Genomic DNA, 72089 nt, shown 5'->3' with positions numbered 1-72089 from the left:
ATTTCATCTCCTACCTTTACTACCCTATCCAACCACCATTATCTCTCTCCAGTATTATCACAATAGCCTCTCAACTTATTTCTTCTCCTTCAATCACTTGCCATATTCTAGACACAACAGGAAGAGTGAGCCTGTTAAAATGTGAGTCAGATCATACCAGGCCTCTTAAAACTCTGTAATGGTGTTCTACCTTCAATATTTTTTTCCTGTAAAATATGGATCAAAATACACTCAATATCTGTTCTTTCCTTGCCTTCAGTCTCTACTCTGCTTTTCATTCTATCTCCCTAAGTACTTGTTCCTAGTCTCCTTCTGCTGAATGGTACTCATCTTTCGAATGCCCATTAAATGATAGTAATTCCTGTTCACCTTTGAAAAGTCTGTTCAGATTTCTCCACTGGAAATCCTTCCCTGCTCCTTCCCCTCTCACCCTACTACCACACACACAGAACTGAGCACCCTGGGTAAACACTAACATGATATTTACATTGTATCAAGAGCACCTTCTTAACACTCAGCTTTCCGTGGGGACTCTAAACTGTACAAGGGTAATAATCACTACATCCCAATCGTCTTTGGAGACCCAAGGCCCCATTAGAGGACCAGGCTCATGTTAGTTGCTCAATAAATTATTGTTGAATGACGAATAAGTGAATGAATGAAGAAATAAATGAATGAGTTGAGATCATGAAGAATATTAGAGGCAATGGATTAATGTTTTCTTGCATATCCTGAGAGCTTTACATATTTTTATTGGAGCATTTAGTAAGACAGCTTACAGATGAAAGTCCAAGATTCATGATCACATAAAACATTTCTTCACTACCTAAACTACCTAGAAAGTGAATAGACTTAGATTGAGCTGAATTTATCTAGTGAAATTCTTATGTTTATGTTTGCAACTTTCTGGATAAAGTGGCCATGTTTTTCAAAGCAAATTTATAACAAATGTAGAAATGTAATGCAGGCCACATTGGAGTCTTTTGTGTTTCAGTGCTAAATGGAGTTTAAAGTGGTCTTGAATTCTGGCCAATGCTGTAAAATCATTTCCTTTTTTTCTCATTTGTCTCCCCCCTGCTCCTATATTTCACATGGGAATGCCAAGTATTTAATCAAATTACCTTCATCAACTATATTTTCATTTAAATGACACATCGATAAAAAGAGATAATACTTCTGGAAATATGCTACTCTTCCATAAACCATGTTCCTACCTGTGGAAATCTTGCAGAAAACTATTAATAACTGAATCTGAAGCTGTGGAAGTAAAACTTAGAGTATATTCTTTTTTAAATATTTTTTATTGATTTCAGAGAGGAAAAGAGAGGGAGAGAGAGAACAAAACATTAATGATGAGAGAGAATCATTGATCAGCTGCCTCCAGCCCGCCCCCTACTGGGAATTGAGCACACAACCTGGGCATGTGCCTGGACTGGAATGGAACCCAAGACCCTTCAGTCCGCAGGCTGACGCTCTATCCACTGAGCCAAACCGGCTAAGGCCAGAGTATATTCTTATTAGGCTTACTATTCAAGTTGCTTCCAAGCACTTTATTCCATTTGCTGTATTATTATTAACTTTCATAATGTGCAGCATTCATATATGTATAGTTTTATAGAATAATTAAAAAATACAGGTGCTATAAATCAAGGGCAAAAAGGAAAGTTAATTGGAATTCCATTATTTAAAGAGAATAAAAGAGAGTAAAATTTCCCATTATTTTATATAAATACCATACCAATATGATTTAGGGAATGATTATACTTACTGGCCATGCTTATCATTATATTAATTAGGTGCAAGTGTGATTATACATTTTCCCCTTCCTAGTCTGCGATGCCTTGGTTTTGTCTTGACTTCATTCCTTTGGTTTTGGGCTTTGTTTCACTGAGTTAACTTTAAGAAATTCTTTTGAGGAAGAAAATAATAGACTAAGGAATCTTAATAGATTTTTTTATAATGGTTTGAAATATGAAGAGTAAGTTGCCATAAGAATCTGAAGATGTCTTTTAACTTTTGTCTGTATCATGTGTGAAAAATAAAAAAAAACCATAATGTGCCATTTATAGCATAATAAGAATTATTCCCCAAAATAATTTTTCTAATTGTTGAGTGGCATCACCTGCAGAGGCAAGGCCAAGGGCATTAATTATAGAGAAGATGCTAGGCAGGAATACTTATGTACCTTTCATTGTTATAGAACCTCATTTGGGAGTTAATATCAGTGCTGACTCCAATACCATTCATCTGACACTTGGTAAATGAGTTGTCAGTAAAGGTGAAAATATATTAATAGTGCAGATCACTTGAAATGGGTGCTCTTATGTGTTTTACCAGAAAATTCTCCCTTCTGTTAACTCAATATCCTTTCTGACACATTTTCGGTGCACTAAAGTGTCTTTTATAGTGTGTCAGAGTTATAAATACTGATAGATCTTCTCCTAAAGTGCCCCTCAAGTTCACTGCCATTTGCTCATTAGGTTTGCTTTTTATTGCATGTCAGAAAGTGCCTCCTTTTAAGCACCTCCTAATAAATGGGAATTGATGAGAACCGTATCTCCAGAGGAGGTGGTAAATTCAAAGGTCTTAAATGAGGAAGTCTGTGAGGCATCGAAGGCCAGGACATGTGCATGTGGATCTTGATCTGGCTCACAGGGGATAGTTTATTTGATGTTAAGATTAAAGAGGCATGCACTCTTCGGCAGTACTTGCAGCTCTGAAATGGAAAGAGTTCATGTCCCCATTGATAACAGAGCATAATAAGTTATCTTTTCAAAGATGTCTTCATAACTATTTTCAATTGCAATTTATTTATATAAGTCATACGAATTGTAACCTTGCAGGAAGTGTTAATACAGTATTCCAAAATGTGTAAGGTGAAGGTGGCAAAGGCTAGATGAAGATATAGAGACAAAGCAAATGGTGATGGTCACTAAATGGCAGTGAAGGCAGGGGCCACTGCATATGATCGCTTGTTCATCTAAAGAGCCTGAGTATGAGGCTGTAGCAGGGGAAGAAAGAGGATGGGAGAATAGAGCAATATCTCTGTCTCAGGCACAGGCTCTCTTGGGCTGAGTGTGGTCTGGAAATCTCACCCTATGCCACCTAGCTCTGGGATACTTCTGAAAAGCCAGAGGATCGCTAGGATGCAGTTTTTTAGTTCATAGGGATGTTGCTGAGCTGGTCTTGGTAAGCTCCTATAAACTGGAAAAAAAACACCTGTGAATTAAGCTTGCTGATGAAATGAGATATAGAAGAAATGCTGGTTATATGAGTTCCAACTGTGGCAGGCAATAGCTTGCTGACTCAAAGAAGAGGCAGGAAATCAATAAGCTAGAAAGGTATAACTACTGAGCAACAAATCACTGCTAAGAGAAGGGGAACCTAGACTCTTGAAGGTTTTTCAGAAATTCCAAATCAGTTTCTCTCAATAATTTATTTACCACCTTTATGTGTTGTCCATATCCACAAAGTTAAATATATTTTATTGAATTTATTGGGGTTACATTGGTTAATTTAATAGGTTTCAAGTGTACAATTCTATAATACATCAACTGTGTAGTGTACTGTGTTCACCATCCAATCTAGTCTCCTTCGATCACCATTTATCACCCCTTTGCCCTCTTCTACCTACCCCCACTCACTTCCCTCTGGTAATCACCATACTGAAATCTGTGTCTATGAGGTGTTGTGTTTGTTTGTTTTTTGCTTGATCTCTTCACCTTTTCACCCAGCCCTCTGATAGCTGTCAGTCTGTTCTCTGTAACTATGAGTCTGTTTCTATTTTGTTTGTCAGTTTCTTTTGCTCATTATATTCCACATATAAGTAAAATCATATGGTACTTGTCTTTCTCTGACTGGCTTATTTCACTCAGCACAATACTCTCCAGGTCTTACCATGCTGTCACAAAAGGTAAGATTTCCTCCTTTTTTGTGGCTGAGAAGTATTCCATTGTGTGCAGATTGGTGCAGCCACTGTGGAAAACAGTATGGAGTTTCCTGAAAAAATTAAAAATGGTACTACCTTATGCACCGGCAACTCCACTTCTTGAAATGTATCCCAAGAACCTGAAACACTGATTTGAAAAAAATATATGCACCCCTATGTTCATTGCAGTGCTATTCCCACTAGCCAAGATTTGGAAGTAGCCCAAGTGCCCATCAGCAGATGAGTGGATAAAAAAGCTGTGGTACATTTCCACAAAGTATTTTTGAATTAACATTCTTATTTAAATCAAATCACTTTTTTACTTAGACTTGTTCAGTAAAATAATATATGTGATATCTTAGTTTTATCTTTTCCATTATATATTGAAATAAATACATAACTATTAACATTAAAAATGTAGGAATTTCTAGTCTACCTTAAATATTTTTGTGTTTGGGAAACTCTGTTCTAAATAAAAAGAGTGAGTGTCCATTATACATTTTGGAGAGAACTTGACCAGCAGGGACCAGGAGAATGGACTTAATATTATTTGTCTGTAATTTAGATACTGCCTGCTTTTAGAAGGATTTAGAGATGACTTAAAATTCAGACATGGATGCAATAAGACTGCTAAGGTAAAAAAATATATATATGTAAATATCAGAACCTCATGGAAGAAGGAAGTAAATACACTGTCCCTCCAGGCTAAAATAGTTACTATGTTGAGTATTAAATTTAGCTCTGTGCTTTCTGGAAAGGTCAATATTATATCCAGCTCACTCATGGGCTCTATGACCTCTGTTGACCCTTGTTACCTAAGGGAGATACCCACATGGAAAAAGAGTATTCTTTTCCTTATATTAAGAAACTGCGAAGTTTCCTAGAATTTCTATTAAAAATCCACACTCCCAGCCGTCAGTTTCAAACCTGACAGGTCTCACTAACAGGAAGAGGGGGAGAGCTGGATCTGTCAAGCAGAGGGGTGTGCACGGGAGGGAGTGAAGCTGGAATAGGGGCTTGCCTGGCAGAGGTGAGAGTGCAACCGAGGTTTGATGCCCTGACTCTGTGGGCAGCCAGCACTGCTGACTTCTGTGCTGACTATTCCAATTGCCTATCACTGTATAGCAAATCACCTCAAAACTTACTGGAATAAAAGAAAAATTAATTAGTATTTCCTAAGGTCTGTGAGTTGGCTGGGCCCATGGGCCGTTTTCACTTTGGGTCCCTGATGCACTTACATATAGCTGTCCGCTCGGGCTGGAGTCCTAGAAACTCAACTGGGCTGGGTGTTCTAGGTGGCGCACCGACATGGCTTGCTGTTGAGATTGGCTGTCAGCTGGAAGCTTGGCTGTGCTGGAGCATTGAGACATGTCTTTGTCATATGATTTCAGCTTCTCCCAGCATGTTGACTGAGTTTTGAGAGGAACTGTCCCAACAGCAAACACTCCAAAAAGCAGGAAGAGGAAGATGCCAGGCTACTTCAGGGTCATGCTCTGTTTTGGCACATCATCATTACTATGTTCTATTGAATAGAACAATCATGGGACCCACTCAGATTCAAAGGCGCTGGGGAAATAAAGTCTTAATGGGAAAATGGCAAGGCCACAATGTAGAAAAGTGTGTGAAATGGGAAATGGTATTGTGAGCATCTTCGGAAGATACCATCTACCGCATCCTCTCTAGACCCTTCTGCAGTGGGGAATCAAGCCAGATAAAATAAAAACACAAACCCAGGAGTAATCTGAGTTTGAGGATAGTATTGTAGAGATTTTGTAAAATCTTGTAGGCAATGAACTCTAAGCTGTGGTGATTTGGGCGTGAAAAGAAATTCACTATGTAATGTGGTGACAGGAAAGAGCCGTAGACTAAAATTCTACTCCAGGCTCTGACCTTTATTAGCTGTGTAGCCTTGGAATAGAAAGTAAGCCTTGTGTCTTTGCATCTACAAAACAGGAAGTCAGAACTGGATGATCTATGAGAGTCCTTCCAATTCTTAATAATTAGGAAACTATAAACCTAATGCTCATTCGCCTGTTGTGAGTCAGGGGGGATGATATGTTGAATAAATTGCTCATAAATTAAAAAAACATACTTGGACCAGGGTTGGCTTTTCTGGGAATCAATAGTTGACATTAAATACTGTAGAAAAAAACTATTGATGGAATTGAGTATTAAATTAGTCCTTTGGCTCTAGAGTTCAAGAAAGGCATTCCTTAATGATTTTCTATAATATAAAAGCTTTTAAGTTGTTTTTTCCTATGTTTTTCACTCTAATCTGAACTTTGGTAAGTAGACTCTGGCTTACTAACAGAAGTGGAAGTTGATTATTTGTAATAAGAATAATCACCTCTTAATATTGGTTTATAAATCCATATTTACATTCACTGAATGACTTTAAGTAGGAACAGGATAAACCCAAGTCTATGACTGAGAATGGCTACATGTGAATCCCTCCTTAATATTAAATTAGATAAAGCATAGCTGTGACAAACTAATATATGATAGCTGAGTCTAACAGCATATAAAAGAGGACCTAGCCAGTTCATATTCTCTCTGCTTTCAAGAAAACTATGTGAATAGCACATAGATATACATCCTGTGTTCCATGCAGGTGCAGTGGGAACTTGGAGCTGCAGTGAAAGAGATGTTCTCTCCAGTGGGCAACTCAAGCAAGGGCTGGAAAGCAAATGTAAAATGGTCAGGCATCTTTTGGACAGAGGTTGGAGAGGATCTTAGCATAGGATATAAGACTTATTAGTTTTTTGTGTAAGGACAAGTTGAAACAATAGGGCCAACCTGCATTTTATGTAAGTGACCAGCGGTGGCCACTTCCTGGTCTTCTGGAGCTTTCCAAATAAAATTATTGAACCTCAATTTACTTTATTCCAGTCAAAACACTTACCCCCTCTCTGAAAACTGCCCCTCATTTATCTTAAGGAAAATGGCAGAATAGCTTGCAGCATATTCCAAATTCTCTAAGTCACACAGAAATACAACTGTGCACTATCAACCAAACATTTATTGAGTGACTATCAGATACATACAGGCAAAGTACTTTAAGGCTATCAAAGGGTTTATTTATTTATTTATTTTTAAATTTTTCTGCCTAGTCAACAAATATTTTGAGTACTTGCTTAGGGCCAGGTTCCTGTTCACTGTGACAAAAGTCATTGGTTTTCTATCTAATAACCATATGCTTCACCCCCCGCCCCCCACACATACACACACCCTTCCAGAGGCAGCCTAGGGTTAAATTTAAAAGCACAAACTCGGGGGGCAGACTACCTAGATTACAGTGATGATGTCGCCACTGGCTAACTGTGTGACATTATTTAAGCTACTTAGTGTCTCCATAAATTATAGGTAACCTGCACATATGTTTATGATAATTGAGTCAATATACTATAACTAGTGGAACAGTGTCTTGCATGTTGTAAATGGTAAATGCTATATGGAGTTAGTTATTACTGCTATTACTATATGGTATTTTCAAGTGGCATTAAGAAAATGGCATTTTTTATTACTTCTTAAAGCAAATAAGAAAATGAGCCAAAAAAATGAAGAGAAAGGGATTTCTAGAATCCTTCTGTATATTAGTGGGCTAACTAGCATACATAACCTAGTCATTTCATCCATAGATTAGACATCCTCTTGTAGAAATTGCATCCATCCTGAGGTATAAAAAGTATGAGTTGCCATTGAGGCTTTAAAATTTGATTAATGCCCTTTGCTTTTTTATTGTTTTTGCTGTCTCAAGTTTCAAAAATAAAATTGAAAGACACATCTCTAGAGCTCTTGATCTTGGAATTCCAAGCAAATATTAGAAAATTGCTTTACCAATCCTGGGGAATAGCAAAAACACTGATGTAGACACCATGAGTAAAATAATTTATAGATAGAATATTATAGACATAAGAAATTTTGTTTACTCTTCTAAGATCTCTTATTTTGAAGTGGTATCTTTGTGATGTTTTCAAAACGTGAAAAGTTTTGTTTTGGTTTTGCTGATATATGCATGTGTATACATGTGAGCAGAGGGCAGTGAGCAGGTGATATATGCAAAGGAGGTCTGCTGCTTAAGGAGCTATACCTTATGACCACTATTGATACCAAATGACCACTATTCCTGATCCTCTCTATCTACTTCTAGCACCTCAAATTACTCAGTTGCCATGGCATGAGTTGACACAGCTCAAGGTACTAGGTTTCCCATTGCTCTACCACTATGGTATGTTTAGAATTCAAGACTCTCTATATCACATTTAACAGCCCAAAGGAAGACTAAAAAAGATAAAGTTCTACTGTTTTTAAAACATTCAATTGAATTAAAAAAAACACCTATTAAAATAACAATATTGCCCTAACCTAGAGTACAGAGGACTCTAAATTAGGGCAGCTGCAATATTCATAGCACAGCAGTGCGGGGCCTACCAATCACACACACGTGGCTCCCTTGCTGTTTGCTGGTCCTGGAAGGAGACACATGTGTGCCACGACTGGTCTGCAGATCAGAATCAAAGGCATGGACCTGAAATTCAGATTTTGTTAAAGAGGAGTGTTTCCTGAAACATATTTACTTCTTAGGCTTTTGTCAGGCCTTTATAATTTATAAGGCAAAATTAAAAATTTTCTGGCACACTTGAACATGGGACAGAAGTCAATGATGTTATGCATTACTTTTGACATAAATTCCTTTGTTCCTAGAACTGTTAGTTGTTGTTGATTTTAAAACATTTTCAGTCAATGCCTTCACTTTGCACTTCTGTATTCTGTTCCAAATTCAACCACAGAAGTAAACTTTTGGCAAAGATGGTTCAGGTTGAGCAAAATACCAAATAGTATTTGCCAAAAGTTATTTTTCCTTGCATTTTAAGCCACTGCCCATCCCAGAAAAAACACAAGCCGAGTGTCTCTAATCCATTTGTACTTAACTAGAGACCCAACGCACGAAATTTGTGCAAGGGCCTTGGCCCCCTCCACCTCAGCTGCCACCTCTGCCTTGGCTCCTGCCCGTTCTTCTGGAAGAAGGAACTTCAGGAAGGATGTCCGGTCTAATTAGCATATTATGCTTCTATTATTATAGATGAAGTAAAATATTTTGTCAGTGGTATGCTGTCTAAAACGGCTTCTGAGATTCTTGAATATTTTTTCTTTTCTCATCTTACATGTCTACACTGATCACATCCAAAAGATTGATTGTTTATTTAAACATAGTAAGAGATTATACTTTGAAATGTGGTAAAATGTGCACTCTTGTTTCTCATCCTTTTTTTACTTTTTTATTGAATTTATTGGAGTGACATTGGTTAATAAAATTTCCTGGTTTTCAGGTGTACAATTCTATAATATATCATCTGTATATTGTATTGTGTATTCATCACCCTAAGTCAAGTCTCCTTCTCTCACCTTTACCCTCTTCTACATCCCCCACTTTTCTCTCACATCTTTTCAAATAATTTATGGCCTGACTATTGAATATCATTTTCAAATATTTAACAAAGTCTTACTGACTTATATATTTTTTAATGTTAAAAGAGGGAAAAGAAACCTCTGAATATGGTAAAGCACTTTCCAATTTGCCAGTTAGTGTCAGAATAAAGATTAAATAATCATCACTTTTTTCTTTTTACTACTTGACTCTACTTTAGATAGTTTAATGTAGATTAACACAGTTTCCTTTTCTATAAGTACCATGATGTATCTTTTCCTATATTAAATATTAACATTTATAATTTAATGTGGAAGAGCTGGCTTTTCCTGACCACTCCTCCCACCACAGTCATACACTCCCAACCCCCATTACCCAAATCTGATTTTCTTTTGAAAGTAATGTAACACATCTTCTGTAATCTTGGGGGAAAATATGCAAATTCTAATGAAAGTCAGGCATGTTGATAGTCTGCAGCCCAGACACTTGAAATTGCTGTGCAAGATGCAAAGGAAATTCCATGAAGTGATAACAGCCACGGAGCCATGGCGTGGGAGTGCTAAAACAGGATGATAGAGACTCTTTTCCGAGAAGTAGATTCCATAACCTCAACCTTTATGTCAAATAGACTGACCCCTGTCAAAAATATATTCCCTCTAAACTGAATTTCTTGTTAGTAAACTATTCGTCAAGTGATCTGTAAGTATTCAATCAGCTGGATCCCAAACAATCTTATAGTAATTGTGTTTTTGAAAATTGTCAGTATACCATGGGACCTAAGGAAAGGGTATATAGAGATGACATTGAGAACCACTTCATAATGCAGTTGACCAGGAAGCAAAACACACTACTGGATAAGTACGTGGATGCTGGAGCCAGGTGGCATGGGATTAAAACCTTACTCTCCCATTTATTACACATACTCTTTGGGCAAGTTACCTAACCTCTCTGCGCCTGTTTTCTCAAATAAAAGAGAGATTATTAATAGTACTTACTGGATATAACTGTTGTAGAATTTAGTAAATTACTTCCTGTGAAGTAGGTGTATTGCCTCACCAATAGTTTGTCTATTCACTGGCTGTGTCTTTCCAGAGCACAGTGGCTACCTCTTGCCCAAGTAAACCTTCAAAGCCAGGTAACATATCACCTCCTCCTGGCAGAGCTCAAAGATCATTCTAATTTAAATCTAATCTCTTCTATCAGTCTTACCTCAGGACTCCAGTAGTGATTAAACTGTTTTTATGGGAACAGTTTTTTGAAATCATGTCATCACTTTATATGCCTGATTTCTATCTCACCCATTAGAAAACCAGCTCTTCAGAAATATTTTTTATTTCTCTTCTGTTTTCTGTTCCACCTTATCTACTCCTCTATACCATATATAGGTACTACAATAATCAAAATTATTTCTTTAATTCATTCATATCTTTAAAAAGAAAATGTAACAAAGTTTCTTTTAACTTAAAATGTTTTAACTGTGGTAAAAAATACATAACTTAAAATTTACTATCTTAACAATTTTAAGTGTACAGTGCAGTAGTGTTAAATATATTCACCCTGTTATGCAACCGATTTCCAGAACTATTTTATCTTGTAAAACTAAAACTCTATTCTCATTAAACAATTCCCCATTTCTCTCTACACCCAGTTCCTGGCATTCTGCTTTCTGTTTCTACGAGTTTAACTACTCTACCTTGTGTATATGGAATCACCCAAAATCGCTTTTTTTGTAACTTAATTTTTCACTTAGCATAATGTTCTCAAGGTTCCTCCGTGTTGTAACATGTGACAAAGAATCCTTATGATTGGCTTGCAGCCCCAGTTCCAGCTGAGAGCACAGGTACCCAGCCTCGCAGGGTTTAGGGAATGAGGGAGGTCCTTCTGCCCCCTCATATGGATGTCCTTGGCAGGCATGAGGATCCAGGGTAGGCACAGGCTGGTGACAGGTTCATTTATCACTTTGGAACATGAGCCACCACAATCCCATCCTTAGGGCAGGAGGCCTGAAACCCTGCAAAGGCTTGGCTTAGAAGGGGAAGGGAGAGCGACCTGGCCTGGGACTAGGGGGGCTTCTTCTCACTGGTAACTTCTTGGTTTACCCAGAAACCAAGGAAACAACTTTTTGCTTTCTCCCCTTTCACAGTGTCTGAAAACTGGACATCTCATCCTCTCACCTGGAAAAAAGTTTAGCATTTAATTTCCAGGCAAAGAGCTCCAAGAACAGTCTGTTAGGAAAGAATGCTGATATGAATTGCTTTTGGAGAGATCGAGAGTGGGTGGTAGAGAAGATTGTGCCAGATATAGTAGATAAGAGGCCATTGAAAAAGTGCAGGAAAGAGATAATGAGGGCCATCTTTTTGTTTAGTTATTTTTGGGAAAAGTGACTATTGAGAAGAATTTGGAGGCATAAAACCAGAAACTGAACCCTTGCTTTTCAATTACTAGCTGTCACTTAACCTTTCTGAGCTTTAGGTTCTTATCTATCTATTATTGTTCATAAAACAATACCCAGGGCATTATGAGTATTGAGCAAAGTGATGCATATGAATGTGCTTTGTAAACTGCCAACATTGTGTGCAAAGGTAAAGTAATATCAATATTATCTTTATATATTCATCAACCTGATAATTTATTCAAAACAGTGCATTATTTTAAATGTATTTTCCAACTAACAAGGTATTCTATTTTCACTAATAACACAAGGTTGAATAAATCAAATCCCATTAAACAGAAGTCAATTTCTCCCCGTCTCTTGCATTTAAAATTAATGATGTAAAATAGTGTGGTAGAAAAGAAAATGGAGCTGACTAATCATTTCCAATCTACTTGGATTTATTTTGCCCATGTTTTCTCCAAGTTACATGGCCCTGACTATCAGTGAAGCCTGCAAATGTTGGACATGCATACAACCCAAAAAAGTTCTTGTGTAACCTCTCACTTTTTGACACACACACACACACACACACACACACACACACACACACACACACACACACACACACACACACACACACACACACACACAGATGGAAATATGGAACATTTGTCAAGATGATTTGATACTGTGCAGATGGGCATTATATAAATGCAGAAAGTGTTGGGATATTTAAAGTGCTGTGGATGCAAAGGAGGACATTTTAGTTTCGAACTGACATAGACTCTCGACACAATGATGATAATAGGAGTTAGCAAGACTGTCCATTTATTCTATGCATCAGCAGCCCTGAGTTGTACATTTCCCAGCTGCACCATGAGAGGAAGGCATGGCAGCCCTTGAAGGTTTTTTTTTCCCCCGTGAGAAGAGACAGAAAAAAAATAGCAATTATTTTTTGAAACTAGAATAAATTTGCTAAGAATTTGACTTGGAAAAGTAAAAATGGGATTATGACTACTGTTCATCTCATACATGAGGAGTCAGGAGGATAATCGTTAGAATGATTTGGAGGGAGATTTTTAACTAAGCAAAGGGGTTACATGTCAGGCAGAAAGTAAGTAATAAGTTGTTTGCATTGATTGGGTCATATGTCAATATTTTTGGCACATAGAATTTGAGCAAGACAATAGTCCTTGATATACAGGGTAAATTGCTTGGCATTTCAAATACACCTTCAATCTGGGGAAGAAAGTGGTGATGAAGTTCAAAAGGTGGCATGAGGTACCTCATATCAGATATGGCGGCATCCTGGATTAATTTCTTTTATACTGGTTTAGATCAGCTGCCACCTAAGTATGCATCTTCTTCAAATCAAAAACCTCTGCCCCAGTTTCCTTTATCATCACTATTATTTTTACTTTCAAGCACTGTACCTTGATTATTTTTACCTCCAAATTCTAGTTGGAATTTTATTTATATTATATACCCCTACTATTTCCAGAATGAATGAGTCAGAATTATAGCAACATGTTAGTGCATATCTTAGTAAATATTTGTACATATTCAGACTTATTTATCTCTCAATATCTTTACCTATCTATGAAGATGTATTTCCTTCCTGTTTCCTGTGATCTAGTCCCATTGGCCACATCAAGTTGGTTCCTATGATTAGAAGAAACTAACAATAATACCCTTCTCTACTAAAGGCCACCATTTGGTTGAATAAATCCAGTGCAGTAATTCACATAGTTTTCCCAAAGTTACAAATTAACAATTAAGTGGGACTATTGCAAGCCAGGAGAGATAGGTTAGTGAAGGTCAAGTAAAACTTGGAGCTCAGTCACAGCCAGCAGAAAGGAGAGATAATAAGACATTGTAGTAGCTGCTGCCACGAGTAAGGACATCAACAACAAATTGATTCCAAGAGACAACAAAATGAATGAATGAATGAATGAATGAATGAATGACAAGTGTCCTCAGGAACCTAGAAGTTGATCAGTAGAGAAAACAAACAAACAAAAACATTGATGTGTTTTCTTTAAGCCCTGTCATATTCCTAAAATTTCAAATTCCTTAATTGGTTTATTTTTCCCATAGCAAAGGCAAGCACCTGGCTGATACACAGAAATGGGGAGAAATGATATATTTTGTGGATGTACTAGTAGTTGGCTTTACATTAAAGGGGCCATATATTCATATTAATAATATTCTCCTATAAGTTCCTATTTTTTAAACACAGGTGAGAAGGGCATAGACTGTGGTACCACCATCAAAGATGCATGGTCCCCTGTAGGGAGGAGGCTGCCTCCCAGGCAGGAATGGGAGTACATGCTTTCTCATTTTTGCCGGCACAGCCTCCAATCCCATTGAGCCTCACTGTGGAAGAGCAGCTCTTCCCTCACGTACAGTCTTGGTGGGAATTGTTGCCACCGCCTTCTGTAAGAGCTCAGAGTCCAGACCATGCTCTCCCTGCCTCAGCACTGGCAAGGAGATGCACCTGATTCAGCCCCAGTAGATCAGACACCTACTCCTGGAAGGTGAATTTGAAGGGTTAAAATGAGGCACACCAGTCTGTTCCTGCTGCAGAATCTTTGCTTCAGTTCTGTCCCCAGCCCTCCAGTGTTCCTCTCTCTGTGCCTGATTGTCTGTCTGGTCCTCCAGATTCCCACTGATTGGGTGGCCCCAGAGCTCTCCAGGCAATCGGAAAATTCTCTCTAGGCTCCATATAGACAGAATGGCTTCTGATGCTGGGGTCCGTGAACCCTAACAGATACTAGTACAGTTAACAGACGTGAATCTTGCTTGTGGTGGTATTTGGTTTCTCAAATCCCTTATTCTAAGTGCAGTGTTTGAACTCAACTTAGGAGCATTAGATCTTACAATTGGGAAATAAGCTCTAGGGGTCACAGACATAACACCAGGGCACAACACTACAGGAAATGATCAAATGAAAAGCAGATTCCACTGTTAATTCAGTGGATAGAATGACCCACTGTTAACCTCTCCACTAGACAGGATAGACACGTAGGTGACTTTAAAATTCAGGATGTTAAGAATCCCTTTGGAAATTTGCTTAAAAATTCAACATCCCAATCATTCTTTCAGAAATACTAATCTAAGGGGTAGGTTCTGAGTCCTACTTGACTCAAAGAATCTTCCTGTCTCACTTTTCAAGTTCCCTGATATTTTTATCAGATATTTATACGAAAGGGGGAAAATTGTTTATACAAGAATTCTATTACTTAGGAAATTTAACAAATCAGCATACAGTAATATTACCAGTATATCCAAAGCGTACTTAACATGTTAAGATTCATTTATGTAAGCTTAGACAAAGGAAATAAAACAAATGGAGAGAAAAACTAAAAACAGTGCAAGCAATGCTGCCTGCCCTCCCCAGAAGAGGACGTGTGCCTTTGGTCGGCCTCAGTATCCCGGGCCTCTCAGAGTAACCATCTCACCAGGCTGCAGGTGGTTCTGGTGTTTGTAGATGTGTGTCTTTCAAACAACACAGTCCCAAACATGAAGCAGTCACTTTATCCAAACAAGCAACAACCTATTCTGAACTGTCAGAGAAAAATACCACATTGAATTTATTAAAATTTCTTTTTTTAAAATAAACAATCCCACCCCTCATCTGGAGAACCCCATTGTGACTGTTTCATTACAATTCCTTGTTTTTTAAATATATTTTTATTGATTTCAGAGAGGAAGGGAGAGGGAGAGAACGAAACATCAATGATGAGAGAGAATCATTGATCGGCTGCCTCCTGCATGTCCCCCACTGGGGATTGTGCCCACAACCCAGGCATGTGCTCTTGACCAGAATTAAACCTGTGGCCCTTCAGTATCCAGGCTGACACTCTATCCACTGAGCCAAACTGGCTAGGGTGAATTTATTACGATTTCTTAAGACTCTTCCAGGATAATGTTGTAATGGTGATTTGCCACTACATACTAACATTAGGACTTGATCTCCTAGTAAGATGGTTCTGCTCTTATAAATTCAGCACTGAGAGGCAATACAGTGTAAAGCAGGGTTGAAATGCCATCACTGTAGAGCCAGATTGATTGAGCTTAAGTTCTTGCTCCAGCATTTATTAACTAGGTGACTTTGGGAAAGTTGCCTACCACTATTCTCAGCTTTCTTATCTGTAAAATAATCTCTCCTTCAGAGTGTCACACACATGAAAATCTTGATATAGAGGAAGAAACATAGAATCCTTCCCCACCTCCCTCCACTTCCAGGCCAGAGTCCTGCAATATTCAGTGTGCTTGACTAATGCTGCTGCATCGAAACTGAAGCAAAGTGAAAGCAGTGAGGATGCCTTCCTTTCATGTTGGCAGCCACTCTGGCTATTAGCAGTCACAGTCACAAGATTCCACATGTGGGCGGACACATTCAGCCAACTCTTTTCATTACCGAATTATACTGGAAACCATGACTTGGGTTAAAACTGGAAGCCTTCCCTGACACCAGCCTAGGTTGGGTCCCCCAAATATACAACCTCCAGGCATCCTATAATTCTCCGGGATGATACTTATCACATTTTATTAAAATAATTATTTAGTGTCTGTAACCCCCGTTCCTGCCATCATTCTGCCCCGATGCCCTAGAATGTGAACTCCATCAGGACTCATCCAGCCCTGTATCATCAATGCTTCACAAATGCTTTGAGCAATGGAGGCACTCAATAAATACTTACTAAATGAATGAATGTGTGAATGCCTGTCATATGCATGTATACACTTTAGATATTTTCTATTTTTAAGGTGGAGGCAATGAGTAAGGAATGGGACCAATATCCATTTCTATATTGTCCGTTTTAAAGTTAACCACGTGCTTCACCATACCACGTGATGCCTCAATTCATCTGAATTCCGCAACTACTTCTTGAGCACTGCCATGTGCCAAGGTGCCACAGTAACCAGGATACAGAGATGCTCTCAATGAGCTCGTCCTCCCCCACATCCCCTTGCCCCATCCAGACATGCCCATGGGGAAACTTCATGTCATTCTTTCATAATACAAGCAGTTGTCATTATTGTGTGTTCTGATGAGTATCTCTAGTTCTATTTTTCTTCCTGTGCCTTCTTCCAATGTTATGGATTGTGGCTTTACCTGTAAACAATTGCAGTTGACCTCTTGGACAACAGGAGATTGAAATGCAGAGTTCTACTTATACAGAATTTTTTTTAAGTACTGTAAATGTATTTTATCTTCCTTATGACTTTCTTAACATTTTCGTTTGCTCTGGCTTCGTGTATTGTAGGAACACAGTATAAAATACATGTAATATAGAAACTATGTGTTAATTGACTGTTTATGCTATCAGTAAGGCTTCAAGTCAACATAGGCTATTAGTAGTTATGTTTTCAAGGAGTCAAAAGTTATACACAGATTTTGAACCCTGTGGGGGGGACCGCACCCCTAAACCTCATGTAGTTCAAGGATCGACTGTATTCATTTGATGCATGAGTATAAATCAGTCTTGGGTGAGCCACCTGGGTCTGGGCAATGATGTGTTTTTGTTTTCTACAAAATAGGCAACAATGCAGTTAAAAACCTGGAAATCTCAGTTACTCAAATGTATTTCTTACTCTCCCAGGTTTTTTACAAGTTTAATGGCTCTCCAGGGCAGCTCTCTTTCAAGTGTTAAGGATCTGATCATTTCCACCTTGTGGCTCTGCTATCTCAACATTTAGCTTGCAGGGCTGCCATGGCAGGGGAATAGGACAATGAAGAACTCACATTCCTCAGAGAGACATTAAATCTATAGTCCATGGAATAGAAAGAGTCACGTGAGCCTACCTAACTATAACAGATCCAAAAAGGAGAGGAGAACTGGATATGATTAAGCCTCCACCATCCTAATATATAAAAACCCTGGGTCCCTTACCACCGGAGGCTCCACTGGAAGTCAGTCCTGCAGTCAGCACTGGGTTGCCATGGAGACCCAGCACTGACTGATGTGGCTGCAGGTGAGGTGACCCAGCACTTACTGCTGAGGGGGCTGCGAATCAGGCCTGGAGAGAGGCCTGAAGAGAGAAGCAGGGTCTGATTCGTAGCCTCTGTGGCAGCTGTTGATCAGCACTTGCCTCTCTCTTTCGCCCAATCAGCGGTGCCTCCATTTCTCTCCAGGCCTCCACTGGGGCTACTGATCAGCCCTGCCTTTCTGATCAGGTTCCGATGATAGGCCCAGAGACGCTGACTGGCATAGAAACCGACCAATCAGAACCTAATCTGGGTCAACTGTGAGGAGCCAATGGCTGCCTAGGAGGCAGAGCTTTTGACGCCTACTGGCATAGGAACTGACCAATCAGAACCAAATTGGCCAGCAGAGGAGGGCTGTTGGGACAAGAGCAGGCCAGCAGGGGAGGGCAGTTGGGGGCAAGATCAGGCCAGCAGGGGAGGGCAGTTGGGGTGACCAGGCTGGCAGGGGAGGGCAGTTGGGGGCGATCGGGCTGGCAGGAGAGAAGTTAGGTGTTAATCAGGCCGGCAGGGGAGCGGTTTGGGGGGGTGATCAGGCTGGCAGGCAGAAGTGGTTAGGGGCAATCGGGCAGGCAGACAGGTGAGTGGTTAGGAGCCAGCAGTCCCGGATTGTGAGAGAGATCCCAGATTGGAGAGGGTGCAGGCTGGGTGAGGGACACCCCCCCCCCAGTGCACAAATTTCATGCACCGGGCCTCTAGTACTATTATATTATACTCTTATCAGAAGCAGTTCTAACCAGTGGCAAAAACTCCTCTGAGATAATCATATACCAAGCTAGACTAGATATTTGAGGGTATCTCCTGTCCCCCTATTTTACACTAGAGGAGACCAAAGCTAAAAGATTACCCAAGATTTCAGAACTAGTTAGAGGATCCCTACCTAGTATGGTCTTCCCCATATGGCACAGTTGCTAGGCATTCCGTGTGGCCTCCAATCAGTAGGAGGCAGCAGAATCAAATAAAAAAGAGCTTTTAATCAATCCCGTCTTTTGATTAAATGGAGTAAGAGCTTTCTATCCAATTTCAGTAGAAATACTAGTTCCTTGGACTTTCCATTTTAAATGTAGTATGTTATTTTCAATGAGAAATTCAGAAGGCAGGGACTAAATTTGTTGAGCCCTAAGGCCTGATTTTTAAATGTTTATTAAGTATGTATGTTGCCCACCACACATAAAGCACAGATAGTTAAGTCTGGCTTGGAATGGGTGGCACTTATTGGGCATCATAAACAGGACTGTATGTTGTAGCACAGTGAGCTTGATTTATACGTTATTCTCTATAATTTTTCATGATATGAAAACAGGTTTAAAATTTGGCAGTTTGATTTTCCATAATAGCTGAAAGTAGAGGGAAATTTTTCAAAAAGGATATATTTTACATTACTTGAGCTGGGGTTCAGTTTACAGGAGACCAAAATATGTAAAATTGTCCATCTTCCTTCTTTCTTCACAGTCACTTCTTTCCGTGTATCTATACCATACACGCTTCTCTATTCAAGGGACTTTTGCATCATGACATCAGAGGTGACAAAGAGGTGATGGTGCGAACATATTCTTGGCAGGAGATGGGAATTCATGGTCCCTCAAATTGACATCAATCTAACCCTAAAACGCCTGTGGACATGTGTGTGCCCTGTGATGTGCCCTTTTAGGGGGCAGCAGCAGGAAGCACCTTCAGACCATTTCAAGTTCCAGTCAACAACTGGCCTGGGCATTTCCCAGGACACTTCCTTCTGTCCGCAGGAGTTCCTTCCACACAATCTCTCCACCCTGCCTGGCAGCCTGAATAGTTCTGACACTCTATTTTTCACCTCCACATTCACAAAAAAATAAAAAGAAGAAAACAAAAAGAAAGACAATTAAACTGAAAATAGGATTAAGTCTCAGTTTCTTTCTCCCTCTTAAAGTCTGCTTTTTCAGCCCAGTGCCCTGGGAACCAGTGGTGTTTTTTGTTTTTTTGTTTTTTTTTACATCCAATGCCAACATCAGCCTGCAAATTGGCTGAGGCAGCATCAAGTGACCAGGCAATAGGCCGGTGCCCTCTGATAGATGCATACTTTGCTTTCCTTTCTCTGTAAACCAATTAGCTTGACTTGGCAAGACTCTCCCCAGTCTGAGCCAATGCCCCAAGTGGGCATTCTAGCCAGCAACTCAATATGCTCCTGCTTATCAACAGAAGAGCTAATGATAGACTTTTAATATAATGTTACATACATTAATTGGGAGTGGGAGGTAAAGTTTGTCAAAGTAACTACTAGTAGATCACATTCAAGAGACTATCTCTTCATGTACAGAGCACAGCATTTGCTGGTGAGATGCCCTTACCTTTGAGACTTTTTCCCATCACCAGGTACTAAAGTGCTGAGACCTTGGTCACCTTGTTGACCCTCCCTGGGCCCCCAACCCTGGCTACAGAGTAAGGATTCTAAGGTCCTTGTTTTTCTTTCTCATATGGTATTATGAGGATAACAGTGAGATGTCTTTATAAAATGCTTTGAACAATTATAAAATAACTAGAGGCCTGGTGCATGAATTCATGCACCAGTGGGGTCCCTTGGCCTGGCCTGTGGGATTGGGTCGAAACCAGCTCTCCGACATCCCCCAAGAGGTCCCAGATTTCGAGAGGGCACAGGCCAGGCCAAGGGACCCCAGTGGTGCACAATCAGGGCCGGGGAGGGACATGGGAGGTTGATCAGCCGGGGAGAGACCGTGGGAGGGCTCCAGGGTGTGTCTGGCCCATTTTCCTCAGTCCCTATTGGCCAGACCCCAGCAGCAAACTAACCTACCAGTCGGAGCATCTGCCCCTGGTCGTCAGTGCATGTCATAGTGAGTGGTTCAGCGGTCTTAGCATGTCATTAGCATATTATGCTTTGATTGGTTGAACGGACGACTGGACACTTAGCATATTAGGCTTTCATTATATAGGATGTGTATAATCACAAACTTATTCATTAATTGTGGGGGTATAAAATGAAACAATATGGAATATTAATGCATTAGTTAGACTTATATCTGGCTGGCTGTGACAGAAAACCTAAAAAAGTAGGGGCAAGAAATAAGTTCATATTTCTCCAATGAAGTCTCAAGGAATGAAGTCTACTGCTAGTAAGTGAGCTCCAATATGATACCCAGGTTCTTTCCAATTCTGGCATTTGCACAGTGGGGCCCATATACTCATAGTCCAGAATAGCCCCTAGACCTCTAGTCATCACATCTACTAGTATAAGTCTGATAGCTGTAAAGAGGAAAAGAACAAGGCAAAAGAAAAGTTAAAAGATATATGCCAGCTCACTTTTAAGACAGTTGACTCTATACAACATTTCCACTTATGTATCATTGGCCTTATCATCTCACTTAGCAGCAAGAGAAGTTGAAAAATGTTTCCAGACATCCATGTGTCCAACTGAAAATTAAGGGAGAATGAGTTTTAGGCTTGGCAACTAGCAGTTTCTGCTCCACCTAATAAAACTGAACATGCACATGCCTTATGAACTAGCAAGTCCATATAGGTATATGCCTTAGAGAAACTCATTTACATGACTTGACAGAAAAATGCACAGGGATTTCATTGTGACACTATTTCAAATAATGAAACTGCCCAGGAAGAGGGGAAGAAATAAATGAGCTGTTCTTTATTTTTACTATGGAGCACCATATAGCAACCTACACCATTTTTGGTAATTAATCTCATTTACTTAAATCAAACAACTTTGAGGGGAGAATAGCATTTACAATCATATATGAGTATATGAGGTATGCTATAATTTATGCACATTTTAAAATTCATGGAGCAATACTATATCTTATTTATGGACAAAAATACATTTATAGAAGATGTTTAGAATATGTTTGGAAATGGTATACACCAACTTCAGAATAGTAACTACCTCAGGAGGGGAGGGGCGGGGAAAGGGATGGGAGAATGGGCTGTAGCTGTATTCCATAACATCTAATTGAAAAACAAGCGAAAGCAAAGAAAGCTCTGAAGCAAAGTGGTGAATTGTTAACTTCTATTAAATCTTGGCTATGAGTATTTTCATACCCATTTTGTTATTTTCAACATGTTTGAAACATTTCATTATTATGAAGAAAAACATTTAGCTATTGAGTATTAGGTAGTCTCTGCAACCCTGAGGTAGGTACCAGCTGAATAAACAGAATGTGCAGTATAGATCCACCCAGATGAGTGGTATGTGTATATGGACTTCCAAAGTCATTTGAAAGGAACTTCAGAACAACTTCCATCTTTTGGAAGCTTCCCCGGACAAAAGGAAACAGCAGCAGTAGGACCCAGTGCTTCCCCATTGCTCCAATTTCATCCTCTGCTTCTCACACTTCATTCTCCATGATCCAATGATCCATCATGATGCTGATTGTTAGCATTTGGCATTATCAGTGCTTTGGATTTTAACCATTTTAATAGCTGTGTAGTGGTATCTTGTTTAAATTCCTTAATGACATATAATGTTGAGCATCTTTCATATGCTGATATTTTGCATCTCTATATCTTCTTTGGTGAAGTGCTTGTTCAGATCTTTTACCCATTTTTTAATTAGACTGTTTGTTCTTCTATTGTTGAATCTTAAAGAGTTTTTTGTACTTTTTGGATACAAGTACTTTATTAGATATGTGTTTTGCAAATCTTTGGCTTGTCTTTTACTTCTCTTAAGAAAGCATTAGTTTTATAGAGACAGCAGCCTTAATAGCTTTACCTGGTGTGTGTCTAATTCCTCTGAGTCTGAGTGTCCCTGACTCTTTGATTGCTTCCAATGCCTGATTTCTGCTCCCTTCATGAAACTGATGTAGGATAGTCAGAAGGACAGCAAAAAAACCAAACAAATAAATAACAAATAAACAAACAAAAAACAAACAAACAAAAAAAGTGTATCAGTTTCTGTGAATACATCATATAAAAGACATCCATTTAATATGGTCTAGTGGTCAATGGAAGGCTCTGTGCTCACCTCTGTTCCAGGAAATGGAGCAGAGACTTGTGCCTTTAAACATGGTACAGCTTATTAAATTTCTCTCCTTTGTACTATATTAACAGTTTCTGATCCACTGCTTGAGATTCTTCAGTTTGGCAATTCTGTGCTACTCTTTCCTACCCTTCAGAAGGGAGGAAATTCAAGGAGACAATGCAGCTACAGTGACTTTTCACTAGAACACAAATTAAAGTTAGAACTAGTTCATTGAGAAACTTCATCAGTAACTATTGTTAAAGAAAACTTTCCTGCCATTTCTATCTGGGGATTATTGAGATCTATAACAATCATTTATTAACACCAAGGCCCGTAAATAAATTAGTTTCATTTAAAGTCTTGGTAATCAACCATCTTCTGACTAAATCCTGTTATAAACTTTTCCACTGATTACTAACCTGCCTATGAACTTCAGCATTTTAATACCATTATGTTCTTGGTCTTGTGTGTATTACTTCTCCCACCAGACGCCTACAGTTACAAAAAAGGTTTGTATAAGTTTAGGGGTTCCATTACAGATCCACAAATAAGGCCTCTTTCCCTTCAGTTTTGTCTTGGTTTCTGGCATAGTAAGCTAGGGTTCACAAAGGAAATCCCATTCCTGTGCTAAAGTTTGAAATGCCAGCTTTTATTACTTGATAACTTAACATCAGCTATTTTCAAAGGGAAAGAAGCTAGGTGTTATTTTTATGAAGGAAAAGAGGCTTAGTGAAAAAAATTATAGATGTTGCTCAGTTTCCAATTCTTGAGGGAGTGGTATCCAGAGAAAACAAAATGCCTCATTCGTATGTCATCTAAATTTCCAAAGCTGGCACCTTTCATGGATAGAGAAGACACCCTCATGGCAGACACTCCCATGGCTTGCTTAGATGATCTTAAGAATAGCTTCCAAACTACAACTGTTTTCTCCACTGACTTGCCTCTATGCCTCTGCATTCCTTAGAAGAATTTTCCAACTCCCTGTTGCTGCTACACATAAAGCAGCAAAGTTGATAATTACCAACACATTATAATATTTGAGCAAATAATATATCAGATTATCAATACTTTATTCTTTTTTTTTGAGTAGTATGCCATTGTTCATATGTTCCCCAATTTGTTTATCCACTCACCAACTGATAACTATTGAGGTTTTCTCTTATTACTTTGGGTTTGTTACGAATGAAGCTGCTATGAACATTTGTATACAAGTCTTTGTATGAATGTATGCTTTCATTTTTCTTAGATAAATGTCTAGAGAGGGTTTACTGCATCATATGGTAAATGTGTCCAACTTTATAGGAAATGGCCAAATTGTTTTCCAAATTAGTGTTACCATTGTCCATTCCCACCAGCAATATTTGAAGGGTCTACTTGCTCCAATCTTCAAGGCAAGTGATTTTAAAGGGGATAGAAAAGAGTGACAGGAGTAGACAGAGGGGTTTATACAAAATAAACCTCTGTCAGAATCTTCCTATGTAGGGAGATATCTCCTAACTGTTGCCCATCACTCTCATCTACCTCCACTCACCTCTATTTACAGATGTTCAAAATGGGTATTGCCCTAATAGGAACTGTACCTATCTCCTTGGCTCAGGCAAAGGTCTGTTTAAAATGATCAAGTTTTTTGCAGCCTTTTCAGATTCCTCAGTGCTCCTGACATTTACCTCCTTTGATCTCAGCTGTGACCTTCTTGTTTGTCATGTACTTAGTAGACCTGTTTTTATCTTCTTTTTTCATGAAGTTATAGTCTTGGGCTGACCTACTTTATTCACACTGAAAGATTTACTCATTGACTCTTATTTCAAACAGGACTAAACCAATGTGATGACATCTATTTTGACCTTTTTGGTATATCATTAAAGCCACCATATATGATTACAAAATAGCTTCTTCAATAAGAGCAAGTTTCTGACCAAAGTCTCCCAAATATACTGACATTTATTAAATACACTTTTACTAGCAAGCAGGCACAGTTTGTCAGGTTGTTCCGTAAGATTAGTGAAGCCCTAATTCTCTGTCCTCTGAAGTGTGCCTACCATACCTTCCTGGCACAGGAGACTCACTAGAAACAGAGGCCTCATATTCCAGAAGCAGGACATCATGTACCTAATCATCTACATTAGCACCAATAGTTACATACAGACTAGAGCCATGGGCACCATACCATCCTTGAGGGCACAGGCTACAAAGGGCCTGCTAGTTTCTTAACAACTATTTATGGAAGTGTAGGGATTATCTCTAAAATATTCCATCCATTCCACATACACCAAGAATACCACTCATTTCACCAGTGAAAGCCTACTTCTAAAGTCCAGTATGCTAATTAATAAACCACAAATTTCACCAATGAAAGCTCATTCCTAGCTTTCATTTTATCATCTGGTGCTAATCAAATATAAATATGACTGAAATACTTATTGTACACACATTTTAGAGTATGGACCTCTGATAAGATATCTGGTTACCCCTGAAAATTGAATTTCTATTTAGTATGTGATTCAAATTAAGCAATACCTACATATATCACACATGTTGCTTTTTTTTGCAGAAGCATTTTAAAGTAAATTATAGATATCATAACAACTGTCAAATCCTGCCTTGGAAATATATATACTAAGCAATCTGCTAGGTGTTTTATAATCATATTTATATTTCTCATCTAGAAAATTATAATAACTCAATGAAGTAGTTATCATTGTATATCCCTACTTCACAAAGAAGAACTCTGATTTACCCAAAGTCATTTGAAGCAATAGAACTGTAGTTCTAATCTAAGTCTACCTATCTCCCAAAGCAACCATAATTCAGCCATATTTCAGTTTAAGCCATAGAAACACATATTTTTATCTACGCAAAGATACAATTAAGTCTCTGTTTATTGACCTTTCCTAGATTTTTTGGTTAATAGATACCTACATTGGAGAATTTGATAAAAACACTTGCCTCTCTCCTATCAAAATGAACCTAAATGGCCAATTTTGCCATTAAATTCAAGATTTGTGAAAACTTCCCTTTCTTAATCTTTCCCGATTAAGAATCCCTACACTAAGTAATATTAACTGTTTCTCTAATTTAGGATTGTAACCTACACTATTTGCTACGGTTCTTAGGTTTACATACCTGAATGTGTTACTTTTGCTAAGGAAGAGAAGCTATTTATTCTCTCTACTGGTGCTTCATATATATGTTTTATTTTAAAATGCCTCTGGACACAGGCAATTTGCAGAGATCAGCAGCAGAATCCCCTTCTTGGAGATTGTACTTTTACTCCTTCTTGGTGACTACACTGAGTAACTATACCTGAAAGATACAGTTTTCCCCGAATTCATACCCAGAAACTCTATTTAATGGCTTTGCCCAAAGCCACTTTGGAAATAAGGTCTCTATCCATTTATGAGTCAACTGTTGTCTGTCTGACAAGTCACATCAGAGCATTGGCCATAATGTAACCTCATTTTTACCACCTGAACACAACAGCACACCTGTATATTTCTATCTCTTTTCAGGTTCTTCAATACTTTTGACATCATATGAATTTTTCCTGGCTTGACATGCTGCCAGGGTTCTGTGTCATGTGACCAAAGGCCTTCTCTATAGAGCATGCATGAGCCACTCATTAGCATAATTTAACATTAATTATAAACACAGTACTCCAAGTGCTATGAAAACAAATAAACCACCGAACCACTACTGAGCAAACTACCTTACTGCTGAGGCTTAGACAAACAATAGAATGATTAGCAAAATGCATTACTAGGCTCAGTTATATTTCAAACAGTATTTGACAATCCATAGGGCCCACTTCTCTTTCCCCATAAATAAGATATACAATTTAATGGTTCTCTTTTATCTTACACATCATAGTGAATCTGTGAGAACATCACTTAACCTCTTCAATCCATCTTTCAACTGCTGCATACTTACAGAAAAGAATGAACATAAATGTATCAGTTTTGATTTAATTCTATGAATATGTACTTTTGTGCTGCCTCTGGTAAAGTGAAAAATATTTATTCAAATATAGAAAAATTGCTATTGTCATACATTAAGAATGACTCTGAAACTTCCTAAAATGCAACCACTATGGAATTTGGCATTTGGGGTACATGTTGAATCAATTCCTAGATATTTTGTTATTTGAGATTATTATAAGGACCTTAACAACCTAGGTTTGTCAATAATTCAATTTTGAGGTATGTGTAGAGATTATAGCATAAAAATGAAGCTCAATGCAAAGTAAACATATATGAGTTTTATTCTACGCAGGCATTAATGAAAAGTAACCTAGTGTTAAAACTATTGTCTGTTAAGAAAAAAAAACTTGCTTTTTAATCATTCAATACTGATTCTTAAAGGAAGCCATTAGCTATAAGGTGATAATGAAACATGTTTTGGATAAACAAGATATAGGCAATACTTTGAGAGGTTGCATTTTCCTAATAAACTATCTTTCCCCCCCCCCCTGTAACATTTCAAAGTATTTTGATCTTAGTTTTTAATATCATTTACAAAATTTAAGATTGAATAGGTCAAGTGATTTTGCTCATGTATCAAATGGGGGCAATAATGGTAATTATTCAATTGACTTTTGAAAAAAAATTAAATAAAGTTAATACATGTAAAGATCCTGGCATGGAAGATTCCCAGTCTTAGCTCCAACATGGAAAGAGTTTGAAAGCTGTCACTCCTATCTTTATAACAAAGAAAAATGTGGACAAACTAAAAATCAACAACTTTTTTTTATTGTGGGTTTCTATACAATGAAAGACTATTCCATAAAAATAAAAGAACTATTAAGCCAGAAAAAGACACGGATTGCCTAAATGTGTACTTCTAGGTGAAAGAATCCAGTCTTCAAATGTTCAATAACTTATGATACAAATTATGGTGTTCTGTAAAATCTAGAACTATAGAGATTGTAAGCAGATTGGTGGTCCCAGGAGATCAGGAAAGGGGTGTTTGCGGTTGACGCACAGGCGAATTTTTAGGGCAGTCATACTCTTCTGTATGACTGTAATAGCAGATACATAACATGCCATACTTGTCAAAACCCATAGAATTTTGTAGGACAAAAGTTTTTATATATTTAGGAGGTTCAAGTTTCCCAGGATGGACTATAGAATGTGACAAAATAATCTAATGGTATTGAAGATAAATAAAACTATCTCACTTAAGGAGATGGGGGAAAAGTTCCTTCCTATGTAACTGTGGAAATGAGTCAAGTCTGAATAACTAAAAGCAACAGAAATGCATATAACCACTGTACTCTAATTCAGTTGTTTCTCATGGTGGTATGGATTGATGATTCTGTAACTACTACAAATAATGAGGCAAAAATAACCCATTATGCAATGAATTAGAATTGGAGACAGTATGAATTCATGTTTAGTAAATATAGACACTGATGGTTACATGTAGAAATATGTATAAGTGTATATACAGAAGTTGGTATATACAGGTGTCCTTGCTCTGTCAACTGAGCCGAGCAAAAACGCAATACCCCGATAGAAATGAGCACACCTAACACCTAGATCTTGGTTTCTAATTCTCAAAAAGAACCAGGGATCCTGGAGAAATGGCTGAATCCAGGACTGGGGAAGGAAACATACAAGATGAGTCTGAAGCATCTTATAGTGACAGAAAGTAAGAAAGTGCTAAAAAAAAAAAAAGGAAAAGAAAAAGAAAACCACAATAATAAAGGGACACAGGAGCCAACCAACAGAGCTCCCGATGGCCAAAACTGGTACAATTTAAATGAGAAAATGGTCATGTTAGATTATAAGCCAAAGTATAAAGCAAATATCTGTAAGTCTATATTGATATAAGAAATGATTGAAAAAATAAACAAATTATAGTAGGGAGAATGGACACATCACCCATATGGAAAAAATTCTAAGTAATTTATGTAGATACTTCACAATCAAGGAGGTAGAAACAGAAAAAGAGCATAGATAAAATCTAAGGAAATCTGAATAAATCAGATTTATGTGGATGAATTTTAGTTAATGTATCAATTGGCTCATTGATTGTGACAGATGTACCATGTTAATGTACATGCACCAAATATGCCATGATAATGTACCTATTATTAATTAATAATAGGATGAATTGGGTGTGGGGTATACGAGGACTCTATTTTCATAATCTTTCTATAAACTATTCTAAAATTAAAAGTTTATTTTTTAAAATACGTGGATTCGTTCTACCTCATGGGAAGTACTTGATAAATATCAGCTGTTATTATCTACATAACAAATACTACATTACCAGGGATCTCTGTGATCAAAAAAAGTCAGATAATTATTAGAGGTTAAAATAAAATATTGACTGTAATTAAACTGAATTATTCAGAATCGAAAAAGAATTTCTATCCTGTGAATTAGATTACTGGTCTCTCATTTTGCTTGTTCTTAGGGTCATTTATATTTCAATAGTGAACTCCTAAAGATCTAAAGATTCTTAGGATATAAGCAGGCATCCAATACTACTGAGGCTGAGAGAAGTTTCTGAAAAATATGGAAAGAGAGGAGACATTTGAATAAAAATGACAGAATATTTCATTAAAATGGTAATTAAATTATCTGCGTAAAAAAAATTACTCCCATGCCTTGGCATTCATCGCTTTTCTCATCTTTCAAATAAATCCTTTGGAGAAATTCCGAGCTGTTGAAGAAATTATCAATTGATCATTCATTTATCATCAGGGCCATGCAGCAGGAGAAAAAACTGTCAAAGATTTCTTTTCAGTTCACTTTACAAATGTAAGAGAATCATTTAAATTCCCATGATTCTGAATGAGCCACATAGACATAATCTCACCTCTGAATCCACTAAACCTTACCCTACCTTCGCATGTGTTCTCTTCAAGATAGGTTACAGTTGCTAGTATTTGACTTCATCACTCTGGTGTCTCTTTGGACAAACTGGAAGTTAACAAATTCACGAGGACCTCTGGGTTTAAAGGTTTCATTTCATTGTAAATCGAAAAAATAGTTACTACACAACTTTGTTTCTGCCATTGCCTACCAAGATCCATCTTATTTTAAAATTTTATGAATTAACCCAAACCACTATATATGTTTAATTTTTAAATACGTTTTTATTCATTTCAGAGAGATGAAGGGAGAGGGAGAGAGAGATAGAAACATCAATGATGAGAGGATCGTTGATTGGCTGCCTCCTGTATGCCCCCTACTGGGGATCGAGCTGGCAACCCGGGCATGGGCCCTGACCAGTAATCAAACTGTGATCTCCTGGTTCATGGATTGATATGCAAACACTGAGCCACACTGGCTGGGCTAAATACTACATTATTCTTTCACAAATAAAGCTTAGGGTAGAAAAGTTCTGGTTTTCAAAGCTCCAAAAAGGAATCTGTCCACCATTAAGCCCTTCTGAAGCTCCCTCTCATAGGATGCCCACACAATCCTATGCACACAAAGGCTACACTGGCCAACAAAATGTTCACGTTAGCTTCAGTTATGAAGAAAGTCAAGTTCATCATGGGGAGGCTCTACTTGTCAGCACACAGCCCCCATTCTTAGAAGCACTTGCTTTGACATGATGTAAATGAATCCTCTCCAAAGTATAAATCTATACTTAAAGTATATTCCCCACCCCTTCCACGAGTCTTTGCATTTTGATAGCAATGCCTAACAACTACCAAAAAATCTCCAAAATTTAAAGGTATACCTCCCTCATGGTGGAATTTTAGATTCTGTCAGATTATGGAGAGAGAGGAAAGAAAAAATGATTAGAATAGGTTTTTGCTAAAAACTCCTTGAATCAGCCTCCTATTCTTCTGTCTCTATGATTCCTCTTTACTGGCCTTTTGTTACAGTAAATAATTGAACTTTATCTAAATTATATTTATTTTACAGACTTTTAACCACATCAAATGCCATCTTAAATAAAATTTATATATAACTAGAGGCCCAATGCATGAAATTTGTGCAAAGGGCTCGGCCCTCGCAGCCCCGGCCGGCCTTCAGAGCCCCTTGCACCCTGGGCCAGCCCTCGCAGCCCTGGCTTTGTCTGGAAGGTCGTCCGGATGGTTGTTCTGCTGTTTGGTCTAATTAGCATATTAGTTCTTTATTATATAGGATTGTCAGAGACAGCAAGAGCACAGCATGAGCACTGCTGCTCTGAGTTGCTCCGAGTCCATATATTCTTCTAAATTCTTCCCAACTACGCCAGGGGCTGGTGTTCCTTCTCGAACCCTGCCCACTGTACTAACTGTTGGAAACTTAATCCAAGTTCCTCTTTTATCTTCTGCTCACTAGGTACAGGGGCCAGGTCTGAGCCCCTTTGCCGGGGACTGGCCCTCCTAGGACAATGGTTCTTAGATGGTGAAGCCATGAGAGGTTGTGGGTGTATAAGAATGAGTCTTTATTGCAGAAGCCAGTGGCCACATAGCCATCAGACAACACAGTCCTCACAGCAGTCCTATACAGTCAGACCCGGACACTGGCTGGTTAACATTGCAGCATTAGTCTCGGTAGCCACAGCTATTATCTGAGCAGCCGCATGCTACCTCTAAACTCACCACCTTATATCGTAGCGGTATCTGAGTTCTCTGGCTCATGAGCTTCTCCTGTCTCCCCTGCCCAGCACACTGCAGCCTCGCATAGTAACTACCTCTGAGCTTCTCTCTCACACGTTGGCTGGTTAATGTGGTAGCTACATCTGAGTTCTCTAGGAGCTCTTAGCCTTACCTCGTACCAGTACCAACTCTCAGCTCCATCTGAGCTCTCTAACCTTCCCCCCACCCAGACTACTCTTTAGCAGATTAGCTGGACAGTAACCTGTATGTTACTCCAGAAATAAAGAAGGCTAGTTGCCAACAGTGACATCAGTCTTTTGGGTTACAGAAGGGCACAGCATACCGTGAGATGGCTGTGGCCTTGCAGCTGTGTCCAGAGTGGCCTTGGCTGTTCGACATACTATCAATAAGGCCTTTCACACTCGGAGTGGCCTTGGCTGTCTAGCAAATCTGGCATGGTTCCCACAATAATTCTATGTCATGCAGAGTTGTTGTAAGTCGTATTTTTGCATAGTTATATTTCATTGTAATCAGTAAATTTACTTCCTGTGTTTTCCACTTGCCAATATGTTCATTCATTCAACAAATGTTTATTAAATGACTATGATGTTCCAGGCTCCATTTTAAGTATTGAAATACATCACTGAACAGAACAGACAAGATTACTCATCTCATGAAACTTATATTCTATTGGAGGAGAGAAAGATATAAACAATAAACACAATACTCCCCAAAATGTATATGATATTTTTCAACATAATAAAGCAAGGTAAGAAGTTTTGGCAGTGAAGATTGAGGAGGAAGATAAAATTTAGAAGAAAAACACTTTCAATATAAACCACAGAGAAATTAAAAGAATGAAAAAAGAGATATATCATGCTAGATCTAATATAAATATCAGACCAAGTAGTTTTCAGAGTTAAGTAATATTACTGGATGAAGAGAAATGCAGCACAATGACATAATCTTAAATGGATCTGCACCTAAAAACAAGACTTCAAAATATAGGACACAAAGCTTATAGAACTGAAAATAGAAGTAGGCAAATTCACAGGTATAGTTGGAGATTTCAAAACCCCCTTCTCAATAACTGAGAGAAAAAGTAGAGAGAAAATAAGTAAGAAGACTTGAAAAATACTTGGCCTAATTGGCATTTTTAGAATACTTCATGCAAAAATAGTAAAATACATATTTTTTTCAAATGCACACAGAATATCTACCAAGACAGACCATGTACTGAACTATAAAACAATATCAATAAATACAAAGGGATTGAAATTGTACCATGTATTTCTCTGAGTATAATATAATTATAGTATTATATAATAATAGACAGATATCTGGAATATTCCCCCAAATATTTGAAAATTATACAGCACATTTCTATGTAATCCATGAGTCAAAGGAAGAAAAAAATCACAAGAAAAATTAGAAATTATTTTAAACTAAATGAAAATAAACATAACATGTCAAATGTGTGTGATATAGTCAAACAGTGCTTTGAAGGAAATCTGTTGCATAAAACATTTATAATAGAAAAAATAAGGTATTGAATCATATCTAAACTTGCCCCTTAGGAAAATAGAAAAATAAAATTCCAAATTAAACCAAAGAAGGAAGTAATAAGGGTAAGAGCAGATATTAATGAAATAAAAAGAGAATGTCAATGAAAGAATAAGCTGTCTCTTTGGAAAAAAACCACACACAATAAAATAATTAACCTCTAGTGAAACTAATCAGAAAAGAGAAAAATTAATTACTAATATCTAAAATGCTATATGGATTAAATCTACAGATACTACAATACATTAAAATAAGAAAATATTTTAACACATTTTTTTTGCCAATGATTTAACAACTTAAGTAAAAAATTTGTTGAAAGACACAAACTTCTAAAGTTCATTCAAAAAAAAAATGACCTGGATAATTCTAAGTTATAACTAAACTAGAGGCCTGGTGCATGAATTCATGCACTGGTGGGGTCCCTTGGCCTGGCCTGTGGCGATCAAGTCGAAACTGGCTCTCCCACAGTCCCGGATTGCGAGAGGGCACAGGCCAGGCCAAGGGACCCTACCAGTGCATGAATCTGTGCACCGGGCCTCCAACATCCCGCGATGGGTCCAGGGTGTGGATGAAGCAGATTGGGGGCCGACAGTGCCCCAGCAGCAATGTAACCCACAGCTAATTCCATGAGGAATTGGGCTCCCTCCTCTACTGGTCAGAGTGTTTGCCCCCTGGGAGTCATTGTGCATCATAGCTACCAGGCGAATGGTCGAACAGTCAGGCAGTCACTTAGGCTTTTATACATATAGATTGAATTCATAGTTTAAAACTTTCCCACTTGGGCTGCTTCCAAATCTTGGCTATTGTAAATAATGCTGCAATGAAGGTAGGGTTGCATATATTATTTCAAATTAGTGTTCCTGGTTTCTTTGGATAAATACTCAGAAATGGAAAGCTGCATCATAAGACATTTTGATTTTTAATTTTTTTAGAAAACTCCATACTGCTTTCCATAGTGGCTATACCAATCTGCATTACCACCAACAATGCATGAGGGTTCCCTTTTCTCCACATCCTCACTAACACTTGGTTTGTTGATTTATTGATGAAAGCCATTCTGACAGGTATGAGGTGATATCTCATTATGGTTTTAATTTGCATTTCTCTGATAATTAGTGATGTTGAGCATCTTTTCATAGTTCTATTGGCCATCTGTATGTCCTTTTTGGAGAAGCGTCCATTCAGGTCCTTTGCCCATTTTTTAATTGGGTTGTTTGCCTTTTTGGTGTTGAGTTTTATAAGTTCTTTATAAATTTTGGACATTAACTCCTTATCAGATGTATCATTGGCAAATATGTTCTCCCATTCAGTGGGTTGTTGTTTTTTGTTTGCTTTTTTTCATTTTGTTGATGGTTTCATTTGCTATGCAAAAACCTTTTAGTTTGATGTTGTCCCATTTGTTTTTTTATTTTAACAGGAATCTCAGAGCAGCTTAGTGTATTTTCTTTTCTGCATAGATGTTCATTTTCCTTGAAAAATAAGTATTGCTCTACAATCTCCAATTTGTCCAAGAATTTATAGTTTCTTCTGTTTTTGTGAGACATTTTCCTATGTGTGAAACAATGTGAATTGAATGACTAAGAGTGGATAATAAACAAACAAATAAATAAACAAACAAATAAAATTAACTTTCCACAAAGAATACTCCAAGCCAAGTTGGCTTTACTGGTGGATTCTGCCAAACATTTAAGGAAGAAATAATACCAACTCTACAAACTCTCCCAAAAAATGAAAAAGAGAACTGACCTAATATCAAACTGAATAAAGACATTAGAAAGGAAAAGGGGGAGAGGGGAGAGAAAGGACATTAAATAAAAGAAGAGAACTGAAAACTAGAAAAGAATATTTCTCACGTTAGCAAATTATAAAAAGATAATATACCATGACTTTTATGACTAAGTAGAATTTATTTCAGCAATACAAGGTGGGTTGAACATTTGAAAATCAGTATAATTCACCATATTAACAGACTAAAAGAAAAATTATATAATCATCTTAATAGTTTCAGGAAAAATATTTATCAATCCATACCCCATTCTTCATAAAAGTGCTTAGCAGATTAGGAATAGAAGATCCTCATTTTGTTAAAAGGCATGTTTGAAAACTCACAGCTAACATTATACGTATTGGTGAAAGACCTTGTAAGATCAAGAACAACGTAAGGATATTCCCTTTCACTGTGTCTATTCATATTATACTTCCCAGTAAGTAAAGAAGAAATAAATAAAAAGCAGACAGATTAGAAAGAAATAATACTTTCTTTGTTAAAAAATATGATCATCTATGTAAAATATCCTAGTCAATATAAATTTTATTTGTATATAACAAAAACAAATAATTGGGAATTTCAATTTTAAAATACTACTTACAATAACAGGAAAATGTGAAATACTTAGGGATAAATTTTAAAAAAAGATGTGTAAGACTTGTACATTGAAAACTTCAAAATATTGCTGAGCAAAATTAATTATTATTAATAAATATAGAGATACTAGAGACCTGGTGCACGACATTCATGCACCGGGGGGGCGGGGGGGTGCTGCAGTCCGGCCTGTGGTCTTTCTGCAGTTTGGGAGCCCTCAGGGGATGTCCAACTGCCACGGAGGCAAGAGAAGCTCCCACCACCACCACTGAGCTTGCCAGATGTCAGCTTGGCTTCTGGCTGAGCGGCACTCCCCCTTTGGGAGCACACTGACCACCAGGGTGCATCTCCTGTGTTGAGCATCTGCCCCCTGGTAGTCAGTGCACATCATAGCGACCGGTCGTTTTGCCATTCAGTCGATTTGCATATTACCCTTTTATTATATAGGATATTGTGGGAAAACATGGGACTTGGTTGGAAAGTCTTTAAGAAGAAATCTTCGAGAGGTCAGGGGCTTCTAGGGGGACCTTGCCGAAGGCGGCAGCCCCTGCCTTAACTTTTCCAAAAGAGTCCGAGCCCCCAAGTGTTTTACTAGAATCTCTATGTTTAGTCTTTAGACACAACCTTGTAGAAGCATGTGCTTTCTCAAGGATGCTTACCTTGCTGGTAGCATCTAATAGTTAATTTTAGTTCAAGCTGTTGTTATAATAAAAGCCTAAGGGGGCAGGCAAACAGGGCTGTTTTGGTGCCTCCTGCCAAGCAGCCTCTTAGCCTTCTCTTTCACAAAAAAATGTGTGTCAAAGTAATCCATTCATCCGTCACTCAAGGTCTGCTGGTCAGTCTCAGCAAGTGGTGTCCCGTGTAAAGACCTAGGAATTGTAATGAGATGTGGTGGAATTTTTGAAAATGAAAAGTAAGGAAATGAAAGTAATTGTGTAGTAAGTCACTGGAGTCTGTTTGGGATTTTTAAGTTAGAGGGAATGTTATTTTAGTTAAGGTTTTATAATAGGACAATAGTTGTCTATAGAACAGTAGTAATATATTATAGTATTGAAACAGTTATTAAAAGTAGGTGGTGTCTTTGTTATAAAAGAATAATTAAAAAGATTATTATAAACTGTTATAATTTATAATTTTTGGTTTTTTGATGTTATAACATTAGACTTTAATTTCTGGGAATAAGTGGGCAGGAATTTAAAAAGAAATTAGACTCAGGGAAAATGAATGTTTTTATTATTAACTAGAGGTCCGGTGCATGAAAATTCAGCCCAGCCTGCCCCCTGTCACAGTCCGGAAGACCTCAGGGGCGGGAGGCATCCCAGCAATCAGGGGAAGGTGACACCCCATCACACCTCTGCTGCTGCCACTGCTGGCAGCATAAGCCTCAGGCGGCCCTGGTTACTTGAGCCTTAGGCGGCCCTGGGCGGCTGGGTAGTCACCATCCGAGGCTTGCCTGTGCCTCGGGCTGGCCCTCAGTGGCTGGGCAGCTGCCATCTGCAACTTGCCTGCACCTCGGGCCAGCCCTGGATGGCTGGGCAGCCACCATCTGAGGCCTGGCTGCATCTCAGGCCAGCCGTGGTTGGCTGGGGGGTTGAGGGAACTGGGGACTCTGGAGGGAGGCAGCCGTGTGCCTGCTGCCCTGGCAGAGCTGAGGGGACTGGCACCACCATCTTGTAGCTGTGGGTGCCACCATCTTTGAGGGTGGGGCAGTCAATTAGCATATTCCCTACTTATTGGTTATGGGCACTGCCATCTTTGAGGGTAGGGCAGTCAATTAGCATATTCCCTCCTTATTGGCTGTGGTGCCGCCATCTTTGTGACAGTGTGAGGGTCAATTAGCATATTCCTACTTTATTAGATAGGATTATGTGGGCCTTTGCTTGAGTTATCTTTTTATGTCTATTTTATATTAAAAATTAAGTCTACAGAGTGGCAGGAGGATTTATTATTGTCCCCTTCTTTTTAAGTAGAGTCTGTAGAGTCTGTAATATCTGAAGTCCTGTCGTTGGAGGAAATATTTTTTTGATTTTTTGTTTTTGGTATGGGGAAGGCCATTAATCAGATTTTTGATTATGGGATTCTATGTTAGCCAAGTCATGTTAGAAAAAAAGTTTTTGGCTTATCTAGTTATATAAGATCAATAAGGCAAGGGCTGCCGCCTTTGGCAAGGTCCCCCTAGTAGCCCCTGACCTTTCGGAGATTCCTCCTTACAGACTTTCCTACCAAGTCCCATACTTTCCCACAACAGATGAATGAATCACTTGTCCTTTTTGCAAAACAAAATATTCCACAATATTATAACTTATAAAAATTAATTATAAATGAAAGCATTTTAGAAATTATTTAATATTCATATATAAGTAAAATGTAATTATCATTTTCTTATTCAACAGAGCTTCCCATATACCTTAAGTATAAAATTTTCCTTCATAAGGAGAGAAAGCAAATTTTAAAATTCAAACCCTAGGAAGGTAGTCGAATTTATGATATTATTATATATTATTATTATTAAACTAGAGGCCGAGTAGAAAAAATTCGTGCACTTGAGGGGGGGGTCCCTCAGCCTGGCCTGTGCCCTCTCGCAGTCCGGGAGCCCTCAGGGGATGTCTGACTGATGGCTTAGGACACCCTTAGCGTGGCTGAGGAGGCGGGAAAGGCTCTCACCACTGACGTTGCACTCACCATCTATGAGCCCTGCTTCTGGCAGAGCGCACTGACCACCAGGGGGCAGCTCCTGTGTTAAGTGTCTGCCCCTGGTGGTCAGTGTGTGTCATAGCGACTGCTCATTCCACCCTTTGGTCAATTTGTATATTAGCCTTTTATTATATAGGACAGTATTAAGTAATCTATTCATTTAAAGTAATCAACTTCCTGATTAATATAACATAATCATTTTAATAATATATATAAAACCTTTGCTTCTTAGGCAAATATAGGAAAAAACTTTTTTCCCTTTACTTTCAGAAATAGGCTTATTTTTCCAATGGAAAATATAATTACATTCTTAAGAAGCAAAACAGAGATAGTGAATTCCTTACAGACTTTCCAACCAAGTCCCATGCTTCCCCACAATATATCATTCTTATGCATTAAAAAGACTCAATATTTTTAGTATGTCCATCCTCGCCAAACTGATGTAATGCAATTCAACATAAATTCCCATAATGAACTCTCACACACTACTAGTAGAAATACAGAATGGTACAGCCATGTTGAAAGACAATTTGTCAGTTTCTTATTAAGTTAAACATAAACTTACCATTATGACTCAGCAATTGTTCTCCTTCGTATTTACCGAAATGAACTGAAAAGTACATTCACACAAAAACCTATAGCAGCTTTATTTATAATTGCCCAAAGCTGGAAGTAACCAACTCAATAATAGACAGACAGTTCAATTCAAAGTAGACCAAAAAAAAAAAAGGATAGAACTTGACCTTAATGTATATATGGATGCCATGATAAGCAAATGATAATATATTCAACACCATTGGTCATTAGGGAAATATAAATTAAAGCCATAATGAGACACCAGTACAAAACTAGTAGAAGAGCTAATATTACAAATACTGACACTGCTAAGTGTTGGCAATGAATTCACACACATAGCTGGTGGAAAAACAAAATGATTAAGCCACTTTGGAAAAGAGTTGCCAATTTCTTAATAATGCTGCTATAAACATTTGCTACAAGTATTTGTGTAGACATATGTTTTCATTTTTCTTGGGTAAATTCATAGGAGTGGAATGGCCAGTGGGTGATGGACCACATGGTAGCAATATGAAGAAGGAAATATTGTCCCCAAAATCCCCAGTTAGAAAACAGGAGAACCTGTTAAAAGCAGGAAAGTGAACAGTGCTCTCTGCAAAACCAGAAATGGTAAGGAAATTGGTGTGGAATGCTGGAAAGGGAACAGCTCCAGAGGTGGGTAAAATAAAGGGTCCTATTCTCTAATATCAACTAGAGAGGCATGGCCCTTGAAAGGGGCTGAGAAGAGAAACTGATGTTTGGTTGACTTGTAAGCCCACAATCTTTCTAGATCTGTTCCGAGCCAACAGGCAATCTTTTCAATGTGTTTCAATAGAAATATAATCAGGATGCATGCCACTCAACAGCCACAAAACCTCATGGGGTTCCAAGAGTCTAGTATCACAGGAAAGCCATTTACACTGAACCAGCTTTAGAGGCCCAGAGACAAACAAAGACAGTGGGTGTGATGGGACTGAGCACATGCAGGAAACAGTGACTTTATTGGCAGGAGCATAAGGTATGTGAGAGGAAATAAGATGGGAGAGGTAAATTGAGGCCAGACTAAGAAGGGCTCTGACTGCCCTCCTTATGGTTCTATTTCTATTGTATATTCGGTGCTTAATTCTAGAATATCACAGTTGGAAGAACAGTGAGACACATTTTAATAGATAGGATTCGTTAACATTCTATAGTGAAGCATAGTTATATTTAATTATTTTAGGGAACATATTGCTGTTGGCATTCTTGCAACGGAAAGTGTGCTGACTAGACTCCACTGTAGGGACCTAACTGTGTGGCTCTATCTTTGTATGAACCAGACCTGAGTTGCTATCTACAAATGATTTAGAAGAGAGAACACTGTTCCCTTCGTCCTGTTGCCAAGAATATCCACTCCCTGTACCCCTCCATTCCCATATCCTATGGTTTAGTGATTAAGAAAATGAACTTTAGAGTCAGAGAGTGTCTGGCAACATAAGAGCTCAGTAAATGCCAGGTGTTTCTATTAATGCCCACCCTTCAATCTCACATGTCAACCCCGTGATATTCTTTCTCTGTTTTCTGCCCCTGACATCTCTCCCTCCCAAGTCATAAATATTCTTTCCTTCTTCTGAAAATTCATATCACTTTGCCAAGGTCTATTTTTGGTTGACATTCTAATAGTCTATGTACATCCATTATCTCCGTGTTGGATGGTGAGCTTCTTGAAAGCAAGGTCCATATCTCCTTTGCCTTCATGTTACTCACAGTGCCCGAGAGGACGCGTTACAGTAGGTGTCATACAGAGTAAGCACTTATTGATCATGAAGTCATAATAAGGTACTGCTTAGCTTTTAAAGATATTTTCTATTTTTCAGTATAAAATTGAAAACTGGAAACATATGAAAGTTAGTGACCATTATGGAAGTGTCTTTGAATGTATTAGGGTACTAACATTTGAAACTAAGCTCTCCTTTCCACACTGAGATAATCAAAAGAAAGAATACATGGAAAAATCTGCACATCCATGCAATGCATGATAGCTATGCTGATTCTGCAGAAATGACAAGAAAAAGCCATTTCATCTTGCTTTTGCTGAAGAAACATGTGACATCCATCAGCCTATTTCTGTGAGAAATAATTTTAAGAATCCCACATTCTTAGAGAAAACCCTAGTAATTGTTTTTATTTATTCTAAATTATGAGAGAGAGAAAATTTATTACTAATTCCTCAATTATTTCATTATGCAGCACTAATAAAAAAGTCTTGATGTCTCCATTATGTTTAGCAAAGAATCAAGGAATTTAATAAATAATTTTTGACTGAAATGATTATTTACTTAAAACATAGAATATGCAGAAGGAACTTCAAGTCATATTTTTTCTGGTGCCATACAATAAAATAATTGTGCAATTAGTAATAAACAGCATGCAAGAATGACAAATGTTTTATTTAAAACTTGGGGAACAAAAGCACATCACTTGTGCTTTTTACAAGCGAACAAAATCCTGTGGTATATTAATCAAAGGGGCTTTTTTATGCCTCTGGCAGCCGTGTTTTAAAGTAAACCCTTAATATCAGACCCCAATCCCCAGTTTCAATTTGCTTTCAATGTAAAGGACATTAGAGTTTATAAAATACTCCTTGATTACTTTTTTGAAGGCCTGAAATCTTGACATGTCCGTGACTTGCTCGCACTGCATCAATATACAGTGGTTGAAAGAGCAATACCCATCGCGAACATTGCCACATTGACTTATAGAATCATGCCCTTGAGAAAAAGCCAGAGAGGAAAAAGGAGCACCAGGCAGTGACAAAAATGAAATAGAACTGTCATCTGGCAGTTCTTCATAGTCCGTCAAGGAAACTATTAAAGATGTACAAAGAGCCAGAGAGCGCCTGGGCAAAGGTTGTTAAACCAGCACTTCAAGGGCAGGTCACAGCAGGCTGCTCAGGACTTAGGGAAAGACACGCCTGTGCTTGCTGAGGGGGAGCCCAGGCAAAGGCCATGGAGCTCTGTGTCCCAAGGCAGCTGGGGATGTGGACTTTAGGATAAATGGTAAGTTAACCCTTCACCATATCCCTTTTCCAGTAGCGGATGTCACAGAGATTATTTGGGTCTGGTTGAGGGTCCATATTAAGAGGCTGCCTGGTGGTCCAAGTCTCGGTCTGTCCATGGCCAGCCAGTTTGCAGCGCCTTCACCAGATTATTTAGCTTCTCTGGGCCTCGGTTTCCTCCTTTTTCACACATCGGAAGTATGAAATCAGAATTTTTCCTTTACCTGTTTCCTCATTTGCACCTGCTCTATTTTCCTTAGCAGAGGTTCCACTACTCTCTAGCGTTCCTCTCATTTGAGAGTTTCCTAAATCCTAAATCCCTTAGGTCAGATGTTTGTTGCTGGCCAACAGTTAATTGTTTTAAAAAAAATGGGGGGTCCTTATAAAAAATCAAAGAAACTTCACCGAATTTCTCTCCCTCCCCTCGCCCTCCCCCTCCCCCTCTGCCTTTCCTTCTCCCTCTGCCCATCCCTATCTCAAACACACACACACACACACACACACACACACACACACACACACACACTCCCCTTCTTCCCTAAAGTCATGCATATCAATTTTCTGGAGGGAATACAATAGTTCCTGAGGCCTTTGTTTAGCCCTCAAATTATTCTAATAATCAGAATTTCAGGTACAAAAGGAGCTGCTGACCATGACATATCTAGGCATTTAGGAAGAAATTTGGAGAAGCTAAGGCCTTTTCATTTTCTTCATGTTACCCAACATAGAGCCCTATCACTCCAAATAGAATTGGGGAAGTTATCTAAAAATGGAATAAGCTCAACTATCACACTATGTAAAACATTGCTGACAACTATTGCATTATGATTTGGGATTTCAGATAAGTAAAAAGACATCTTGACTATGGAAAGCAAGAGAAAAATATAATTCAATTTACAGAAATTAAATGATTAGATTCCATGACATGTAATAATTAAGTCCCTAAAGTGAGCATGGGAATAATGAAAATTTAAATGTTATTGTACTTTTGTTATGAAAAATAATCATAGTTTTATGTGCATTTAACCTCAAAATCTTGTGTGTGTGTGTGTGTGTGTGTGTGTGTGTGTGTGAAACCACTCATAATAGGCTTCTCTAGAACATTATGCTTCTGGATACAATCTAAAGTTATCAGATAAGCTAAGAAAAGGGGGGACTTTTCACAGTTATTTTTTTGAGGGTAGGAAAAGAAGAGCTTATTAGGATCTCCTTTACTATTTATGGTCTTACTGTCATTTTAATTCTAACATTCATCCCAAAGATGTATTTTTTCCAAATAGTGAGTATCATGTCTAGAATAATTTTGGCTGTTATTCTAATGGAGTTTTCATCTTCAGCTACACTATAGCTGGGGGGTGAGGGGGGTGCTGTCTCAGAGATATTTGTCTCATAATCCCTGTATCCAGAAAGTGTACTTAGAGGCTTATAATAATGTAAGCATACTATATAGCTTTATAGCAATAATGATTTTTACAGTTTCACCAATATTTCATGCAGATGGGACATATTATTTTATTCTGGGCTTCCCCCATATTTTTTGGCAGGACCAAATATACACTATCTCAACCCAAAAGATTTTCTCATAACTGAGAAGGTATGCTGTAGAATTCAATTCACAAGCTTGGTTACAGATATAACACAACAAATAATATAAAAACAAAAACATCAGTTATAAAAGCATTGTATGAAAAGAGTAATTTCCTGCTGAATGGCAGGATGGAAACCTGCTGTAAACCTAGTTTTCTTGGACAGGTCATTAGGGGGCTATCACCACAACTGTCACTAAATACTTTTACCAGTGACCCAAATCTTCTACATTTAAGAGAATGACCTCTTACAAAAAAAGAAATAAAATAAAATAAATGATTTTGCCCTCTGAAAATTTATTTTTGAAAGGGGAAGAGAAGCAATAGGCATAAATAGCATGTAATGTACATATTAGAGTTATTTTATTTTTTGAGGATAATAATTTTTAATATGCTCCTTTTTTCATTCACTAGTTAATGTAATCTATAAATTATTTTTTTCTGCTAAAACAATACAAAGCAAATTGTTCCTGACTGCTCATTGTGACCAAAAAATCAGGGCAGATACATATAATAAATTAGCAAAACTATTGAGGCCATTGTTCATTTCAATGATAACTTAATATCATTGAAGTTTTGTAATCTTGCCCAACTCTGCATTATGCTAGGAATTGTATGTGGTAATAATAATAATAATGAGCATGAAGAGGAGAAGGAAGATGAGAATTAATATGCATTGTGCAGATATTCTATATACATAATCACATTTAATATTTATGAAAATTCTATCAAAGAATTACTGTTATTTTACCCTCTTTACAATAAAACTGAAGCACTGCAAGTGCCCGTATGAGGTCTTATAAGCAGTAAGTAACAGAACCAAGACTGTTTAACTCCAGACTCTGATGTTTTGAGTTTTGGCCATTGGAAGCATCAGACACTCTGATTTTGGACCAGTAACAAGAACATAGATTAATTCTAGAATGTAGAAAATGACTGGAACCATGAATTTTTATGTTAATGGTATAATATGGATAGTAACTCTAAAGATGATTTATAAAAGGAGATAGTGATGTGAGTGGGAATCATTGCAAGAAAATGTTTAAAGAAGGCGGAACCTGAGAATGAGGAACATCTAGGTAAACTGAGATTGGAGGGCAGGGTAGGAGATTGTAGACAAGGGAATAATGTGAATATAGGCACCTTGGTGCAAATTGGAGATATATATATATATATATACACTAATAAAAGGGTAATATGCTAATTAGACTGGATTGACTAGATGTCTTCCAGATGTCCGATGTCCTTCCAGACAAAGTCATGGTGGTGGGGGCCAAGGCAGAGGCGGTCAGGGGCAATCAGGCCAGCAGGGGAGAACAGTTAGGGGCGAGATCAGGGCGGCACAGGGGAGCAAGCAGTTAGGGGTGAGATCACGCTGGCAGTGTAGCAAGCAGGAAGGGGTGCCATCAGGCCAGCAGGGGAGCAGCTAGGGGCAATCAGGCAGACAGGCAGAGGCAATTAGGGATGATCAGGTTGGCAGGGGAGCAGTTAGGGGCACCAGGTCAGCAGGCAGAACCGGTTAGGGGTAATCAGGCAGGCAGGTGAGCAGTTAGGAGCCAGTGGTCCCGGATTGCAAGACGGATGTCCAAGTGCCGGTTTAGGCCTAATCCCTGGGCCTAAACCAGCAGTTGGACATCCCCCGAGGGGTCCTGGATTGGAGAGGGTGCAGGCCTGGCTAAGGGATGCCCCCCTCATTTAAATTTTATTGTACTTTTGTTGTGAAAAATAATCATAGTTTTATGTGCATTTAACCTCAAAATCTTGTGTGTGTGTGTGTGTGTGTGTGTGTATTTGGGAAAAGTATAGCTGAAAAACTACCTCAAATGTCCCCAGTCAATCTCTATTACATTTTAATTTAATCCCAAATATTACATGGAACATACTTATATTTTTTTAAATGGTATTTATCTGATATTTAAATTTATTTGGACAGCTGGTATTTTTATTTGCTAAATCTGGCAACCCTACATAACACTTAAATTTATCTTGTTTTTAAAAATTGTCTTTCCTCCCCTACTCCCTTTGCTAGATTATATGCTCCAGCCAAGCAAGACCCTCACCTGTCTCATTCCCCCACCCTATCCTCCACATGTAGAATAGTCCCTGGCACTTGTAGGTGTTCAATAGATGTTTTTTTTACTAAGTATTTATTTATTTAATTCCAAAGTTATCATATTTGAAAGCAGAGAAACGAAAAATAAGAAATTTAATATTGGGTTGGGAGGTGAAAGATGAGGTACAGAGAGGCAGTAAGTATGAAAATATAAACAAAAGTAAACTGGAAAGGAGAAAATGCACAGCACATATGGAGGGCTTTGGAGAGGAGGGGAAGAGAAGGAGAAAGGGGCAAGCCCTAACCTGGGAGGAATGGGAGAAGAGAGAACAGCATTTTATTGAGAGATAGGGAAAGATGAAGGGAACTACAATTTAAAAAAGGAGGGAAAGAGGCCCTCTTAAACTACTATATAACCTGATGTAGATGAAAAATGACATGAATAGCAACAGATGTTCTCTTTATAACTCTTTTTTTTCATAATACCAAGATGGATTAGAAATGTGCAAAACAAAAGAGCAAACTAAGCCAAATTCTTCTAATGCTCTAACTGCAGAAACAGGGCTGTAACCAATTTTACTTTTTTTTTTACTTTAAAAAGGGGGAATAATTTTATCCAGACTAGTACTTCCATTTTTTAGACTATGAAATATAATATTATAGAGTTGCTCTGAACTAAAACGTCAAATTTCAGTTGGGTACACATTTAGGCTATTGAAACAAAGATTCTGATAGATTTATTTAGAGATTTCATGACTAGAATCAAATAATGCAGACTCTCCCCAATTCATTAATTTGCAAAATTTCATTTCTTTAACCTATTTCTCTGATAGTTTTCTCTAATATATTTGGCACCTGCCACTCTTCATCTATAGAAGGATTTAGCATAAGATGGCATCTGATTTAGCACAAAATGGTACATTACACAATTTTAGCTTTAAATGTCAACATTTTATGATGTTCAGTAAATGCTATCATGATTTCCAGATGTTCCACCACCTGAATCAGATTTAAATCATAGTACAATCTTTGATACAGATGCTTGAGAAATAGAGAGGCACATACATGTTCAAATATATCATCTCAGCCCAAGCTCAAAGAACACCTTTCTCCCAGCCAGGTTGCCAATTTCAAAATAGGCTTAAAATATCCTCCTCAATGAGAAATGTATCCTACCCTCTCCTGTTTCTGTTAGTGTCACAACATTTACCTCCTTTTCCCCTGGAGGCCACCAATGGGATTAGTAATGCTCAATGTCATGGACACTACTGGTAGGAGGTGACGATTCAAATCAAATTACCAAATAACTATTGGATAACTATTTTGGGCAAGATAAGGTGCTCTGAAGATTCCAAAGAAGTAGTAAACACAATCCCTGCTCTCAATAGCTCAATCCATGTTGGCAAAATGCCAGGTAAATATGACCAGGTTAACAGTACAATATTTAAAGAAATATAAATTTAAGAGATAGTGAACATATATAGGCATATGCATTTTGACAATAAATTGAAGCAGAAAAAAGAGTCAAAAATAAAGGCAAAATATAATGGTAATAGGATAAATACAAGAAAAATGATAAATGGAGGATCACATCCAGTCCCTGCCTTCCAGTGTGTTAGTGTGTTTACCAAATAATTATAAATATTGTTACTTTTACTAGTTGGTTTATAAATTGAAATGCATTCCTTAGTTTTATTATTGCTTTTGGTCAGTACAACTCGGAACTAGTCTATATTCCAAAAATATAAAACACACTAAATTATTAAAAGTATCAAGACTATCTTTCTATTTTCCCCCTCAACCCAGAAGAGAGTCAGAAATACAGTAGATGCTCAATAAATGTTGCATTTCTTACTTAGTTAACTAAATGACCAATAATTATATGTGCATTGGTCAGACATAAAGCTATGATCAAGATATATATACATTACACAAAACTTTACAAAACATATTCTATAAAATATTAAATTAGTTAGATGTACCACTGGGGTTGGGGAGGCAGTTTCTGAATTGAAATATATTGGGAAAACATATACACTCATACTCTCTCCCTCTCAGATATTCACAATGCATGTTAATGTTGAGTTTGAATTATAGTTTTTCTAGTTCCTAAGTGGGAAAAATTGTCATGTAGCTAGGATACCTGAAATTTTAAAAATATGTACTGCTTTTGCTATGGATAAAATAGAGGAGAGAGAAATTTTATGAATTATCAATCTGATTTACATATAATTATTTATGGGTAATATGGTCACTCTATGGCATTTAAAGAGCATATACATCATGATCTCAGGATCCAAGGTAAGTCATCTTTGGCTTTAAAGCATTCTATCTGGTGCCTAAAATAAATTGAGTTAATAAAAAATATTTAAAAAGTAATAGAAATGTCAAAGGGGAGTTATCATGTACCATATAAGTATGTATACTATACATATATTTGGGAGAGACCAAGTATGCAACAGTCACTCGGCCCATCTTGGCACCCCTGAGTAATGTAACAATAAAATATCAAATGCACCATGTAGCACCAGTGTATGTGGGGCCATACTCAACATCGTATAAACAATAATGTTCTGCAACGCATGTAGTGATTATAGTGGTAAGAAGTCAAGAAAGTCATTTCTTCTTCTCCTACTTTATAAATTATGTGAGGGAGTTCTTTCTGCTGTTGTGATTAAGTGTTCTATTTAGATACTTCCACTTATCTTTTTGACTTCTGGAAATGGAATATATTGTAGTCGACATCTATGCACACGCATTTGAGCAAATTACAAGTTAGTAGTTAAATGTTCAATGATAAGCTATTGTGGGTCATAGGGCTTGATACTTAGTGAATAAAATCAGAAGGAGACTTAGCTTCTGACTATCTGTAGTACCTGAATAGCTGGTGACAGATCAATATATTTTCACTTTTGGGGCCCTGTGCCCCAGTCTAGTATTTGTCATTAGTTTGTTTGAGGGATTTTTCAAAAAGTGTGATTCTATTAATGCATTAATAAAGAGACCATGTCTGTTTTGATTTGGTATTTCCGGTACCTAGATCAAAGCTATGTATATACTAGGTGCTCAATACATAGTTGTACTCCACAATGAATGTTAATTGACCAAAGAACTACTTCATACTATCCATCCTTCATATTAGATAGCAGTGGTAAAGTGCTTGTGATTGTGCGTTTTTGAAATGTCACCACACATCTTCCTTAGTTAATTAGGCAACTAGGAGACCAGATGTTCAAGTTACACAGCTGATATAGTTTAGAATTAGAGGAAAGGTCTGTGGAAGTTTCATTAAAAGTATCTACAAATCCCTTCCTCTGCTTGACCACATAAAACATGATATTACATAACATCCCAGAACCTTAAGACAGTGTTTACCAAACTTTAATAGAGTTAAATTGGTGGACCAGACAGCATCGTGATTGATCAATCCCAAAACTCCAGAGCATCTTACAATTGCAACTGCAATCTATGTGACCAGGTGGGTTGCCAGGGCACTATCAATGATATATTTACCTAAGCTCCATTATCCATAAAATTCACTGAGTTTAACAAACATATTAAATACATATTTCCTATGTGCCAAACCTCATCCATTAAAAGTAACTATAACTGACAGAGCATTTCTTCTTAGGAACTTATAGTCTGGAATATATAAATTTAAAAAATGTGATATGTCATCAGGGGATATGTGGGCTATATTTTGCTATAATAATACAGCATAACAAAGCACTCCGATACTTGGTGTCTTAGAAATAATAAGCATTTATTTTCTTCGTGTCTGTGGCTCATTTATTTAGGGTTGGCTAGTCAGCTCTTCTTCGGTCTCTGCTGAATTTGCTCATATAACCAAATGCCAGCCCGCTGTTGGCTGATCTGGAATGCTGTGGCTGGGCATGACTGGGGTGATTCAGAACTCTGCCACAAAGCTTATCCTCCAGCATGCATTCATAGAAATTGCAGAAGAGTAATAATCACATAGAAATGAGCACAAGTATTTTCAAGAGTCTGTCTGAATCATATCTGTTAACATATCATCAGCCAAAATAAATCATATAGCCAACCCCAGCATCTGAGTGAGAAATCACTAAGTCACATGGCAAATGGTACAGATACAGGCTGGGATGACAAATAGAGGCCATTCCTTCCCAGCACAACATCTATGGAGAAATACAAAGAAGGGTGAGGAAATATAGAGAGTGAAAGCACCATGGAAGGGACCAAATCAGTTGACATTTGAGCAGAGACTTAATTCAGTGGAGAAGATAGCCATGTAGATAGTTTAGAAAAGAGAATTCTAGATAGAGGAAAGAAGAGGAAATCCAAAGGCCCTGAATTCAGCATGATTGAGAAAGAGCAAGGAAGCTGGAGAAGAGACAAAGGGAGTGGTAGGAGATGAAATCAGACAAGAAAGTGGTAGGAGATGAAGTCTCCCCAAGGGAGAGAAATGGCAGGACTTGTGAACCATGGTGAGGACAACAGTCTCTTCAATAAATGGTGTTGGGAAAATTGGAGAGGTGCATGAAAGAGGAAGAAAGAAAGAAATAGAGGAAGAAAGAAAGAAATAGAGGAAGAGAGAGAGAAAGAAAGAAAGAAAGAAAGAAAGAAAGAAAGAAAGAAAGAAAGAAGAAAAAAGAAACTAGACCACCAACTTACACCATATACAAGAATAAACTCAAAATGATTGAAATAATTAAAAGTAAGTCATGAAACCATAAAAATCCTAGAAGAACTTTAGGCAGCAAAATCTCAAACATCTCTTGTAGCAATGTTTGCTGAGAGATATATCTCCTAGGGCAAGGGAAACAAAAAATAAACAAATAGTACTACATCAAACTAAAAAGCTTCTGCACAGCAAAAGAGACCATCAACAAAATGAAAAGAGAGCCCACTGTATGGGAGAACATATGCCAATGATACATCTGATAAGGGGTTAATTTCCAAAATATATAAAAAACTCATACAACAACAAAATGAAGACAAACAATCCAATAATGGGCAAATGACATACAGATGGCCAAGAGACATATGAATAGGTGCTCTAAGTCACTAATCATGAGAAAGATGCAAATTAAAATGACAATGAGGTATCACCTCACACCTATCAGAATGGCTGCCATCAACAAATCAACAAATGACAAGTGCTGGTGAGGATGTGGAGAAAAGGTAATCCTAGTACACTGCTGGTGGGAATGCAGACTGGTGTAGTCACTATGGAAAACACAATGGATTTTCCTAAAAAAAAAAATGTAACTCCCATTTGACCCAGTCATCCCACTTCTGGGAATATATACCAAGAATCCTGAAACATTAATTTGAAAGAATATATGCAATCCTGTATTTATAGCAGTGCTATTTACAATAGCTAAAATCTGGAAACGGTCCAAGTGCCCATCAGTAGATGAGTGTTTAAAATATGTGGGACATTTACACCCTCGAATGCTATTCAGTTTTAAAAAAATAGGGATCTCTTTCCCTTTGAGACAACACAAAGGCACCTGGAGAGTATTATGCTAAGCAAAATAAGCCAGTCAGAGAAAGACAAGTAACACATAATCTCACTTACATGACATGTGGAATCTAATGAACAAAATAAACTGACAAACAAAATATATCCAGAGACATGGTAGCATGGAATGGACTAAAGAATCTCAGAGGGAAAGGAGGTGGGGCAGGGAGAGATTAACTAAAGAATTTATATGCATATATGCATAACCCATGGACACAGATAATAGTTTGGTGAAGCCCTAGGGAGAGGGTGTGAATAGGTTGTAGAGGGTCAATGGGGAAAAAGGGGACATCTGTAATACTTTCAATGATAAAGATATATTTAAAAAATTATGAATGACACAGAAAGAGAAACAACAAAAACAATCCCATTTATCATTGCACCAAAAAAAAAATAAGATACCTAGGAGTAAACTTAACTAAGCAAGTAAAAGATCTGTACTTGGAAAACTACAGTACATTGAAAAAAGGGATAGAGGAAGACATAAACAAATGTAAGAATATACTGTGTTTATGGATTGGTAGAATCAACATCATTAAAATGTCCATACTACCCAAGGCAATCTACAGATTCAATGCAATCCCCATTAAAACACCAATGGCATATTTCACAGACCTAGAATGAACTCTCCAAAAATTCATATGGAATAAAAAAAGACCCCCAATAGCAGCAGCAATCCTAAGAAGAACAAACTTGGAGGGATCACAATACCAGATAGCAAGCTGTATTACAAAGCCACTGTTCTCAAAACTGCTGGTACTGGCACAAGAACAGACATATAGATCAATGGAATAGAATAGAGAACCCAGAAATCGACCCAAGCCATTATGCTCAATTAATATTTGACAAAGGAGGCAAGAGTATCCATAGGCAGCAAAATATCAGACATATGTCATAGCAATATCTTCACCGATACAGCTCCTAGGGGCAATGGAAAGTAAGGAGAGAAAAAAAATGGGACTACATCAAAATAAAAAGCTTCTGCACAGCAAAAGAAACCATCAACAAAACAAGAAAGCCTGCTACATGGGAGAACATATTTGCCAATGTTATACTCAATAAGGGCCTAATCTCCAAAATTTATAGGGAAATCATACATCTTAACAAAAGGAAGATAAGCAATCCAATCAAAAAATGGGCCAAGGATTTAAATAGACACTTTTCAAGAGTGGGAATACAGAAGGCCAAGAGACATATGAAAACATGCTCAAAGTCACTAATCATCCAAGAGCTGCAAATCAAAATGACAATGAGATACCATCTCACACCTGTCAAAGAAAGAACTCATACCATTCGCAACAGCATGGATGGAACTGGAGAGCATTATGCTAAGCAAAATAAGCCAGTTGGAGAAAGATAAATATCACACATTTGTGGAATATAATGAACAACATAAACTGATGAACAAAAATAGATCCAGAGACAGAGAAGCATCGAACAGACCATCAAACTTCAGAGGAAAGGCAAAGGAGGAGAGGGTAAGAGATCAACCAAAGGACTTGCATGCATGCATTTAAGCATAACCAATGGACACAGACACTAGGTGTGTGAGGGCATGTGCTGGGGGTAAAAGGAGACATATGTAACACTGTATGTGATACTTTAAACAATAAAGAATTTTTAAAAAATTATGAGTGAGATGGGAAGCCACTAGAAAATTTGAATCTGATACAATTAGGATATAACTTTGAATGAAAGGATTGAACTTAGGTTTTTAAAGCTCATCTCTGATTCCTGTGAAGAGGATCAATTATAGGAAGGCAAGGCTAAAAGCAGGGAGGACAGTTAGGATACTATGGTCTTAATATGCAGCAACAGTGTGGTGGATGTGTCATGAGAATAGTGTGAAGATGGTGAGGTGAGATACTGGGTATTTCTAAGGTACTACTAACAAGATTTGCTACTAGTTGACATTATAAACACACACACACAACATATATACATTCATTTACTAATTAAAATATGTTCATAGTTAAAACAAACAAAAAAATACTTTTCCCTGTAGCACGTAAAGTCATCTCATTTACCCCCAGAAGGTGGAATGTGAGCACCTTACCTTGAAAGATACAGTCTTGCCTTTAGAAAAACATTTAGATTAGTCATCCAGGTTAAAACTTCTAAAATAATTTAAATGGTCAAGAACTCTTAGATTAAAAGTCACAGACTCTTAAATTTTCTTGGTAACTCAAAATGTAAACTCCAATAAATGACATTTATTTTACTAGAACCTTGCAAAAGGAAAGTTCTCTTTCCCTACGTTAGTGAAAAAGCAAATGCTTTCCATGTCTTGATGATTTCCCCATTAGCACAAAGATTCTGGCATTGATTCCTCACATCAGGGACTTTTTCTCAAAGTGTTTAATAAGCTAGGTTTTATTTCCTTGGTTTATTATGTTCATAACTTGTGAAGCTGCCCGGGAGTTCTTTCTCACAGGAATAGAGGCACACAACTCTCAAAATTACAAGCACCTACTACTGTTGGGGAAGGTGCTATGTGAAGAGAACAGAGTGTGGCCCCTTTCCCTAAAAATTATAAGAATATAAATATGTTTTATGCTTGCTGTCACTTTATTTTATTAAAATGAAAAGTAGTTTTCATAGGTATTAAATTTTCATTTTGTCCCAGAAAAAAAAAGAGTGAAAATTTCTGCAAAAATTATAAATTTCCACAGCAGCAACTTCATAAAAATGTATGATCTTGCCCTTCAGGGTGCCTCCTCACTTATTTGAAATGAAAAACTGTTTGCACTCATGGTTGGAAATACACACATCAGGAAAAATTAATCATGCAAATATTTGCAAAGCGGGAACAGTAATTGTTGGGAGCCTCCGCAGTGTGCTGCTGCCACCATCACAGAAAGAAAAGCTGGGAGCGGATTTCAAAGGACAACTCACTTGAACAAAGCCAGGATTGAAGCCCCACCTGATGGACTGACAACGCTAACAAAAAACATCCTGGATTTGCTCCTTAAGGAATGAAGTTTTGACAGTCATATTGCTAAATATTTTCAGAAAAAAAAATAATTTTCATTAAGCATCTGCAAATGGTACAAGGGTAGGCAAAATTTACAAATTAGAACTGGCAGTGTGTGTGTGTGTGTGTGTGTGTGTGTGTGTGTGTGTGTAGAGTGGCTATTTGCTCTGGCAAAGTTCTTCCTGTCTTTAAGGAATATTATTATGAAGCTTCAGATTTATTTGCTTTATAGTTTTCAGAGGAGAAGGGGTATTATTTTTTATTTATTGCAAGTAATTTTCATGTTAATGGGAAGTTTAGTTTTAAATGAAATGTAATTGCTGTTACATTAAAGAATAAAAAAGTTGACTGGTCCCCCTGGAAGAGTATTATCAAGAGCATTGGGAAGGGACTTTGATGAGTCATGGGATGGCTCTGTATGTGACCTGGAAGATGATGCTGGGTCCTTCTAGGTGCTGGACATGAAGGCTGGATGTGAGACCTGCTTAAAGGTCAAACAACTCCCAGTGTGTATCTTTACCTACAGATCTCTTCATCCTTCTGCTCATAAGGGATGGAAGGAGCAAGAAAGCAGCTGACTGTGATAAGAAATCAGAGGTTCCTAATAGAAATGGCTACATAATGTGTGGGGCCCAGGAGAGAGGGACAATGTGGGGCTCTTTATTAAAAATGTATTAAGAATCTCAAGATGGCGACAACAGAGCATTGAGAAAGCTTGGAGCCCTGTCCGACTGCACAAAGAGTAACACCCATGAAGACAGTCTTGATTCCTAATGTAAAAACTGTAGTGCTCAAACCCAGGATTTTATGGCATCTTTTTGATACTCAGGCCAAACTGCTGGTGGGACATCTCCAATCTGTATGGGAGGGACTGAAGGACTCATTCATTTAGGTGAGTTCAAAAAATATATTTAACAGACCTACCTGAAAGGGGGCTTTTAAAAGCTACAGAATTTTTGTTTTGTTTTTTAGTTTCCCCTTTAAAATGGCCATCTTGGAATAAGATCCTAGCTGGCATTAAATTTTCTAAACATGAGAAAGTTTTCTGTGTTTTATTTTTTAAAACTTCGCAGGCCACAAGCCCCTGCTACCTTACCCAACAGCCTCAAATGACCATTCAAACAACTAATTTTTGAAGAAGAGAAAAATATATTTTGTTCTTTTGTGATGAGTCAATAATATAAAGTGAGACACATTTGCTCATCCAGGTGCCCCTTCACATATCCAGCTGCTCAGGAACACTGATAGTCTCACTTTAACCAAGATAAAGAGCAATCCTTGATATGCTCCCCTCATCCTCCTACTTATGTATCTTCAAGGCTGACCACAGCAACGAAGTTGTACTGTTTTCACCCATATAAAAGTATTCATGAAAGAGAGGGAGGAAACAGCATGATTTTGCCCTTACCCTCACCTCTGCGACCTTCTGATTGTAATGTCAAATGGATTCTAAACACTCAACTCTCTGTTATCTGTACTGTCAATCCTCTGGTGTAAATCTTGCTTTAATGTTCTGCTGGAATAATTAGGCTTGATCTGCCAACACAATTAACTATCTTTTGTTTATTTTTACCTCCCCATGCAGCCTGCCACCCCAGCAGGAGGACTTCAAACTTCAACACTCAATTACCTTCTCCACCCAAGAGAGATATAAGAAGTAAATAGAGTTAATTCGGTGGAGCAAAATTGAGTTTCATTTAGTCTGATTCATCATATGAATCTCAGTCAACTATAGTTTCCAGCCTAGAGCAGGGAGAAGGGAACAGCTCTGCATGAGGAGTAGAGTGGAGAGGTATACAACTCTCAGCTTCTCCAAACATCAGTGCATCACCAAAGAGCCTCGTGATGGAGTTTGTTTTATAGACACAATTCCTGCCAAAAGGACACTACTGACTCCAGAAATGACAATAAGAAAGAAGTCACAATATTTGTGATTCTGCTAATTTTACAAGCATCATTGACAGGGTTAAAGAGAAACCATAGGCCTAAAACGGTGTCACTCATGCTAAAAGCCCATGCTATCCAAACCTAGATGTAATACTTGATCTAGTTGCAGTTTCAACCTTTCTTAGAAACAATCTTAATGAACCAGTCTCGAATTTTGTCGTTACAGCCAATGGGGTAATCAGTCAAGGAGGCCCTCTCCATCACCCATAGAAAGGAAAGGAAAGCTACATGATATAACCTTTCCCTTTCTCTTTCCCCATCTCCCCCAAATGTTCTGGCCCCCAAATAACCCTTTCTCTCACTAATAGTTCCCTTGCCCCACCCTTCTTTCTATAAAAACCTTCCATTTTGTATAAACTCTCCAAGCACTCTTGTAGTTACTAGATGGGATGCTCCCCCATTCATGGATTGCATAATAAGGCCAATTAGATCTTCACATTCACTCTGTTGGATTTTGTTTTTTAACGCCAGAAGCCTCCAGACACTATGCAAAAATTTTATTGCATCTGATTTTCACTTGCATTAAACTTATAAAAGATTTCTTTTTGCTGAATATTTCAGCTTTTAAACTCTTCATAAGATACAGGACTGGGTGGGGAAAGTGTAAAAGCAAAAGAGAGTTAGAAGAAACTCTTTGCCAGCACCTTGGTGTTTATCTCCCATATGTGTACACACCACACAAGCAGCTCCCACTGGTTAAACTACAGAAGAGAGAGGATTATGGGCCCTTTCTGTAATGATTGCTCAGAAGTTTGGAACCTAAGTCTCTATGGCTGTTTCAAAGGGTTATGAATTCCCAGAACAGCAGACAAATTCTTATGATTGAGGACATCTGTGCTGTTGAATGCACATTCTGAAAAGACATGATCTGGTCCAGCCTTAGTGCTGCTTCCCACCAATTAGCTAGATAATTCCAAAATGCACAATCCACATTGCCTGTCGGAGGCTCTGACCCGGGGTAGGACATCTGTGCTGTTGAATGCACATTCTGAAAAGACGTGATCTGGTCCAGCCTTAGTGCTGCTCCCCACCAATTAGCTACATAATTCCAAAATGCACAGATCCACATTGCCTGTCGGAGGCTCTGACCCAGGACGAAAATACATGGTAGTGCCATTACCAAGGCCTAACTTTGTTCTGACCAATCCACCTGGAGACACCAGCAATCCATTTATATTTTATTGTGGTTTTTTTTTTAACTAAACTAATAACTGATTTCTAAAGGCTTTTCTGTCTAGAGGGGGGTGTCAAATTAGCCATAAGGAAGAGCAGATCAAATCACAGAAGAAAATGTCATTAGTCCAAAATTATATACCTATCGCCTTTCCCCTACCATCCACCATTACTTCTGAGATAATATGCTTTTCAAACTTGCTAAAAATGCAGAGACAATGCAACTCATCCCAACTGAACCCTTCAACTGCCGAGATGAACTTTGGTACAGTCAAGATTTCAGACTTCTGAAAAGTTCAGGGATCTCTCTAATTAACTGCCTAAAGGGAAAAGAGAGGATTTAATACTTTATTTTGCCAATCCAAAATTATCAGTGGTGTGGCCATCGCTCCTGGCATCACCAGGGACTTCACACCTCCCTACTCAACTTTGTTAGAACTTTTTAGGTCTTTCATATGACAATGACTTTTGATATACAGTCACTGTCTCCTGGCGAGGAGTGAGGCAGCAGAAGGGAAAAAAGCCCAGCAATTACTGTGCAATTCTCAAATCTGCCTGTGATTTGTGAGACACATCAAGAGACGCTGGCAAGATCAATCTGTGAAGATCCCTCTGATAGAGGAATAATGAGTTGACAAAGACCAATGTTCAGTTGGGTCCAAGCCCAATAAGATTACTGCTCAGCATCATCAATATTGTCTCTGTTTGGAACTGACACAATCAGACTGGAATCAATTGTATTTTCTGCAGCACTGTCACACATGATTTTTAACTTTGGCTCACAACTCTGTATAGGAGTTTGCAGATGTTGGCAGATTTTTGCTAAGTTACGGGATGTCATTATTAAATAGGAGTTGCACTCCACAGTAATTTGTGGTTCTGCAGTGTTTCTCTGAGGTATGTATATTGAAGAGAGAAGACAGGGAATAAGAAAAGGAGGGATTAGCAAGAGGAATTTTTCTGTTTAACACTTTAGCCCCCACCTCATTTTTTGTTTTGGTTTTCTTATTGTGATGACCAAATACCATGTGTAAATGTGTAGGCTGGTTCTTAACTTCAACTTAATTTAAGTTGGGAATCAAAAAATTGTAGTGAAACAAAGAATCATGAAAAATTTCCTGCTGTGAAGCAATATTGCTGTTTCACCATCAAAAGGCAGAGGGTATAAATAGATGACTCTGTCTACAATATATTAGAAGATGTTCAAGGAGTTGGAAAATCTAATAAGCAATTTGATTTTTAAACAATCCCTGCAGTCTACTCCAGTGGATTTTATGAGCCATTATTCCCTCCTCAGAAAGCTATCACCTCCATGTGTCATGAGATCTACTTGTGCCTTCGGCCATGCCCATATGGGCACCTAAGACCTCAGATGCCAGCTGACTGACCTAGTCATCCAGAAACAATGTGGCTGATGGCCACATTGCAAAAGTGGGAAAAATGCAAAAAGGAACAGGTGCTGAAATTCTCTTTTGTCACAAGTATATATCACATTGGCTCTACTGGATCTTCCCCACTGAGATTCATCTCAACATAAATGTTCTAAGATGTAAGAGCTATGGAAAGACAACCATTTGCAGTGCTGAATTCTTCAACTTAATAGGCTTAGATTTTACTAAAAAAGTCAGGTCTTTATACCAAACTAAATGTCACTAATCCTATCCCACCAGGTCCAATCTTAGTCACTACAGGGTCTCTTTTCCATGTCTAAGAAAACACCAGTGTTCTGGAATTTCATGCAAAGCAGACATTTATGGTGGCTTCTCTGGTCTCTGGTTAACCCTGACATGGCTTTTGTCCAAGCCCATGTGGTCCCTGAGAGGCATGCCTGTGCCTCTTAGTAAGAATATCTTTGTGGAGCTTGAAAACATTGGTACCTATGGTCTAGCTTCCTCAGGGAGGCTTACATAGTCATCTCCTGATTCCTGCTTGCACCACAGGCTCTATGAAGAGGTCGAAACACCAATTTCAAGGTATCCCAAACCACTACTGCTTTTCCTTTTGGAGAAATTCTTCCCTTCATACTCCCTGCAACAATCATTCCCTTCCCCTCCATAATTCTCACTTCTCTCCATTTCTCTGGTGTAACCCCCTCAAAGAATTCAGGTTAGAAAACAAATCAGAAAACAAACCTGCCCTTGGGTTATTTCGATTTTGACTCCATCACAACGGCCAGATTAACATCTCAGAATGGAGTTGGAAAAATAATAACAAAATAATTGAAATCTTAATAAATTATTCTGTCACACCTGCTGCTACGTGGCCTTGAAAAAAATTCCACCATAATCCCAGATATAAAGTCTCACCATAATCCCAGATCCAATAAAACTAGGAAAATAATGCCTGTGAGGATCAAAGGAGTACGAAAATGTTTTTGGTGATGCTAAAATCCTAGCAGTAGCCCAGCCAGCATGGCTCAGGTGGTTGAGCATCAACCTATGAACCAGGAAGTCAGGGTTCAATTCCGAGTCAGGGCACATGCCCAGGTTACAGTCTTGATTCCCAGTGTGGGGCATGCAGGAGGCAGCCGATCAAGGATTCTCTCTCATCAGTGATGTTTCTATCTCTCTCTCTCCCTCTCTGAAATCAATAAAAATATTTTTAAAAATAAAATAAAATCTTAGTGGTAGCAGTTATTCTTCATTGTGTAATGCCCCCTGCAATGCAGACAGCAGTATGCAGCTGGGAGATGGGAGAGAAAGAAGAGAGTACAGTTGTCCATATACTAGTACTTGATTTCTGAAGTGGTTTGGATCTGGTCTGAATAAACTGCTCTGTTGAGCTCCACGTTGTCTGAAACCCTGGAGACTTTGCAATGCCATGTGTTCAGCACTCCTCTGGCAGACTAGGAAATGCCAGTTGCTTCATTAGGCAAATCCCCAGAGGTACAGCACCATTCTCAGGGGAGGAGGGTCCTGACATCAGCTTGGACTTAAATATCATGAGTATCTAAGAAAGTAGGGGGAAAATGTCGGTGTGCATATTTGATTTGAATTTTTGAGTGTGCAGCATTGAAGACTTGAGTACCCCTGGGGGGTATTTAAATAAATGTCATTGTTGGGGCTGGCCATATATATAAGTGGGCTAAAGCCTCTGAATATTTGGTTTCAACATACCAAAGCATCCCTCACTGAAAATGGAACTACCATGAGGTACTTCTGCAGCCATGGGTGTAATTCCTTAAGGGAATGCTTAATTTAACTAGAATCAGATATTGCTTGATACCCTAGATATAGATAGAGATCCGCAAGGGTTAATTTATCTGACCATCGCACAGCAGGGTTTTGTGTCTTGAGGGTCCAGGATGAGAAGGGGAGCATTATCATGTGAAAGAGAGGAAGTCAAGGCAGATGGGAGGGGGAATGGTGGATGCTGAGGAGAGCAGGTAGAATACCACAGCAAAAACCCTGAGCATCTAGGACACAGGTGGTCCCAGGTATCAGGTTGGAGAGCAATGAAGAGAGAAGTACAACTGAGGACAGTAAAGGAAAAGCACACAAGATTTGCCTTTGCCACAAATGCTTGCCAGGGTCTTTCCCCCATTCTCATTCAATTCAACAAAATTAACTCAGCATGAGTACAATTTTATGAGTACCATACTCATAAAAATATGACAGACATGGCCTGAAACAGCTATTCAAACATGAGGAACTCATACCTGGTCTGTAGTTAAAATCCACCATGTATTAGCTATATGTTCATGTCATTTACATTTTCTAAGTCTCAGTTCCTTCATCTAGAATTTGTAGATAATTGCATCTGTTGGGCTAGACCAGTGATGGCGAACCTTTTGAGCTCGGCGTGTCAACCTTTCGAAAAACCCTAACTTAACTCTGGTGCCGTGTCACATATAGAAATTTTTTGATATTTGCAACCATAGTAAAACAAAGATGTATATTTTTGATATTTATTTTATATATTTAAATGCCATTTAACAAAGAAAAATCAACCAAAAAAATGAGTTCGCGTGTCACCTCTGACACACGTGTCATAGGTTCACCATCACTGGGCTAGACAAAGCAGATCTAAGTATATACCCAAGAGGCTCAACTACTTTGCCCACTGATAATATGCAGAGGAAAAACAACAACACAACAACAGACTCCCTTAACTGTTCTTCTGACAATAAGATATAAGGAAATGGATTAACAAATGGTGGCACACATGATAAACCAAGCCCAGACTTACTGCTGGGTCTGACTCCTGCTTAGGGCCCAAAGTGCAAATTATATTTTAGAAACTCCAATTGCCTATCTAACATGTTTCCAGGGTCTTCACGTGTTTTTCTCCACAAATTCTATTAATGAGCACATATGATAAGAGCTCCAAGGAGGATACAATCCTGACACACAAACTGACATTTCCGTTCCTTTCCACCCTTTTCTGCTTCTCCACGTTATACCCAGAGTGAAACTAATGATCTAAATTAGGGTTATTCAGTGAATCACTCAGTTATCTGCTAGAGTGGTAGCCTAATCAGATATAGTGTAGTTAGTAAACTGTAAGATTCATAAAAATCACCCTTTTTAAATGCAGATGTTTCCTGAGGCCATACAAGCTGCTAGGTTTTATTTTCTCCTGTGAATTTTCCAGAAAATATTTTAGGATTAAGAACTATTGACTCATTGTCTTGTTGCATTTAATTGCATAATTTCCTATTTAGTATACCAAATGTTATAACATGGGTAGATATAATTTGTTGGGTTTTTTTAGGGTAATGGCAAATATCATTATATAATTTTTTTTCAGAAGTATCCTAGCCTTACGTTATTTCAGAACTTCAGTTTTACCAGACAGTATAAACATTATAATAGGACACAGATTTCTATGTATATGCACAAAGTAAAAATAATTATGAACATGTTTATTTAGGTGTATTTTCTTATTTCTCCAAATAACAAAAAGGAATTGAATTTTGTTAGCTGTTTTGCCTAACGAAGTCAGCATACAATTCCATCCCCAATTTTCTGTATGCGCTATAGCTGGCCTCACTGAATATTGCTATAAATAAGAGAATAAAGTAAAATCAACAGAAAGTGAGGTGGTGTATCTATTCTTCATCTTGTGATTCTATATAGTTGGATGATTCTCTGAAGTCATTTCCCCAGCTCTCCTTGGATCTGAGAGGAACATTTCAGCTTGAAGATTTCTTGTGTGGTTACACTTTCCTCATGTTTCCCCTATATGATGTGCGCTGCCAACATTAACGATAAAAGACTATGGAGTTTCTTCTAAGTAATGGCTCTTTGCTTCATTTTAGTAAGAGGCAGGATACTAGAATGGTTAAAAGGATGGCTCTGGAGACACATGGTTCCTTTTCAAATTATCACCTTGTCATTTGTTATCTGCAAGACCTCTCTTTATCTCAGTTTCCTCATTTGTAAAATGAAGATGATAATAGTACATGTCTCCTAGGAATTCTGTAAAATTAAGTGAATTAATACAGGCAGAGCACTCAGAACAGTGTCTGGGACATGGAGAGCAACAATTAATGTTAGTTATTTTATGAGAAAATATAGGTGCTGTGCTAGGAAATTAAATAGTTTATATATGGTGAACCCTCATTATGGATATTAAATGTTATTATTTATTAAAATGCTAAATTAGGTTTTAAAATTAAAACCAGTAACAAATTGCATGTAAATAATTTAGAGCCTAATAATATAGAAAAAGATTTCTAGGTGGAGTATGAGCAAAACTTTTTTTCAAATTCTACAGAAAGAATATTGAGTTATTTCAGTAAATGGAGACAGCATAATTATGATTGAAGGAGGGCAAAGCAGACCCAGAACCACAGACTGAAAGGGATTCCAGACTATGAGATAAAACACATCAGTTAAAGGGGAAGTCAATAAATAAGCATGAGGACAGGCATTATGGGATCTAACGTCACATAATAGAAAATGCGAGATGGTGGCTGAAGACCCATGATCAGTGAGGTAGGAAAATCTGGGTAATGGTGATAGAGTCAGAATTTTAGCTGTAGAAACCTTGGGAGAGGTCTGTGAACAGGGAATGGGGAGCAGGGTTTCATCTCAGAGCTGGGATGTAAGATCATACTCCTGACACTGGATGGAAGTCTGGCAAGAATGAAGAATCCGGCCCTGGCCGGTTTTGCTCAGTGGATAGAGCTGCGGCCTGCAGACTGAAGGGTCCCAGGTTTGATTCTGCCCAAGGGCATGTACCTTGGTTGTGGGCACATCCGCAGTAGGAGGTGTGCAGGAGGCAGCTGATCGATGTTTCTCTCTCACTGATGTTTCTAACTCTCTACCCCTCTCCCTTCCTCTCTGTGAAAAATCAATAAAATATATTAAAAAAAAAAGAATGAAGAATCCAAATCTTCTGTTGTCCAGGCAGAAACTCCCGTCTAGAGAAGAATGGAGATCCAGTCATGATAACCAGAACATGAGCTGGTGGCTATTCCTAAACCAGTGATATGCTTAGATGTTGAACTGGCTCTCCAGGGAAAAGACTTGGTGGAGATTTAGAGTTTGCCAATCAATTGGCAAAATCTATAAATCCCAATATAATGATTTCAAGCTACCTGAGTGACATCCACTAGCTTGCAAAATGCCTGAATAATTAACAAGTGGCTGTCATGAGCCAGTGCAGGTCAGCTCCAGTACACAACAGAAGCCTGGTTTTCAGATTTAAGGGGCAAGATTAAAGACAGATAAGGAGCCTTAATATCAATGCTGAATCCCCAAATGGTGAGGTAGACCTTCTTCATTCCTACTGCCAACATCAAGTTTGATCCTGAGAGACTGGGCAAGGCTGAGCTTTCAAGTGGCGCAATCAGATAGCCCCCATGAAAAGAATAGAATTGAATAAGCTTGACACAAGCTGGGATGAATACATTACAGCCCTTACCCACACTGCTTTCTCTGCTCAACTTGGATCAGAAAATGTAAAACTATGGAATCCTGAACCACCAACTCTGGCTGACCAACCAGATGAGGCTCAAGACAGAAAGTCTGGTCCAGCAACACAGACTCACCAATATACACTTCTGTGGCAGAGACAGTGAATTGCTAAATGCTTCTTTAGAAAAGGATGGTTATTTCATGTTCCTTCTCATAAATTATTCTATTTTTTCCCCGAGTGGAGTATAACAACAACTGGTGACAATAACAGTATCAATCGTTAGCATTCCTTGAGTAAACACTACATGGCTGGCATTGTTCAAGGGCCTTTACTTTGTGGTCTCCATGAAACTATATCAAAGTGGGTTTCAAACATGATTCCCTGGTCCCCAGGGCCACCTGGAGAGGGACAGCAAGGCTCAGGGACTGGGGTTTTGCATTCTCATCTGTACTTCTGCAGAGCCACTCCACTTACATATATTAAGGTACTAAAATTTCATGTAAGATTTCTTTTCAAAAGGAGATTCTATTGATACATTTTTAAAAATTTGAAAATGACTTTAAAATATTCGTATAAAGTTATTATATGTTTTTCTTATTATAAAAATATTTAAAAATCTATCTAAGATAACCCTGACCAGGTAGCTCAGTTGGATAGAGCGTTGTCCTCATACCCCAAGGTTGCAGGTTTGATCCCCAATCAGGGCACATATAAGAAGTAATCAATGAATGCACAACTAAGTGGAACAACAAATCAATGTTTCTCTCTTTCACTCTATCTCAAATCAATAAATAAAAAGAAAATTTGTTTTAAATCTATCTACGGCAAAGAACAAATAAAATCACCATCCTAAGATAAGTACTGTTAACTTTTTGTGTTATACCCTTCCAGAAATTTTTTAATGTACACATAATAAAGTAGGTTTTATTTTCTACCGTTAACAGTTGAAGAAATTTATACTTGCCCAGAGAAACATGTATGAGCAGGAATCCTGTCTCAAGTCTGTCTCCTATGTTCCTATTAGGAAAAGTAGCCAGTAACTCATCCTCTCTCTCAAAGACCATATAAATTGGTTCCTTTGTCTTTCTGTGAAATCCAGTGGTACAACTAATGATGGCATTCACTTCTGTCTTGTCTATAACTTATATCTGCGTCAATTTTCTCCCAAGGAGGAAGCCCCACACTAAATTCCATAACGTATAATATATACTCATAGGAAGGGAATAGGCCAGATAGATGGTTTATGCCTGGCCCCATGAGTTTATATAGTTCTTAAATGTTATCTCTTCCTTAGGCCAGGCTTTCATCATTAGGCATTGAAACCATTTAAAAGAGATAAGATTGTTATAAACTTTGGAAGGTTTCAAGAGCAAATAAATTCTAGCTTATCAATTTCAGAGTCAAAGAATATTAAAATTAGATTAAATATATACTGTTAGCCTAATACATTTTGAATTTGGACTAATTGTTTGAAATTCAAAAGAACCCCAGGATATTTTTCACTTGAAACACAGAAATAAAAAATTCATACTAAACAGGCAGAGTTTGCCCTCAAGGTTGAAAACATTAATCATCATGCATCTTACTGTTAACTGTAAGAAATCATTTTTCTTCTGATTTAAAGAGAATTATTTAGTGAGTGTTTTTAACTTCTCCACTCTCCCAAGCAGAGGCAGGAGCATGGGGTCGGGTTCCGGGCTCCTCTGCCCCTCTGCATCTCCCTTCTCTACAAGGAGTTACCTTTGATATACGAGGGAGCTCCTGGCCCAGAGAAGAATACAAAAAGCCCAGGAAGGAATGACAGTCTGCAAGGAATATAATTGAGATTTAGTTACAAAATTCAGGAAAGGATTCAACAGTCTTTTCAAGAAGGTACACATTAATCCCAAAGAAGACATGAACTTGAGGTGACAGGTGAACCCGTAGGATAAGCCTTCACAGAATTTTGCAAGTTTTCTGAGAATATCTCCACTGTATTCAAAAGATCATCAAGCTAGAAGTAACCATATTAAAGAAAAAGTTGACTTTGCATAGGATGGACAAGTATATTTAATTTCAGGAAGGAATTATAATAAATAAAATTTATATTCTATTTGTACAGCTTTTTCATGGTGCCAAACCATCACAACTACTGGACTGGCCTACATGTATGCTTGGGCTCTTCAGCATTGAAATTTCCGAGGTAGGTTCCTAGGTAGCTTTTCTGATATAAAACTATTTTCCATAAGTAATGTTGGAATAAGACTCAAAAGGATTAACCACCCGTGATTTGGGGGTTGATATTTGACTCACCAGAGAGAAGGGAATTTCAGGTTATTTTAAAAATCTGGTTCTGGACACCACCCTTGTGCTACAGTACTGTGGATGACATCCTTTCCCTGATTTTTAGGAAAATGTTCAATATAAAAATGTACTAAAAGTGTTGGATTATATATCAAAGCATATTTTTAAGTGAGCCTACTTTCTTTCTGTCTAAATATTTGGAACCATGAAGTCTACTATCAAATCCAAGGAATTTTAGACAATAAATGTTTAAGATCACTGTCATTCATTCTCTAATCCAGCGGTTCTCAACCTGTGGGTCGCGACCCTTTTGGGGGTTGAACGACCCTTTCACAGGGGTCGCCTAACACCATTGGAAAACGCATATATAATAACATATTGTTTTTGTGATTAATCACTATGCTTTAATTATGTTCAATTTGTAACAATGAAATTGGGGGTCACCACAGCATGAGGAACTGTATTAAAGGGTCGCAGCATTAGGAAGGTTGAGAACCACTGCTAATCCATTCTTTTCTAGGAGCCACTAGAGAAGAATGGAACTATAAGAAAATAAACGTAAGAACTTTTTACATGTAATTATTAAAAGATGTATACCTCACGCTAATAATTATGACTTCACATAACATTAGCCCAATCTCTGGACAGATGCTACTCTTTGGAATTCACCCTCATCATATCTCTAGTGAAACAGGTGAGTCATTGCCACACTTTGAATACTTCATTGGATGATCAGAGATTATAGCAATATGCTCATTTTCTAGTTAAATATTAGAATGTTCACTCAAGAAATATGGCTAGTTTGGAGAATAACTTTAATATAATTTCAATATTCTTTGGTTTATATATTTTTTAAAGTAAAATATATTGTGTTAGTTACTGCATGCTAGGTCTTATACTACCTATGGGCATACACTATACAGGGACTGCTAATAATACTATGCTCATAATTAAATAGAATACTAAATTGTATTGATAAAATTAAGAGAATGGTAGGCATAAATAACCAATGTCAATATTCAAAAGTGACATCTCCATAGATACTACAGAACATTATGCCAATAAATTTTAAAATTTAGATTAAATAGAATATTTAGCTAAATTAATTTAACAAAGCTAACTTTTTTAATTTGAATAGATTACACGTTAATCACAAAACACTAACAAGAGAATAAAAAGACAAACAACAGAGTGGAATATCTGGAACACATAACTCATAAAAGCTTTCTTTATTTAACATAAAAGAGTAAATTTAACTAATAATGGTGAGGAAGTAGAGAAATGAAGACTCTCTAAATCTCCTATAAATGGGTACATCCACTTTGAAAAACAGGTAGACAGTATCTTCTGAAGATGAGCTTACATGACTCAGTAATTCCTTTCTTTGGTATCTACCGAACAAAAGAACGTGCTCATGTGTGCCAGGAGACGTGTAAGAGATTGTTTATGGCAGCATTATTTCAGTTCTAAACTTTCATCAATTCAGTGAAATACTCTAAAGCAGTGATTCCCAAAGTGGGCGCTACCGACCCCTGGTGGGCGCTGCAGCAATCCAGGGGGGCGGTGATGGCCACAGGTGCATTTGTTTTAACTTTTTTTGTATTACCTTTTTATTCTGAGTTCAATAAATAGTTTCATAATTTCAAACTTCAATGTTTCTAATTTACACCTTTCTTTACTATATTTTACGAAAAAGGTAGAAACATTAATACATATCTTTCTGTTTAATTGCTATTAAAATTTTAAAAAAATTAATTTCCAGGGGGCGCTGAGTAATTTTTTTTTCTGGAAAGAGGGCGGTAGGCCAAATAAGTTTGGGAACTACTGCTCTAAAGTTTCTAAAACAACATGATGATTCTCATAAAGAAGCCACACACTTCAAATTTAGGCAGTAAAACTATTAAAAAAAGCAAGAAAAAGATGGTGGTTACTATGAAGGGGAGGGAGAGAGGAGGTAGTGATTGAAAAGAGGTTTCTAAGATGCTGCAATTGATAGTTTTTGACTAGAGTGATGGACACCTGGATGTTCCCTTTGTGGTAAATCATTGAACCATACACCTTTGCTTCATGAATTTTTCTATATATTTACTATATTTTTAATAAAAGACTTAAAAGAAGATTTTTTTAAAGTAAAAGAATAAAATTAAGTTTCACCAACTTGGTAATGTAATGCTATGTAGTATTTGTTTTTGTTGTTGTTTGCATAACCAGACTTATTTCATATATAATTTCAAAATATTACAATATTGGGAGCTCACAAACAACTGGTAATTGGCATTTCTTTAGAAAATTCCAATAAATGCAGCATCATTTAAGTTTGGCCTGTTCTCTGCTAGACATGGAATATGGTATTTGGGTTAATAAAACATTAAAAATAGTAGAATAACTATTTACATTATAGATGAACTACATATTTTTAATGTTAGATTCCACTTTTAAAAATTATTTTAGGGCTCACAATAGTAGCTATCAAACTATACTACATAGCCACTGTTATCAAAACAACCTGGTACAGGCATAATAACAGACATATAGATCAATGAAACAGAAAAGAGAGCCCAGAAATCAACCCAAATTTCTATGGTCAATTAATATTTGATAAGGAGGCAAGAACATATAATGGAGTAAGGACAGTCTTGTTAATAAATGGTGTTGGGAAAATTGGATAGCTACATGCAAAAAAATAAAAAATAAACCAGGCCACCAAATTATATCATACACAAGAATAAATTCACAATGAATAAAAGATTTAAATGTAAGTGGCAAAACCATAAATATCCTAGAAGAAACCATAGGCAGCAAAATCTCAGACATCTCTCATAGCAATATTTTTGCCAATATATTTCCTAGGGCAAGGAAAACAAAGAAAAAATTAACAAATGGGACTAAATCAAACTAAAAAGTTTCTGCAAGCAAAGTAAACCATCAGGAAAATGAAAAAAGAAACCCACTGTATGAAGAACATATTTGCAAATGATACATCTGATAAGGGGTTAATTTCCAAAATATATAAAGTATTCCTACAACTCAACACCAGGAAGATAAATAATCCAATTAAAAAATGGGCAAAGGACTTGAATAGACACTTCTCCAAAGAGGACATACAGATGGATAAGAGACATATGAAAAAATGTTCAAAGACACTAATCATCAGAGAGATGTAAATTAAAACCACACCCATCAGAATGGCTACCATCGATAAATCAACAGATAAATCAACAAACAGGAAATGCTGGCAAGGATGTGGAGAAAAGGAAACTCTGATACACTATTGGTGGGAATGTAGACTGTCATAGCCATTGTGGAAAACATTATGAAGTTTCCTCAAAAAATTAAAAATGGAACTGCCTTTTGACACAGTGATCCCTCTCCTGGGATTATATCCTAATACAATTTGGATTGAAACAACAATCCGAATGAATATATGCACCCCTGTGTTCATAACAGCATTATTTACAATAGCCAAGATCTGTAAACAGCCCAAGTGCCCATCAGTAGAGGAGTAGATAAAAAAGCTGTGGTACATTTACACCATGGAATATTACATGGCTGTAAAAAAGAAGGAACTCGTACTTTTGCAATAGCGTGGATGGACCTGGAGAGTGTTATGCTAAGAGAAATAGGCCAGACAGAGAAAGACAAATACCATATGATCTCACTTATATGTGGGATCCAATGAACAAAATTAACTGATGAACAAAATAGAACCAGTATTGGATACATGGAACAGACTGACAGAGGTCAGAGGGGAAGGGTTTGGGGGACTGGATGAAAGAAGGTGAAGAGGCTAGTCAAATCACATAGATGCATAGCCCATAGACACAGACAACAGCATCGTGATGGCCAGAGGGATGGGGGCAGGGGCTGAGTGGAGGTAGGTAAAGGGGTAAATGGGGGAATCTGAAATAGTGTCAACAATGAATAAATAAGAATAAATAAAAATTATTTTATAAAAACAATACTGGCCATGATGAAACTGTTAGTGATACAAAAAGCAAAAAGCTACCTTGTTTGAGACCCTTTGGGATCATCTTAATGAGCATCAATTGATGCACAGAAGGCCAGGTCACATAAGTTTTGGCTGATAATTTGAGATAAGAGCATTTCTAGTTAGGGTCTCAAAGGGCAATTGCAGTGTTTCCCTACTTGGAAAACTGAAGCTTTATTTAGACAATATGAAAGGCACACTTCGCATTGAGCCCCAGCAATGAAAGAATTGCCTTTCTTCTGAACTATTTCCTCTGGCATTACAATAATCTGTTGGAAACTAATTTGTGAAACAATATTAGTGTATTAACAAATGTGTGCACATGTGCACACACCTGGAGACTGGTCTGGGCTTTATATTTATACACATTTTTTAGTCTACACCTGTTTTCTATGTCTCCCAAAGACTTTTAAATGTTTCTTTTTAGAGGGAACAGGAGTCATACACAGAAAGGTAATGAATACTGGGGCATATACAATATATTATGTAATAGGTATTATGGTACTATGAACTCAATATAGTACTACTATGTCCCTAATTAATGAGCTAAAGGTAATGTAAATTGCCATTGGCATGAAACTACCTATTATAACTGGCTACTAGTTTTATACAAACTCTAAAATCTGCCTTCTATGACTTCTAATTTCTGTGCATATGCTGAACTGTAAAGTCTTTTTATGTTTTTCCTTCCACTTGGTTTCAAAAGCAAGGGCCTTAAACATTAACACAGTTTAATCTTTATTTAGCCTAAAACTGTGGAACTGTCTGCTCTCTAGCATCAGCACAGAACCTTCCCAACACACACACACACACACACACACACACACACACACACACAATCATGAAGAAAATAATCCACTCTCAACCTAATTTACTACATTTTTATTATCATGGCTAAACTTTACCCAGGACTTCTGGCTATCTTGTAAAATTTTAGTGACAGTCAAAACTAAGTAAAGTAGTTCAAAGGCAGGGTGAGCTGACTCATAAGGAGGCCTGCCTCAGAGAACAATAGGGAATGGTGCCTTCTAAGTTCAGAGACTAAGGAAAATTCTGAGCTAAATCCAGACGATTTAAATTTTTCTCATGGAGAGAAAAGTGAATTTCCTCTACCTGTACTGCTCTATTCCTATAACTGAGTTTGACATGGTTCTAATTTAAAGACAATAGGAACAAAGAGAGGAAGTTATGCTTGGTATCCTTTACATTTATGTCTTCAAGGTTGTTTGGAAATCTTTTAGGCCGTTTTCCTTTCTCCAAATGTTCTCTTCCGCTGTTTCTTTAACTGGAAGAGTTTGTTTTTATATTTTTTTCATTTTATATACTGTACGTTTCCAAAGTATATGTGTTTCTGGGCATGGTATTTGCTTTTCTAAGAGATATGAATCGCTTTTGGTCATTCACCTTCTTTGAAATTCATTTCTAGTAGCTGCAGAGCTGCTGCTCTGAGTGTTAATAGGCTTCTAACATAGCTGTCATTTCAAGTAATAGGTGCCAAGCTTTCAGCAGCTTATTAACACATTATAACAGCAACCCCTATACTAAACAAACAAATTTCACAGAGGACACAAGCAAAATTAGTGTGTATAAATATCTATAGTCATATGTATACATACATACACTATATACTTAGGACTCATCAACATGTTTGGTTCCATACATGATTAGCCCAGAATTGGCACTTTGTTTTTTATGAATATTCACAGGGAGAAAGAGTGGATTGGATTTGTATTTGGTCCCAAATGTGAGACGAATACAAACTGGTATAATTACTGAAAGATTTCCATCCTCTCAGCTCAGTGATGCTCTCAAGACCGAAAAAATTGCAGCCTTGTGGTATTTCACATCATGGAGCTGTGCTAATGTGATCTTTCAGCGCCCCTTCATGGGGGATGCTGCTGAGGAAGAACCGTGGAAATAAGCAAAGAAATACACCAACTGGCAGAACTACTGTGAAAGGAAGAGATGCAAATATGAAATGTGCTTCAAAGAGTCAAGATTTGCATTTGGATATGAACACTGGACCAACTCTCTACAAACACAAATATATTCTTCCAGATGCAGGGGCAGACATATGTACAGATAAATGTGAGAATGTATATTCACTCATGCTTTATATAAATATGTATAAATACATACATACACACATATACATACATATGTATGTATAGAAAGATACACTATCCTTTACAAGTGTTTATGTGTTTAATGGTTGCAGAAAATTTCTTAGCAGCTTTCTTGAAGACACATTCCAGTAAAGGCTATAAATTATACATT

At 37.7% G+C, this 72089-nt stretch overlaps 1 long non-coding RNA gene across 1 annotated transcript; it reads left to right on the top strand.

Annotated features, from left to right (window-relative positions):
• Positions 1 to 32449: 32449 nt before the first annotated feature.
• On the top strand, positions 32450 to 49449 carry LOC106724677. Its single transcript, XR_001360517.1, has 3 exons — positions 32450 to 32460; positions 39860 to 39862; positions 49416 to 49449. It is a non-coding gene; the product is annotated as an uncharacterized LOC106724677 (long non-coding RNA).
• The last annotated feature ends 22640 nt before the right edge of the window (positions 49450 to 72089 follow it).

Source organism: Myotis brandtii, unplaced genomic scaffold (genome assembly GCF_000412655.1).
Source record: "Myotis brandtii unplaced genomic scaffold, ASM41265v1 scaffold927, whole genome shotgun sequence".
Lineage (NCBI taxonomy): Eukaryota > Metazoa > Chordata > Mammalia > Chiroptera > Vespertilionidae > Myotis > Myotis brandtii.
The sequence above is the reverse complement of the archived record's forward strand: the minus strand, read 5'-3'. Positions and strand labels throughout refer to the sequence as shown.